This window comes from Lygodium microphyllum, chromosome 27 (assembly GCF_053477565.2).
Source record: "Lygodium microphyllum isolate KBCC chromosome 27, Lygodium_microphyllum_v1.1.10, whole genome shotgun sequence".
NCBI lineage: Eukaryota > Viridiplantae > Streptophyta > Polypodiopsida > Schizaeales > Lygodiaceae > Lygodium > Lygodium microphyllum.
This window is the reverse complement of record NC_141161.1, coordinates 97271926-97344014: the sequence shown is the minus strand read 5'-3', so window position 1 is coordinate 97344014 and position 72089 is coordinate 97271926. Positions and strand designations below refer to the sequence as shown.

Here is a 72089-nt window from a genome sequence, read left to right as displayed (position 1 = left end):
GTCACGATTTTGAATGTCATGCAAGCTCTAAGAAATGATGATAATGAGAATTTGGTCCCTTCTTGAGAACTTGACATATCAAGGACTCCAAGAAACTTAGAAAGGTTTGGTGTGGAAAGAGATTGTAAAAGCTAGTTTATGGTAAGGTAGTTGGGGGATTCCTCAAGAACTCAGAAAGATATTGACACATTTAATGAGCAACAATGAAGTATCAAAAATATTTGTCATGGGAACACATTTTTTGAAGCGTAAAAAGGACTTAATCCTTGTATAATGAGAATGGGGATTATGATAGGGTTGAAATAAGAGTTGCAATAAAGCCTTATAAAGGCTATTTGTGGAAAATGAAGTTGATTGCTCACATAAATATTATGCCTAATTCTTATGCATGATGGCAGCTTCAAATGGAAACTTTGAAAATCAATCTAAGATAGGATTGATTTAGCAATCATGGAGGGATCCTACGAGGGTATCATAATGGTGTATGACATGGATACTTGAGATGTTGAACATGTGGACTATAATCATGGATAGGCTAAGTATACAAGTGTGGATTTGTAGACTGAAATGACTAAGAAGAAGACCTCTAGGAGCATTATAAGGAGACTATAAATGATCATTGAGCTTTGTAGTGGGGAGAGGATCATTATGGTATATCATGACAGTCGGTTTCTTTCTCCTTTGATCATGATGATATTGTGGCCATGGGCTACTGCTCTCCTTCTTGCAGGCCATTTTTCTTCCCTTCTACACTCTCAAAACCATATGAGCCCTTAGGACTATTGAGAGTTGGAGTACTATCCATTCAAAAGCACTCAATATATTTTGTAAAGATCAATAGAAGGAGGCCTTTGACAAATCAAACTAAAAATATCATCCTTTATAAGCTTTGGGAAGTTATTGCCATAACCTCTCCTTGACTTAAAAAGAACCTTCAAGCGTTGAAAGCATGGTTTTTCCTACTTATATCCTTATGGTCAATCGTGAAGATCTTTTTCTTACTCTCTTTTCGAAGCTAGGAAGAAGATAGGCAAGGAGAGTAATCTTTCCATTGATTAGCACTTTTAAAGAAGGAGGATTTGCTTTAGTTGGGAAGAGTATTGGTAGGAGGCTACTTATCTCAAAGTAAATTTTTATTTAAAAGGTTAAGTTTTAAATGTTGAAGGGTGTTTTCCTTTAGCAGATCTTGCAAGTAAGGAAATTGAAGCTAAATTCTTGGAGCCTTGATATGTCAACCAAAGTGTCTTGCTTTTACATTAATCCTCTTAAGAAATATTGTAGATATATGCTATCAGCCCATGCATTTGATGATCTATCTTGAACCTTGGGTTTAGTTTGCCCATGCATATATTGTAGATATATGCTATCAGCCCATGCATTTGATGATCTATCTTGAACCTTGGGTTTAGTTTGTCCATGTTGAGGTGTCACATTTTGAAGTTGTATACGTACCACACTCGTATGAGCACTTTGTGTTGATATTCACTTTATGACCACATATCCATATTGTGATACCTAATACCTTGCCAACATGAATCATTGATGTAATACCTTGTCGTGGGGGGATGCATGTGTGATGCATTTTAGTATATTATATAAACATAGAATTTTCTTCTAGGCTTTTTAACAAGTAATTGTGAAATTATCTAGTCAAGGCTTCACCTCCTACTTTCTTTGTTATAAGGGTGCCCATGTATTTAAGTTGTTTCATGGCAATCATTTGATTGCGTGGACTCTCATTGTAGAGTTGCCATCTTATATATGAGATGTCATAAAACCTAAAGATCTACTTGAAGATGTTTATGGCATTCCACATATGCTAAAGAAAATTTTTCCTTGTACAAGATCCATACCATGCATATGTTGCCTACTTGTAAACAACCCTTGTAAATGCAATGTTATGAGTCACTTGTAATGTAAATATATGGAAATACAAAAGGAAGTCCTTAGTTGCTAGTTGCAAAATTGTTGCTTTGTATTATTGTTTGGGTCTCAATTCTTGGTCGAAAATATGGATGCATAGAAAGAAAAGTAGTTGTAGAGGATATAATTGAAGTACTCTATTGATGCCACCAATGTATGCATGCCTGTCCATATCTATGTCTTGTGGAATTCCATGAAAGAAAAGAAAAGAAGTTGTAGAGGATATAATTGAAGTGCTTTGTTAATCCCACCAATGTATCTATGCATGTCCATATCTATGTCTTGTGGAATTCCATGAAAAACCACATGTCTTTGCATGGATATGTTGTAGGCACACAATCTAGTATAAAGCTTAAGTATAACTATATATATAGATCTAATGAGGGATACCATTTTTTTAAAATGTCGTGAATTATCATACGATGTTGAAAAGCTTGGGCAAAATATACACTCTAAAAATTTCCTTTAATTTTGCATTATTTAATTGTGGAGGATTTGGAACCTTGGAGTGTGGGGCATATAGAGTTAAGCATGTGATGCCCTTGGAGCCATTCTTTGATCAAACGCATGAATTTATATCTTATTGTTAGTTGGGATTATTGTATGTAACTCCCTTCAAAATCTAGTTTGCCCATACTAAGTTAGATATTCATGCACATTTAATAAGCTCCAATACTTGTTTATCGAGACTTTTGCTATCAAACTCATCTAACATAGGAATATCAATGTCAAAGCTTGTATCCCCCATCTTCATTTGACTCTAAAGGGATCCAATTATCTTCTTTCTTCATCCATTGTTGCTAATAGAATTTCATGCACAATGAAGAACATACAATCAAGTAACAAAAGGAAATGCTAGAGTTGGTGGGGTAGGCCGAAAACCCAATTCCTTTGGAAAATCATGGCTGGAGGATGTTACTTATAAAGGTTATAGTGGAGTAGATTGTACGTAACCTACATAAGTACACATAATCTCTATGCACATCGTCCACCTTATACCAACTTTCTTAAAAAATAGCTGTAATGAAACTCTTCGCCTATATGTTTGTAAATAAACATAGAAGGAAAATAATGCAAACTAGTAGCTTTGAAAATATGCATAAAAACATGAAATGGCACAAACCACAAAAGGCCCATAGATCTTGAAGCTTTGGAGAACTTCATGGAGCTATGAATATCATTCAACATCTCTGTTTCCAACAGTTGCATTGACCACGATTAGGGATCAGGCCCTCAATTGAGTCAAATGGTGGGCAAGGAAGAAGTTCAAGAGCACCATATACTCTTAGAGATATATGCACTAGATATTTATACTTGTTAAAAAATAATTTAGAGTTAAAAAGGTTTTGTGAAGACTTTTTATCCTTTAAGGTTTTGCCTCTATCAACATGCAAAGCTTTATATGTTCCAACTAGGCTCTTCAAGGGTTGTTCCTATATTAAATTTGATGGAAAAATATTTATAAGGAGAGAATATATATCTAAGCAGATGAAATTCATGAGTGCAAAGCAATATAACCAAGAAAAGGAGTATTGGAAATACACAATGTGTACTGTGGGGAGCAAGATTCAAATCTTTTGTAGTGTAAATAAAATGTACTACGACAACTAGACCACCATCTAATATAATGCCACCATTACATAATTCAACTCTATAAATAATGTGGTCTCAAGTCAAGTTAATATTTGTGTGGAAAATGTCAAAGAAGTGATTTTATCAACAAAATGTGAATTCTTGCCACATTTATACATTTATAGATCGTTAAACATAAGCATAATTAAGAATTTTTAGGTTATAATGCTAAAAGACAAAAAATACACATTTAGAAATGGGTTTCTCTACATGGAAATTTAGAAAGTTAATGGTATACATGTGTTCATCTTGAAAAATTGGTCATTTTACAATTTTACGACACATTAATTTGACATTGGGAGTACATTAGACCTTATCTGCCAACAAGGAATATTAAAAAAAGTGCTTTTAGGAAATACAATAATGGGAGAAATGTTAAAAAAAATTAAGAGTGGAAAAAATAAAATTGAATTTAGCTTTTTGAGTGAAAATGGGAAGGCTAAAAGAAAGCATGCTTTTAGGGAGAAGGTATGCTCAAGTAGGCTAACTCAAAAATAGAATGCTAAAAAAGGCAGGGAAGAAAGAAAAGCATGTCATGCACTTCTTCCCTGAATATCTATTTAAACCTTTCCTATTTGGAAAATAAAAAAATGGATTTGAAATCTTGCAAGAGAGCTAAGCCCCTAGAGGACTTGAATCCTTTGAATGAGGGGATTTTAGCCATGCAATTCATTCTCTACAAAGTGCCTTGTACTGTGAGAGATCTCCTCTAGCATCTGCTAAAATTGATACCTATTACCTAATACTTTCTCTTTATCTCACCCAAACATCAATTGTTACATGTTTGTTTTTCTAACTATTTGACATGTGCTAAATGTTGTGTTTATGAACCTTGTGTAATAGGATAATAAAAGGAACCAATTTCTATATGTTTCAACAGTGTGATAGCGTGCTTCGCCTAATCAAATAACTAAAACAAACCCCATCAAGAAAAGTGGAAGGCCTCAATTCCAATGATTGATTGCCTATAGATGAGTGGACCCAATAAGTTAAGTAGCTTTTTTGCAAACACTAGATAAAGCTCATAGTACCTAACCATCCAAATTTGGCAAGATAGTTACACCACTTTGGGAATTGGTGTGAGACTATGCCTCATGGGTAGAGGGTTTGACATTCTACTCTCTCTTATTTCGTACTCTCATTGAACTAAGTCTAGTATTAGCCATGCTTTTGCCTTTGATTGATTGGAAATGACCTTCTTAACGCAAGCATAAATGATAAAATTTAATTTGTAGCGATAGAAAAACTCACATATTTTAAAATGTACATTTAACATCAAAATCGAAAGAAATTAATGGCAAGCATACATTCATCTCAACAAATTAGTCACTTTATAATTTTATGGCATATAAATTTGATATTGGGAGTGCACTAGACGTTACTTGTAAGGAACATAAAGAAGAGTACTTTGCAAATAATAAGATAATGGAAAGGAGGAAAAAATAAATTGAGAATGAAAAAAACCTTTTTGAGTGAAAATAGGAAGGCTAAAAGAAAGCATGCTTTTTAGGGAGAAGGTATACCCAACTCGGCTGACTAAAAAATACAATGCTAAAAAAAGAAAGGTAAAAAGAAAAAGCATGTCATGCCTTTCTTCACTAAATGCCTTTTAAACCTTTCCTATTTGGCCCAAAACCTTGAATTTGAAATCTTAGGAGACTCCTTGCTTGGAGTTTGAGACAAGACAGACTACAAAAATAATGTTTTAGGTAGTGTGAGATTCTCTAGCGAGTCTTCTAGTGACTCATGGCTGCAGGGCCATGGGGGGTTTGGTTGTAGGGTTCAAGAGTGTGCTTGAGTGTGAGAGAGCCGTTGTTGCATTTGTTCTAGGTCCTAACACCTATGGCTGATTAGGTGGACATGATAAGTCGGGTAGCTTTTTCAAGAGCACTAGATAGAGATGATAGTACATGATCTTGCAAATTTGGTAGTATAGTTATTGGGCTTAATATAATTTTAGGGGGATCCTATAAGACTATATCTTATGGGCAAAGGGGTTGATATTCTACTCCCTCTTGTTTCTCACTCTCATTGAACCAAGTGTGGTGTTAGCTCTACTCTCACCTCTGATTGGTTGCAAAGTGACATTGCTAGGTAGGCCTTAGGTTGTTTGCTAGGAGTGACTTGTCCATGCTTCCCATGTGAAGTAGAACTAGAACTTCCATGTTGAACTAAGTCCACTGTTTCTCAAGGGGAAATTGAATGGTGATGCACATGAATACGAGTTTCTTTGACTATGGAGGACTTCTCTAGGTTTATTTGATGATCATGCACCTCACATCTAACCTCCTTAAATTCAAGTTATCTACCTTTCCAATGTTTCTTCAATAAATTACGATGTCTTATTCTACGAGGGATTTTTGCTCTTGGTTGCATCTAGACCCATGAGCATTTCTTAAATATTACTCCTATCCATTGGCTATGCTTGTTCTTTATACTACTATGAACATAGATAGTATTGAAAAAATCTCGAGAACATAATTGATAACTTGTAGAAGAACACATGGAGTTGACTATAAAAAAGGGATGAATGATAGATATGGAGCACCAAATAACAATCGTGACTTTTTGGCTATGGTTATGGAAGCAAGGATATATTGAAAAGATTTGATAGATGGATTTGTAGACTAGAGAGGGGGACTACCAAAATAAGAAACAGTCAAAGATGCATACAAAAAAAGCTTTTTGTTTGATAATACCCAACATGAAATGAATTTTTGGAGAAAAATGGAACCTTGTGGGAGAGAATGAAAAAAAGTCAAAATTTATTACCCACTTGGATGCCTTGTGGATCCCGTCTAAGATGAGGACGAGGTTATCAAAGATAAAAGTTCGGGGGGGGGGGGGGGGGGGGGGGAGGGGAGGTAGGGAGAAAAGCCTACTTGTGGTGCACCCAAGGGGAAAAAGGGAGGGGATAAAATGTGTATACAACTTTTTCTCCCATTGGTTCATCTCAAATCTCTTATCATTAAGAAAGTTGTTAAGTCCTAAGCTAAAGAACTTTTGTTTAGTCTATATTTCTCCTACTGAACTAAAACTATCTAGGCAAAATAATTCACTTAAGAAAATAGAAAACCATAAATAAATAAATAAATATATACACAGAGAGAGAGAGAGAGAGAGAGAACTCAAGGGAGGGGGAAGTGGGGACTCACCTAGATGCTTCTTCACTCTCCTTCATGCTCCTTTTGCTCTTCTTTCCTCTTCTTCACTTTTCTTTGATCCCTTGAAACTTCCCCATGGCAAAATGCCGCGATGAAGCTCACAAATTTTTTTTCCATAGATTTTGTATCACTATGAGTATCACTAAAATAATGACATTGAGATCAACACCTATAACAATGTTGATACATACCAATGATTTTATTGGTGGTATCAACACCTATAACAATGTTGATACATACCAATGATTTTATTGGTGCCATTAGTGATGGTAGCATCAATGATAATAGCGATGCTTATACCAACAATGTGAAAATTGTTAGGCATGTAGCATTGTTATTTACCTATCTCCTTGATATTTACCTATCCCCTAGAAGCATCCTTGCATATAGGTGCTACCTATTCAACATGGAATAGTTGCATATAAGAGTTACAACTTATTCACCATGCCACCCAATGCTTGTATATATCCAAGATGGCATTTTATTGAGTACCACATATCACTCTTACCAAACTTTCATTGACCACCACTTATCATATTCCAAATTATACACTCAAATCATAAATGCATGCATGTGTATTCAGCATACTTACAAGATCCATGACCCCTGTCAATGTGCATGTTTTGGAGCATACCAACCTTGATTGAGCACACAACCTTGACAATCGAGCCTTCATACGATGGAATCCAAGCCTATGATGATACATCTCTTCCCATGATCAAGATATAATGTCTGAAACCTTTATGTTGGACTTGTCTTCATTCCAAGAAAAAAACCTCAATATAATTCTATAGATATGCACAATTGCAAGTTAAAAAATTCCAGCTAATTCATGGGAAAAACCTTGAAACACTGTCTTGGAAAAATACCATTGTCTCTTGGCTAAAACAATCTAAATCTTACTTAACAATTCACATAAAACCTATATTTTACTCCCATCAAGCCCTCTCTTATGGCATCCTGCCTTCTATAAACTCATATCTAGTTTCAACAAACTACTCCACACCATGTCAATATGAGCATTCGTATATGCATCACTAAATAAGACTAACTAACTCAAGCTAACTTAGCAACATACATATTGATGCTTGTAGCCTTACTTATATTGAGAAGCATGAAAACCATGCTCCATCACCTTGATTTGATTTGAAAAGCACATTCCATTACTTCAATTCGATTTGAAATGGGAAAACTTAAAAAAGACATTGCCTATCAACATCACAAATTCTAGTTTAATTTTTTATGCTAGTAGTAACACTCTATTACAAAACTTGTATCAAAATGGGAGAACTTAAGAAAGACATCGCCTATTAGCATCACAAATTATAGTTTAATTTGTGATGCTAGTAGTAATGCTCTATTACAAAACGGAATTGTGAAATGCTTTTCAGAGTGAGGAGAGGGAGCAAATTACCGTCAGTAACTCTTCTATCTCTACTACTGTTCTACACATGGATTTATGAATGCAAGGATGAGTGTGGTCTTTATGTGTCTATGTATGAGTCTCTTCACATGCATGTGAATGCATGGATGGTCTTTCCACATATGCATATAGATGTACAAACATACATATATGTAAATTGAATAAATTTGTATTATAAAATTTTGATTACACATGTGTATATGTGCATATCTATGTCATGTGGAATTCTATGGGAAGAGTGAGGCGTAAGCAATCACTTCATAGAGAGATCTAAAGAGTGATACACCAAAAACTTAAAGGTCATGAGTTACCATATGTTGAAAAGCTTGGGCTAAATATATATAGTGAAAATGTAACACCAAAGTTTAATTTAATTTTATATTGTTTTCACTACAAGGATATGAGGGTATAGCGACGGCCATTTGCGATGAGAAACAGAGGCATCGCTATTAGCATCACAAGTGCGACGCTAATAGCGGCACAAATAGCGATGCTACCCAGACGAAAAAAACACGGGCCAAAACCCGAGCGCGTCATTTTGCGCGCATTCACGAAAGAGAGAGCGAAAGGGAGAGCGAGAGGGAGAGCGAACATCTTGCATTTGAGAGGGAGAGAAAGAGAGAATGAGGGAGAAAGAAGGCTTCTCACTGCCGCCGCCGCCGCTACCGTCATTTGTGAAGAAGAGGAGGAGGTATATGGAGGGCGAAGAGACGCCGTCGGGTATATGAGCCGCCAAACCCTTCTTTGAGCCTTTACGGTGAGTGCATTGTCCATTCTTGCTTTGCTTTTGTGTTTTCTCTCTCTCTCTTTTACTTGTTTTTGGTATAATTCGTGTGTATTGAGAGAGGGAGAGGAAATGAGAGAGAAAGAGAGGGAGAGGGAGAGGGAGGGAGAGGAAATGAGAGAGGGAGAGGGAGAGGGAAAGGGGGAGGGAGATAAAATGAAAGAGGGAGAGGGAGAGGGGGAAACATTAAACATAATAGGGAAAGAAATAAAGAGAGGGAGAGGGAGAGGGAGGGAGAGAGAAAGAGAGGGGGAGCGAGAGGGAGAGGGAGAGGAAGAGGGAGAGGGAGAGGGAGAGGGAGAGGGAGACATTAAACATAATAGGAAAATGAGAGAGGGAGAGGGAGAGGGAAAGGAAGAGGGAGGGAGACATTAAACATAATAGGGAAATGAGAGAGGGAGAGGAAATGGGAGAGAGAGAGAGAGAGAGAGAGAGAGAGAGAGGGAGAGAGAAAGAGAGGGGGAGGGAGAGGATTTGAGAGAGGGAGAGGAAGAGAGAAAAAACATTAAACATAATAGGGAAAGGGAGAAAAAGAGGGAGAGGGGGAGAGAGGGAGAGGAAATGAGAGAGGAAGAGGAAGAGCGAGAGAGAGGGAGGGGAAAGAGAGGGAAACATTCAACATAATAGGGAAAGAGAGAGGGAGAGGAAGAGAGAAAAAACATTAAACATAATAGGGAAATAGAGAAAGTGAGGGAGAGGAAATGAGAGAGGGAGAGGAAGGAAAAAACATTAAACATACTAGGGAAAGAGAGAAACAGAGGGAGAGGAAGAGAGAAAATGAAATGAGAGAGGGAGAGGAGAGAGAAAAAACATTAAACATAATAGGGAAAGAGAGAAAGAGAGGGAGAGGGTGAGGGAGGGAGAAGAAACGAGGGAGGGAGAGTAGAGAGAAAAAGAAATGAGAGAGGAGGAGGAGAGAAAAAAAGAGAGAAAAAACATTAAACATAATAGGGAAAGAGAGAAAGAGAGGGAGAGGAAATGAGAGAGGAAGAGGAAGAGAGAAAATGAAATGAGAGAGGGAGAGGAGAGATAAAAAACATTAAACATAATAGGGAAAGAGAGAAAGAGAGGGAGAGGGTGAGGGAGGGAGAGGAAATGAGAGAGGGAGAGGAAGGGAGGGAGAGGAAATGAGAGAGGGAGAGGAGAGAGAAAAAATGAGAGAATGAGAGGAGAGAGAAAAAATATTAAACATAATAGGAAAAGAGAGAAAGAGAGGGAGAGGGCGAGGGAGGGAGAGGGAGAGGAGAGAGAAAAAACATTAAACCTGATAGGGAAAGAGAGGGTGAGGGTGAGGGAAGGAGAGGAAACGAGAGAGGGAGAGGAGAGAGAAAAAGAGAGAAAAAACATTAAACCTAATAGGGAAAGAGAGAGAGGGTGAGGGTGAGGGTGAGGGAGGGAGAGGAGGAGAGATAAGGAAATTAATTGTTGTTGTTTGTTGTAGTAGTAGTTTTTTTTTTCTTTTCTTGTTTATTGTTGTTTAGTTTTCTTGTTTTTTTTGTAGTAGTAGTAGTAGTTTTTTCTTCTTTTCTTGTTTATTGTTGTTATACTAGTAGTAGTAGTAGTTATTGTTTTTTTTTTCCTTCTTTTCTTGTTTATTATAGTGGTTGTAGTCATGGTAGTGGTAGTGGTAGATGTGGTGATCATAGTCGTGGTCGTGGTCGTGGTCGTGGTAGTGGCAGTGGCAGTGGCAGTGGCAGTGACAGTGGCAGTGGCAGTGGTCTTCGTCGTAGTCGTAGTCATAGTCGTAATCATTAAAGAAAATGAGAGAGGGGGAGGAAGAGAAAAAAGAAGAAGGAAAAAGAGAGAGAGAATAAATATACAGCATAATAAAGAAAGAGAAAAAGAGAGAGAGATGGAAGGAGAGGAGATAATGAATGGATAAAAAACAAAGAGAGTGGTGGCAAGGTCCAGTGCAACACAACGAGATGGGAAACACTCCGATATATATATGTTAATCTGTGGGTGGGTGGGTGGAGACTTTACATACGTTAATTTTAGTTGAGTTACAAGAGAAGAAATCCCTTTTCAAACAGTTTAAGAAAGAAAAAAAGAATGATAACAAAAATAAATTGTTTGTCGTAACGTAGATAAAATGGAAAACGATGAAGGTCTTATTGTTTAAGATTGCGAGGCATATCTTAATCAATGTGTCCCATGTCCTTGCTCTCAATGCAAGCTGGCAATTAGACGAAAACGTCAATTGTCTATAGAACACGTACGACGCTTCGGCGAGTTTCAATCTGAGATAATTGATTAGGCGATCTTGGATTTTCAGCAAACGGTAAGAAAAGTTAATATCAATCATGCATTATACTCGCAAGCTAATTGAATACCATATACAAGAAGATTACGTGTGGCTGGCAAAATTTCTATGCAGGGAGGTGACGTCTCGTCCCAAGGAGGAGTGCACCCCGCACCCTTTGCGGCCAATTAGAAGAGTTTGTGGGCGTGCCATGGATGGAGTGCTTGAGCCAATCCACCACTTGGAAGGTACTACCCAATCTATACCGTCAATACCAAAGGAGATAGGCAGCCTTCCCGACCTACCTACAATCTTGGAGCCTAAGATGGAGGCAATGATCGATGCATTGATTCCCATGGATGTCGAGACTTTTGATCTGCTTAGAGAGGAAGCATCCATACCATTATATGATGGGTGCCGAGTATCTCGCCTGAAGACACTGCTTGCACTCCTAAGTATGCAATTAAAATATGGGTGGAGCGATGCGAGTGTGGCCGAGTTGTTCAAGTACCTTGTACATATGCTTTGTTGATTTCTTTTCGGCACTATCATTAAAAATATTTGTGCTTTTCAAGGTGTTTTATGATTTTTTTCAGGTTACTAAAATATCATATATTACCACCTACAAATACCATGCCTAAGTCTTGTGATAATGCACGACATGTTTTACAAAAGTTTGGCATGGACTACAACAGCATCCATGCATGTATCAATGATTGCATACTATTTCGAGGAGAATACGAGACTATGGAGACATGTCAAAAGTGTGGTGCTCACAGGTATCGACAGGACTTGCAAGGGCAAACCATCCCTCAAAAAGTTCTTAGACACTTTCCGCTTATCCTCCGCATAAACCACATGTTTCGTACGTCCGGCATGGCGAGCTTGACAACGTGGCATGCACAGAATAGGTCCACATATGGAGTTCAACGAATTTCAGCGGATTCACGTGCATGGAGCCACATTGACTCTACCTTCCTAGGCTTTACCCGAGAGCCAAGGAATCTTCGGCTTGGTCTTGCAATGGATGGCATGAACCCATTCGGTCTGCGCTCAACTTCTTACAGTGTGTGGCCTATAGTCCTTGTCAACTACAATATCCCTCCATGGCTTTCTACGAAGAAAGGACATCTCATCCTTAGCTTACTCATCCCCAGCCGCTACAAAGTCAAAAATATAGACGTGTATCTTTGTCTATTAGTCAATGAGCTTAAGATTTTGTCGGAGGAGGGGGTCATCGTGAAAGATATGAGCAAGCGCGATGGTCGACAATCTGCCAATATTCGAGCTCGAATATTGGCGGAGATCGAGCCATTCTCATGTGGACGATGCACGACTTTTCGGGATTCGGAGAGTGCTCAGGTAAATAGGCTTTTGTTCTCGTTGATAATATCTATATTTTATATTCTTCAAGTTTGTATTCACTAGATAGAGGTGTTGGAATAGGTCTGGTTACCTTAGGTGTTCATGCATGTCCATTGTGCAGGCCATAGTTAGACTCTCAAAGGTCACGAACCATGAAGAAGATGGTATATCAAGGACACACCGCTTTCTTGCCAGAGGGTCATAAACTCAAGGAAGGTTTTCTTGGATGACCTCCAACACGTATGAATGTCGCAAGCTGGTATGAGCTGAAAATGGTCCACCGGAGTCACATCCAAACGGAATGCGACGGTTCTAATTTTTCTACGAGTTGCCATATTGGATCCACTTACAGATCAACCACTTGTTAGATCTCATGCATATTTTCAAAAATGTGGGCAGCTTACTATGGGACCACATCATAGGAAGACTTTTCTACACTTCTTGTGTTTCCATATTTCCTTGGCGCGCCTTCATCTTCCATTTCACTTTTGCCTTGGCCTTATCTTCTACTTTAGATTTTTCGAATTTTTCACCTTGTTCGTCTGAGGGTTAACATTACCCCCCTCCTAGACGAGTGCCAGTCCCATGCCACTTACTGGTGGTGAGGGGGATGGTGGTGCTGGGTGGCTAGGGGCTTCTAGAGGTTGTGTACATAGCATGTTGGGGGTGTGTTGGAGGGCTTTATGGAGCTGGAAGGCCCTTAAGTTGGGTAGAAGCCTGGTATTGGAGGGATTTTTGGACCTGCTAAAGGGATTTATGGAACTAAAAGGCCCTGGCATTGGATATGATCCCTAATGTTGGAGGGAGGTTAAGGGGCGGGTCCATCTTGAAAATGAAAATGATGCTAGATGGATCCATCATTTGACTCACCACGGCTAAGTTCACCTGCGATGTTCCCAATGAGTTTCTTCATTCACTTTCTAATGGGGCTATTGCATATGCCCCCTTGGTTGGTTGTACTTAGCCTAATGGCACTTGGTGTAGGATGGGGAGGGTATTGCATGGATGATGGGGTCTTTGAAGCTGGTGGTGGGGCATTCAGTTATACCTGGAAAGAAAAGAAAGGTGCATTACCTGTGGGTGCGTGCCATTGTCGTGTGGTGCATGGTGCGCGTACTAGTGGGATGGAGCTTAGGGTGACAAGTCTAACCACAAGCGAGTGTTACCTCCCTGGGCGTGTCCTTCCATTGATGTGCCATAGGCGTGAAGTGGGGGGTCAAAATGAGGCTAGGGGGTTAGGGACGGAGCCTACCAACTGAAGCCACTAGACGTACCTAACTTGAGAACCCCTAGGTGCAGTGGCTATGATCTATATGCAACTTGCAATGGCTAGTGTGATTTCTTTTTCTTTTTCTTTTTCTTTTTTCTTCTTTTTTCTTTTTCTTTTTTTTCCCTTTTTTTTTCTTTCCCTCCCTTTTTTTAAAATAAATATACTAATATAAAGTTACATAGTCATGAGAGGAGTTAAATCTTCGTCATCGGAGTGAGGTAGAGAATGAGGCTTGATAGATTTACGAAGGAATTGGCAGCTTTGGAGATACCCCTTGAGGTTTAGGTGGACTTGAAGGGTGGTGGTGGAGAGGAATGGATGATTACAGCGAGTGAAGCAGCTATCATTCATGTCCTCTAGTGGAGCTAAGCAAAATGAAGGCAATAGGATAGCTCGCATAATTAGTCGAGCCATAACACAACTATCTATAACATTAGGATCAAAATGGAGTACGAGAAGTCTGCTCACTCCTATGGGGTGGGATCTTTCCTAAGGAGTATCCTAAGCAATCTAAGGTAATTACAAGTAGTAATGAAGGCGGGGTCAAGGCATGAGGAGAATGCGTTAATGAATTGGACTAGAGTATCGTACAGGTTTTCTGATTTGAAGACGAGGGCATCCTTATATGTAGTACAATGAGGGTTATAGATTACAGGGAAATCGTAGCGGCCGTGGACACTAGGGTCAAAATTCACTCCAACCCTTTGAGGGTAGGGCATAAAGGTTGGTTCGTTCCTCTCGAAAGGTTGAGTGTTGCAAAGAGCCATCCAAGTGTCCAGGTTGGTGTCGCAGACCCTTCTTCTTCATGTAGGTTGGCATTCGTAGCCGAGCACAGACCTTGGTATCTCGAAAACTTTATTTTGCCAAAATTCAGCATCTTCGGTGGCCCATAATATGGGGTTCTACTCTCTTTCCTCCAACCATCTCTGTCTGACCTGTTGCCGATGTTAATCACCTCCTCCACTACCTTGATGGGTAGCACTCTTCGCAGGGTGGTGGGGAATCAGAAGTTGAGGTCAATAGGGCTCCTGACCATTTCTTGCCTCTCCCAAATTATAAGATTGGTGTGGAAAGTTGACGAGTCATCATCCTCGCGTGCTGGGATAGTTTCCTGGGGTGCTCTCACTCCCTTGGCATTCGATTTTCTCCTTGTCTCCTCCCCCATTTGTTTTCATCTTGCCCAATAATGTGGTTTGGACATGAATAAAGATGTTGCAACTCAGAAGAAGGTTCAAAACAATAGCTCATTGTGGTTTGACAACAGAGAAATAGGCGCTCTACTATTGCTTATCAATGTAATTTCCATCTTGCACATTGACACGAGACCATATGCAGTGGTAAAGCTTTCTCATATGTTACTATAGTTATAATCCCATTACCAAGAACACAAATGGCATGACTAAAAACTCATTTAGTCCAAACGTTGTACGAAAAGCTGTCTTATGAACATCTTCAGGTGCTTTCCATATCTGATGATAGCTGCTCTTGAGATCAATGCGACTAAAGATACTAGCCCCTTGCAACTTATCCAAGATATCATCTATCCTTGGAATAGGAAAATGATTATTGATCGTGATCTTGTTCAAAGATCTGTTGTCTATGCACATATGGAAAGAACCATCTTTCTTTTGAACAAGTAAGATTGGAGAGCAATATGGAGAAGAGCTAGGTTGAACTAACCCTTTTTCCAACAGTTTGTTTACTTGTTTTAGGATCTCTTTCGAGCGCTTAGGAGGTAACTCTCCTGGGAGTGAATCGCCAAAACAATCTTCATATTGTTTAACAAAATCATGTCTGGCTTGATCAATTAAAGAGAGGGGTTCTTTTTTAGTCTGAGACTTAGAAGCATTAGTTGGTATTGTGTGTTCAAGTGCCCTTGAATCATTAGCTTATTTTGACTCTCTCACAAAAATCATGTACGCAAAAATAACTTTCTTCATTTCTTTAGAGATGCTAACATGACTCACCATTGGCACAGGACAATCTCTAGCATCAGCAATGCATACTATGTTACGACCCTTGAATTGAAATGCAAGGGTCTTCTTAACAAAATTGGAAAGACGTCTAATCTTGTAATGCCAAGGCATACCTAAGATAACATCACAGTTACCAATGCATGCAAGTAGAAAAGATTCTTGGTCGCGGTAATCCCCAATTCTAAGATTCAACTTCCCTTGGATAGGAGTAGATTTGGTTGTAAGTCCTTCCGAACCTGATCTAATTGGTGTTTCCATTCGATTCGGTGGAATTTGTAGCCTTTCAATAGTATCTGCTAACACAAAATTATATGTGGACCCTGGATCAAACAGTATCAAAACTCGTTGATTATTGAGTGTCCCCCAACCCTTTAAGAGTTGTCTTTTCTTCTCATTTGAATGAGTGTTAGCTTGCACATTCAGAATAGAATTTGTGGATGGCGGAGGAGGATCTTTAACCACATTTGCTTCTTTCCTTTTGTGACGACAATCAGACTTCATATGCCCTACCTCACCACAAAGAAAGCACCTTCCTTCCTCTTTGTACTTTTGTATCTCAGAGGGTGAGAGATACTTGCGCTTCTTCTTGTTACCCTCTAGCTTTGAATATTGGTCATGGGTAAAGGTAGGTCTTCTTCGATTAGTCCTGTCTCTTAGTTGATCATAAAGATGCTCTTGTCTAGCTCTATAAGAACTCATCTCCAATTTTCGAGATGTACCAAGTGTTTGCAAACTTTCAGCTATGATGGCAGACTCCATCATGCGAGATAAGGTTTCATGTGGATACACCTTCATGGTTCTGTGTATATGAGGGAGTAGGCCAGCTTCAAACTTCCTTTTTTTCTCTTCATCGCAAATCTCCATGAAAGGAGTAACCTTGAGAAGAGTATACCAAAACTTGTCCACATAACTAGTGACCTTTTCATGCTCTTTCTGGCCTAGCCAATCCCACTCCTTCTTGACATCATTCTCAAAATCAGGAGGCAAGAATTGAGCATAAAACTTATTCTTGAACTTTTCCCAAGTCGTAGGTGTCCTTCCCTCCAAAATGAGAGTCAACCACCAATTGCTAGTGGTGTCTTTCAAGTGCATGCCTACATGCTTGAGCGTGGACTTTTTTGAGAAATTACCATTAAAAAAAGCAACTTCAAATTGCATTACAAAGGCTAATGCCTTAGCAGGATCTCTCTTATCGGAGTAAGAGTCAAACTTTATGTCCTTATCCCCAGACTTGAAAGACTTAGTCTTCTTAAGCTTGCTCTTCTTATGGTCTCTGTTTGTTCATTTGTGGATTGTATGAGACTTAGAACCAAGAGAGTAGGAACTAGAAGAGGAGGAGGAACTTGAGTAATCAGGGGACTAGCTGGTTTGCTGAGGGAGATGACTCCCTCCTTATCCACCTCACTCGAGGTGAGGTCTTTTTACTCTTCTTGACCCGAGAGTCCTTCTTCCTTATAGGAAGCCTCTCAGAAATTGGATGCTTTGCACCTTCACCATTAATTGGTGCAATGGTGTTTCCTCCAGTATCACCATCTTTTAGAGGATTCGGTCCTTCATAAGTAGCTTCTTCCCTTGCCCTTAAGTTGTCAATCAATTAACATACTTCGAGAATCTCCAACAAGCTATGATACTTTATCAGTTGAGCTTGTAATTGCTCACTTGTAGGTACTTCATCAATTTCCATCTTTACATTCTTCTTACAAGGATCATCTTTGCTTTGAGAAAAGCAAAGAGACCTGCTCTGATACCACTGTTATAAGATCCGAGATACGTGCTTGATTTTCTTATATACTTAAAAGATATATGGTAAATATTATGCTAGCACAGAGAGAGAACATATGAGAGAAAAGAAAGATGTAAAGAGAGTGAGAGATAGAGAGATTGACAACACACTAGGGACTGGAAGATGGGCCAGTCCCCCCCTTGTGGAGTTATATTATTGACAAGGAGCAAGCTTGGTGCGCAAATCAGATGTTGGATGCGTATGTAGTGAGCACCGGAAGGTCCCCAAGAACAAAGAACTCTGCTTTAAGCTTTTTTAAAAAGAAGATAGACTTGCACGACATGAGGCAAAAAGACTAATTGGGTACAATCTCCCCCCAAGCCTTCTATGAGTGCTTCACAAGGCATGTATTTATAAATTTTATTCATCTCAAAGCTCAAAAATAGCCCAATTTTACAATAAGCATGCTTTAGCTTTTGTGTTTGCTTTTTTCCAAATAAAGAATAAAGCAGTTGGGGGACCCAAGAGTCAGGCTGTGCCCAAATACAATGTCTAATAATAAAATATTTAAACCATACACCCATGTGCATACAAAATAATAAATATTAAGCGCTTCAATAAATAAGCGTGCCTAAATATTTATTAAGCGCTTCAATAAATATTTGTTAAGCGCTTCAATAAATAAGCGTGCCTAAATAAATATTAGTGCCATGCCTTTGATAAGGCGCGCGCCCATCAAAAATGATAATTCCGTCTAGGAATACACATTATCGCCCAGTGCTTCCCAACGCCACCACCGCCTTCTCTACACATCAATTGAAGCATTCACAATTGTTAGAAAATAATAAAATTAAATCGACAAAAGTGAATACGTAGTAGCCTTCAGCTACAAAATAAATAAATAGGTTGGAACTCTATTCTAACCTTAATTTAATACGAGTGCACTCTAAACTCATAAACGTCTATTAATTTAAATATGTATTTTGCGGAATCACCCAATGTGGAACCATCCACGTGCACGTTAAATTAACATGACGCCTGAAAAGGACAAGCATCCCCGTCAACTTCTCGCACAAGCAATCCACCTTGTGTACAAGTCTCGGTAAATAAATATAGTTTTATGGAATCCACTGCAAAACCTCACGGAATCCACCGTGGTCTTACAGAATCCACCGTGGAATATGCCTCTTGGCATCATACCCGCAGGGTGGGATAGCAGTTGTTCTCAATTGCTATGACCTCAATGTGGAGCGAGCAATGAGGGGTAAGCACTTAGATCACTGGCGTGCATCCATTGAGCCTCTTCAACAGGATGATTTTTAAACTTAACCAAATAATCTACGGCCAGTTCTAGTGGTCATAAAGTCAGTGTCTAGAATAGTTTCGGGTTCAAGGATTTCAATGTCTTCTTCTAACAAAGGAGGGTTTTCATAGACAGGGTGTACATGTAATTGGCCTCTAAAAGGTCGTAACAAACTGATATGAAAAGTATTGTGAATTTTCTAGTATTGAGGTAATTCTAATTTAAATGCATTGTCTTTAATTTTGTAAATGATTTTGAAAGGTCCATAAAATCGAGGGGCTAACTTAACAACAGGGTGTTTCTCAACACTTTGTAATCTTCTCTTTTCAATGCGTAACCAAACATAATCATCAACTGTGAAACACATAGCTTTTATTTTCTTGTTAGCTTGTTTAGTGTATGATTGCTAGGCTTTCACAATCATGTCTTCAACTTCAACAAAAATAGTACCATGCATATTGGCAATATCCTCAGCATCTTTAACTTTGTTTGACAATGATGTAACATGTGTAGGCAATCTATTTCTAGAAATGATTTTGAAAGGTGCTTTCTATGTAGTTGTATGTGGTGTATTATTGTATGCAAACTGAAGTAAATGTAAGTGTATATCCCATGTTTATGGTTTTGAAATTGTGCATGCACAGAAAAGATCTAAAATTACAATTAATAGCTTTTGTTTATCCATTTGTTTCAGGATGAAATGCAGATGAGAAATCAATCATACCTAAATTAGCAAATAAAGTAGTCCAAAAATTATTATAAAATCTAAAATCACAGTCAGAAATAATAACTTTTGGCAAACCATGATTGGTAAAAACAATTTTCAAAAACAATTGAGCAGCTTGAGATGCAATTAATGTTTTCTTGCATGGAATGAAATATGCTTGTTTGCTAAATCGATCTACAATAGTCAAAATCATGTCATGATTAGCTTGGGTGTTAAGCAAACTAGTAATAAAATCCATTGAATTATGTTCCCATGGCTGTTCAGGAATTGGTAAAGGCATTAATAAACTATATTGCTTACCATGGTGTCGCTTAACTCTTTGACAAATTAAACACTCAGATACAAAGCTAGAAACATCAGATTCCATCTGTGGCCAATAAAAATCTTCAACCAATATACGTAAAGTAAAAAATAATACCTCTATGGCCTTGATATGGAGGACAATGAATTTCATGCAACACAAATCATCGAAATGGAACAGTTACACACAACCTTTTCTCATAAAACATAAATCCATCAATATAAGACAATGAATCTATTGGAATCTAGTTATTTGCAACTAATTTATTCCAATCAACTTGAAAACTGGGGTCTTGGTCATAGGTATCTTTCATAGGGATAAGGGAATCAAAATATATAACAGATATATTATGGATACTTGGTCTTCTACTTAAGGCATCAGCAACAACATTCTCTTTTTTGGATTGATATTGGATAAGTTGATAAAATTTTTGAATAAAAGCAGCCCATTTAATATGACGGTCAGAGATTTGTGGCTAACTAAGGAGATATTTGATACTTTGTTGGTCAATTTTGATCATGAATTCAGATCCCATTAAATAATGTTTCCATTGACGTAAAGCTTGTACTACAGCTAGCAATTTCTTATTATAGGTAGAATACTTGAGTTCAGATGGTTTAAGTTTGCAGCTAGAGTAGGCCATGGGATGTGAATCTTGCATAAGGACAGCTCTATTCTAGATCCATTAGCATTAGTGACTACTAGGAAAAATGTTTTATGAAAGTTAGGTAATTGCAATACAGGAGCATGTGTTAAGGCATGTTTCAGTAAATCAAAAGACTTTTGCTAATTTTCAGACCAATAATACACAATACGTTCAATAATTTGAAAACCAAAGATAGATGTTTATAATGCTCATTCTCATTCTTACTGAAAACCAATATGTCATCAAAGAAAACAATGGCATGATGTTGATGCTTCAAAAATATGCAATTCATCATACGAATGAATGTGGCTGGTGCATTAGATAGACCAAAAGGCATAACAAGAAATTCATAATGTCCAAATTGTATTCTAAATGTAGTTTTGAAAATATCAGATGTGTCCAATCGTACTTGATGGTATCCAGATTTAAGATCTATCTTGCTAAATATTGTGGCCCCTTGTAGCTTATCCATGAGGTCATCTACCATAGGAATCAAATATCTATTCTTGATAATGATTTTGTTTAGGGCTTGATAATCAATGCACATCCTATAGGTGTTATTTTTCTTTTTAACTAATAGGACATGTGCACCAAAAGGAGAACTACTGGAGCTAATGAGTCCTCAGGTTAACAATTCTTCAACTTGGGTTTGAATTTCTTTGTGTTCAATTTGATTATGTCAATAAGGTGCTTTACATGGTGGTTGAGAACCTGGAATTAAGTCTATTTTATGATCTTCAGGACGTGTAGGTGGTAAGCAAGATGGTAAGTCAATAGCAAAACAATCTTTAAATTATGAAATAAATTGTGTGTGTCTGGGATGCATCTGATTTTTCTTAGCTTCAATTTCATTCACCCATATTAAATAGGATTTACTACCTTTTCTGAATGCACATTTAGCCTATGTGTGACTAAGTAGTTGAAAAGTATCTAAGGTATATATACCATGTAATGTGATTTGTTTCCCATTAGAATGAATTGTCATTGAATGCATGGAATGATCTATATTGGGATTACCCAAGGCATTCCTAAAATAATGTCACTAGATTGCAAAGGCACAACTAAGAAATTTCTACACTCAACATAATCATCAATTTTAATTTCTAAGTCATGAACTTCTTGTGTACCATTGTATCTAGTACCTAAGAATGCAGCCTTGATGTGATAGTGAGTTGAAACAGTATGTAAATTCAATTCTTTGACCAATTTTACAGAAATAAAATCATATGTGCTCCTGTCATCATGTAAAACAATCTTTTCTTTACCATGCACAAGACATTTCATTATTAATAAAGAATGAGGATTTAGCATACTTGGTAAAGTATCTGAAGTAGTACCGATATCGTCATTGTCTTCCGTGAAATTTCTTCATGGTCTTCATCTTTAGTTGCTTCCAAGTAGTTGATGTGAATAGTTGGATTTTTGGATTGACAATTTGCCGCTAGATGTCCAAGTAGTTGATGTGAACAGTTGGATTTTTGGATTGACAATTTGCCGCTAGATGTCCAAGTTGATGGCACTTGTAGCAAACTATGGGTTTGGCTTTGGAAACATTATTGGTAATGGTTGGAAGTTTAGGGATGTTGGGATTTGGATGGAAAGATGGCTTAGGATTTGGATTTGTGTTTGATGGTAAAGCAGGGGGTCGTGTCCAAGATTTACGGAAAGAAGATGAAACAAAGAGATTTTGATTGAATCTTCGAAAGGTAGAATTGAATTGCTTTGTACCGAAGTTACCGTTAGTTGGGAATTGTTGTGGTCACTTCTCTCGTCCTCGAATTTTGTCTTTAGCATTATAGGCCAAAGAAATCGCATCTTCGAGGGTTGTTGGCTTGAACATGTTCACCTCCGCACAAAAAAGACCAGGCAGACCAGACATAAACTTGCACTTGTGGATCACCTTAGGTACATCTTTGAGCATTCGAAGTTGCAATAAGGCATTCTAGAAACGCTTGGTATATTGTAAAATAGGCTAACAAACTCTTTGTTGCAAAAGATTCCATTGTTTGATTGCTTTTTTGTGGAATTGAGGTGGAAGAAAATTCTACAAAAATTTCTTTTGAAAAACCTCCCAAGTAGTAGGGTAATCAATACTTTTGCGGACAACAGTCCACCATAGCAATGCTCTATCCACTAAATGGTTAGTAACACACTTGAGTTTGTCTTTTTCGACATACTGTTCTTCATGAAAATAATTCTCAAACTAACTGATAATAGTGAGAATAATCTTTCCGTCACGTAGTCCATTAAAAGTACAGAATTTGAAATTTCTTTTACTTATATTGGCTTCTTTCCTGATAGATTGTTGCTTCGATTGTCGCATCGAGTGTACGTCATATAACATCTTTGGATTGTGATCCATCTTGTTTGATAGTAGATCATTGAAGAGTGGCCAGTTGAGCTTGCAAAGTTTGACGTGCTCTTTGTTTCTCTTGAAGTTGCATCATAATTAGGTCCAGTTTTTGCTCTACCGTTGGTTCCGGTAAATCACCTTCGACCATAAAATCTTTTATATTTTGATCGGACATCCTGCAAAATTTCAAACAACCTTACACTCTCGAAAACTTGTTAGGGGGATGAGCGTAGCTTAAAGTTGGGTTTACAAGGCTTTTTTTTTATAATGACTTTTTTGTGATCTTTCTTCTTTTTGCGGGTACGAAAATCAATGAAGGTCTTCTTTCAAGCAAGAAATAGATTGTGCGTGTCAGTTTGCTTGCTGAAAATTGTCTCTGTCAGAGTGCAGGTATGAACATGGGCTTGTAGGGAGTTGTAAAACCGGTTCGGGTTTGATTTGGAGAAGAACTCAGTATGAACACCCGCTTGAGAAAAATTTAAAGATTTTGATTTTGAAATTTAGAAAGCTTAGTAGTCTTAAGCTTTATTGAAAAGCTTTAGAATTTTAATGAAACTTATCGGGACAAAAGGACGTCTATGATGGATTTAACACCATCGAAAACATACTTCCATCGCAGACTTTGGATTTTGAGGGATTAAGCTTTTTATAAAGCTTATTCAGCTTTGCAATCTTCAATTACTAATGAAAGTTTCTGCTTTCTGATTTAAAAAAATGTTTTGATAAAGGAACTTCCTAGGTGGTTCTTCATCAACAGAGAGTGGTCCTTCACATTCTGATAGCATAGCAAGGGGTTCTTCATTGCCAGGAACACGCTAGTATTGACAGTTCGAGACTGACTGTAGAGCTCGTTCGTTCTAGGAGCTTCATCTTCGCACGAGATGGTAAGCGATTGAAAGTCCTTGATCTCAACTTCACTCTAATACTACTAGTGTGCAAATCAGATGCTGAATGCATATATAGCGAGCACCAGAAGGTCCCCAAGAACAAAGAACTCTATTTTAAGCTCAAAAAATAAAAAGAATATATACTTGCATGGCATGAGGCAAAAAGACTAATTGGATACAATCTCCCCCCATGCCTTTTGTGAACGCTTCACAAGGCATGTATTTATCAATTTTATTTATCTCAAAGCTAAAAAATAGCCCAAATTTATAATAAGCATGCTTTAGCTTTTGTGTTCGCTTTTGTCCAAATAAAAAATAAAGTGATTGGGCGGCCCAAGAGTTGGGTTGTGCCCAAATACAATGTCCAATAATAAAATATTTAAATTGTGTGCCCATGCGCATACAAAATAATTAATATTTGTCAAGTGCTTCAATAAATAAGTGCACCTAAATAAATATTAGTGACATGCCTTTAATGATAAGACGAGCGCCCATCAAAAATGATAATTCATTCTAGGTAATTTGAATACATGTTTTTACCCAGTGCTTCCCAACACCGCCACCGCCTGCTCTACACATCAATTGAAGCATTCACAATTGTTAGGAAATAATAAAATTAAATCGACAAAAGTGAATACATAGTAGTCTTTATCTACAAAATAACTAAATAGGTTGGAACTCTATCCTAACTTAATTTAATACGAGTGCACTCTAAACTCATAAACGTCCATTAATTTAAATATGTATTTTGCGGAATCACCCGGTGTGGAATCACCCGGTGTGGAATCACCCACGTGCACATTAAATTAACACGACGCCCAAAAAGGACAAGCGTCCCCGTCAACTTCTTGCACAAGGAATCCACCTTGTGTATGAGACCCGGTAAATAAATATAGTTTTACGAAATCCACCACAAAACCTTATGGAATCCACCATGGAATATGCCTCCTGATATCATATCTCCTCCATTACACATTAACCAGTTCTTACTTGTAGATCCTGGGAACAAGATCACGGTTCCTTGCACGGTATACAATCGGCTAACACTTGCACAACTTGGAAGTTGGCACCTTTTGATCCTTCTTGGGTCTCTCCTTTTCTCCTACACAATATGTGTAGGGATCTCCTCTTGGAGCTTGATTCTAGTAGAGTTTCTACAACACTTGCACCTTCTCTCCTACACAATGTGTGTAGGGATCTCCTCTTGGAACTTGATTTCAGCAGAGCTTCCGCAACACTTACACCTTCTCTCCTCCTCTTGGAACTTGATTTCAGCAGGGCTACAGAGCTCTTGGAACTTGATTTCAGTAGGGCTTCCGCAGCACTTGCTCCTTCTCTCCTCCTCTTGGAACTTGATTTCAACAGGGCTTCCATAGCACTTGCTCCTTCTCTTCTCCTCTCAGATGCATGCAAAGTGATGCTTCCTTTCCCTCTCCCACACCGAAGGAGAGCCTCCTATTTTATAGGCTTTCGATAGCTTCTCTTCTTGGAGAGAGACTTGATTGCCAAGATTGGAAAGGTTGATCTTCATGCAAGATGTGGCTGTTCCAGGACATACTCTACAACACCAATTTCGAGATACCTCTGTGCGTTGCTTAGATGAAAAAACGTCCAACACAAAAGTTGTAGATCTTATTATTTTCGATAACCTTGGCAGTCCATTTTTTGAGATCGTATTTCTATCACGAGATATTTAAAAAATGGATTCACCATATCTATTTTGAAAAAAATAGCTTTTTAAACTGTACTCTTAACTTATGGTCCATGCAACCACCTTGAGCCATAGATAAGTAGAGTTCATTAGATTGCCTTGGGCATCAACCTTAAGATTGAATTCCACACAAAAGCTTGTGTCATTTTAGACCTTAGAAATAGAAAATCACTTCTCTCCTCACTTCTAGAGGATCACGTCTCTTGTCTTTCTTAGTGAGAGAATTACCTCTCTCGTCTTTCTTAATGAAAGAAAAGACCTTAAACCTTGACTTGCAAGGTGGAGGATGACCCTAAATGAATGCAATGCTCATTACACACAAGTAAACGTTCCTAGGCATCCCTAGATGCACACATAAATACATATACACAATGCTAATGCACTTCCTCTTCTTAGAACTCAATCCATCTTCATTTATATGTAACTCCTTGGTTCTGGTGTATACTCTTACACTTGGTAGACACTTCTTTCCCCCTTCATAACCTGTACTGCGTATATCATATATCCCCGTCACAGTACTCTGATCACCCCATTAAGCAATGCACTAGGAATACTGGTCTCTAAATGGTCTCATGGCCATTCTAGATGATCATCAACACTTAAAGAAAAGTGAGTTATTAATTTATTGACATAAATTTATTAAATAGAGAATGAGTAATAAGCAATCAATTTAGTGACAGATCCTAGGTATCACTAGCAAAGAGTCTTGAACATACAACATTGACCATAGCTTATAGGTGTCACCGATGAAGAGTCTTGAATATGTAGCATTGATTGACTGTAGGTACCTCCACTACCAGCAAAAAATCCAAATAGCAGGGATAGTTTGTGTAGTTCTTGTTTTCTTACAAAAGTTCCAAAACACATTGATGTAGGGTAAGGGAGGATGTTGGAAAATATGGGACCTTTGCCAACCTAGTTTGGTTGGGTCGATCCTACAACTTTGGATGAATGAGGTTGACTTGACATTCAGGTGAAAGGAAGACCTTTATTAGCATTGCCCTTTAGGGCATATGCTTATACAATGGTGTGGTGACAAGGTGGTGCATGTCCTAAAAAAATTATCCACTCTTTAACTTCACTTTAGCGGCCTTCTTGAAGGCTTATGTGTGTGTATATCTTGCTTTTTGAGAAATAAGGGTTAAAAAAAATAAAATTAAAGAAAAGGGCGCGCGCGCGCACACACACACACACACACACACACACACAGAAAAAAGGACAACGCTCTTGCACTTGATAGTGCACCCTTGTTTATAGATAAGAGGTTGCACCTAGAGCTTGCACATGTAGTGAATGCAAACTATGTCAAATCGATGGGACTCTATGACATGGCTTATTGAGACATGAAGCATAGACTAGCTTAAGGTTGGGATTCCAATTACAAGGGTAAAGGGCCAGTAGAGTGTCATCCAACAATCCCTCATTATATCCTTTTTTCCCCTAAGTGAGTTACATAAATTTTTTTAAATTGTCAATATATATTATATGGAAGTCAAATAAAAGACTTTGGGACATCTTGGTATTTATATAAAGTAGATCTAGTTATAAATCAAAGTTTCGTAAAATAACAACAATAAGGGGCCAACAAAGTGACTTTGAAGGATTCATTGTTTTAAAGTTTAACAAAGTTTGAATTATTAAAAAAATTACATTGCTCAAGTGTCCGTTTCACATAAGGCTTATATGTAATACATAAGAATCTATACCATAACTTCAAAGGCCTAAAAATTAAAGTTGTATCTTTTGTGTAAAATTTTCATTGAATGGGGTATCATGTGTTTTGGTTAAATTGGGGGAAAAAGGAATTTACCCAACTCTAGTAGGCCATGATGCTTGAAAGGCCAAGCATATCTTGAGCCTTTTCTTTTCAATGTCATAGATTTTTTGCCAAGACTTTATATACGGGTGAGGCAAATGACAATTGGTCCATCCTTGGGATGTTTGAACTCAGTCGGAATGTAGACATACATTGCTAGCATAAACTAGCAAGCCCTTCATGTTGTTGGCACGTGTTTTACTTTTGGGGAGCCTCCTTGTAGCGTAGAGTAGTGTTCACGAAAAACATTTTTGATAGCAAATACAACAATTTTCCGGGGATTTTAAAACTGAATTATATGTATTTACCATTTTTATAATAATTTTTTTTACATTAAACCCATTTTTATAATAAAAAAATTTACATTAAACCCCGCTTTAACAAGTTGCAACAAATCGATCGTTTTAACGCTTCTCTTTAAATTCCATCACGCAGCAATATCCCCGTATAGTTTTGAAGGCTGGTGCCTTCGACATTCTGCAGGCACACAAGCATCCAGTGTTCGCGTTCGGAGCACGAAGAGAGAGAGAGAGAGAGAGAGAGAGAGAGAGGGGTTCGCAGACACACAGTGGAATGTCGTATCTTCTCCCTCACCTCCATTCCGGATGGGCAGTCGATCAAGCCATCCTCGCAGAGGAAGAGCGCGCAGTTGTCATCAGATTCGGGCATGACTGGGACGAGACTTGTATGCAGGTATTCTTGTCTGTGCTTTATTTCCACTCATGTCATTGAGACTAGATGACAGCTTCACACGTTCGTGCAAAGTGGTGCCTTCTACCCTAGCTTTCTAGAGTGGAAGTCTTCACACCTAAGGCACCTAAACAGCTTAACTAAGTTGTCTTCAGGTTTAACTGATTGTTGTACTAGTCCCCTTCATTAAATCACGCACTTAGGGTTTATCGCTTACTGTATAGTAAAAACCGCTAGACTTTTGAATGTGCATGGTGATAGCATGCAAACTTGGCAAGGATAGCATGGAAAATCCTCTTATGCTAATCAGGAACAACCCCATGCTCTCACCCCTGTCGGCCCAATCATTGAGTTCTTTGCATTCGAAACCAAACCTTACTGATTACTAAATTGGTCCAGTCAGTAAAAATAGATACGAGAAAACCCATTGGATAGTGTTATGGTCTTCTAATGCCAGGCTCAAATACGGCTAATCACTCACTTGGTCTGGTTGTGTGAGGTCGAATCACTACCACGGTCTTCTCATTTCGATTGCTTAAAAATTTAATTACGTCCTTCTTCCTAGAGATTAAAAATGACATATACACCTCATTACTCTATACATGAGTCGTCATAATTTTTATTTCTTAAGTTATGAGTGTCCGTAATTGGTACTGATGAGTGAAAAGCTTTGTTGTAAATATGCAAAACAAAGAGGGTAATACTTGAAGAATCCTCATCAATCCACTTAGCATCATAAGTGGAGGAATTATAAACTTTATAGAATGTTTCTAGGTATGTGTCCTTTTGTCTTCACAATACAAAATGTGCTTCTACTCTTGAATCTCTCTTGGTGTAAGCGGTCCATGCAATGTAGTATGCTTCAAAATCAATTGTTTTGCTTCTTTCAAAGACTAAATAATTCATAGAAACCTGAAAGAACAAGCATGGTCCATGCAATGTAGTATGCTTAAAAATCAATTGTTTTGCTTCTTTCAAAGACTAAATAATTCATAGAAACCTGAAAGAACAAATGCTTGCAACTTTAGATACAAACAACGAGTCTCGATTACTACCATAAATAGATGAAAGATTTGGAGACAAATTGAGGTTTCTATTTTTCATTTTCTCCATTTTTGAAACTCCCTTGTACTATGCATTTGACAATGGAGCATTGAAATGTGTCTTTTTGGAGATGGAGAGAACCATTTAGACATAGGCTCTATGGGGGTTATAGCAATGACCATTCATATCCTTGGTTGTTTCAGGTATGATACTTTTTGAGGCATATTTGTATTAAACTTCATGTTTCTTATTTCAAGATCTTTGAGTGTGATGCATATGTCCATATTTTAATGGAGTGAGGGAAGATAGACTTGAAGGCTTCAAGGGCCACTATACTTGTTCATAGGATGTAACAGCTAGTTAGTGGATGGTTTGTCATATGATCTAAAAACTTGAGACGTCATTTGCAAGGATGTGCACATTGTAGAGTTTTTGGCTTCAAAGGAGATTGAGGAGCACTCTATTTTTGAAGTTCCGAGCAACAAGTGGTTGCAACCACCACGAGCTGTCAGCTACTAGTGAGGCCCAAAGAAGGATGATCCACTGCTACTTGCTTGCCATAGTGGAATGGTTCGTGGAATTTAGTGTCTCAACTAGCCAAAGGCAAAGTAATTGGAGTCAAGTGGGTATTTAAAATCAAATATACATCGATGGTTGGTTGGACATCCACATAGCTAGATTGGTGGCTAAGGGGTTTGCTCAAAATCCCATTATAGATTTTGATGATACCTATGTAAGTTTGTCCCTATGGCACGAATGGTGACTATTAGGGCTGTCCTTGCTCTAGTCATAGATGGCTGGTTTATTAGTTGGATGTATAATTTATGTTTTTAAATGGAGACTTGAAGATGGAGATCTATGTTGAGTAGCCTCTTGGGTTCACATGGTGAGATGCCAATATAGGCCATCTCGTGGGCTATGTGTTGATGCCCTTTGATCCTCAGGCTTCCTAGGCATTTTAACTGTCATCAAATGCAATTATTGGTGCCTAGGACACTAGGGTTAGGGTTTCACTTAGGGTTTGCTATTATTAGAGAGAATACTTTGCACCTCATTAGCAAATAATTGTGGCATTTTTCATCATGATTGACTTCAACGTTGTATTCTCTCTTACTCATTAGTACATCGCCTCTCATTTTGTGATTTAGTTATTGTGCATTCATTGATTATCTTTCATTCTCTTTCAATTACTTTATGCGTGGGCCAACAATGGTATCATAACAGCCTATCACTATTGCCATCGCTCGTTATATTGCCACTAGCAATTGCCATTTAGTTCTTTCCACTCAACTAGTTGCCCCATGAGCCATTGCCCTTGCGTTGGCTCTATTGTCTTATTGGCGATTGCACTCTTTGCCATGATCCTCGCTCGCTCGCTAGTCCATGGCCACTCTTTTTTCTTCCTTGCCACCTCTTCTATTGTAGAATGAGCTGCCTTGCCTAGTTGACCTATCTTTGCCCTATGCCAAGTTCGGGGCAATGTCAGACTAACATCGCTCGCAACTTGCCATTTCTTTTGGCTGCACTCTATAGTGCTTGTCCTTCTCTGCTCATGTAGTTGCACTTGTTGCATTTATTGGGCACCAACTCGCCATTGTTCTGTCAATCAAGAGTCCATAGTTGTCGCCCTTTGTGTGCCATCCCAATGATCGTGTCGACATGCCTAGGACTTGGCCCCCATTGCGAGTTGTTGCTGGTCTTGTTGCCATTCCGATGTGCATGAGTTGGATGCCATCAATCCATTGACATGGACTCAGTGACTACTTGCCGACAACCACGCCAACACAGCCTTTTTATTGCCTTGGCACCGACACACTACACTCAACATTGAAAATTAATTTTAAAACATTATGACTATTGAATCATTTCTCATTTTTTCCAAGGAGAAGATCCTTGTTCACACCCATTGCTCTTTCCAAGCACAACTTAAATCAAATTTGGGGCCTTTCTTAAAATCCAGTCAATTTGGGTCGGATTTGGCCATGAATTTTAAGATTTGTTATCAGTTTCCTTGAATTCAAGATTGGATTGAAGAAGTTAGTTTAGTTGTTGGTTATCAACAAATTTGGGGCTTTAATCGAATCAGCCAAAATTTGGCCCAAATTTCATTGAACGATTTGGGGCTTTTCAAGAAATTGGCATTCTTCATCCATAATGAGACTCAATTCATCATCGGGCATGACATTTGGCATCATTTGGGTAAAAATTTCACAAAAATCTTTAAATTCCTCTTTAAATTTCATAAGAAATTTGGGGCTTTTTATCATTTGAGCTCAATTTCACCCCAATTTCTTCCAAATATTTGGTGCTTTTCTGAAATTAATCAAATTTCATCAAAATTGAGGCTCAATTCAGCTTGAAGTGTGGCATTTTACACCAATTGGTAATAATTTTATCCAATTTATGTAATTTCTCTTCAATTTTTGGGGCTTTTGCCCAATTTTCCTTCGGCATACAAACTGTCTTCCTGCTTCTTCATCATTGGGCTACCAAAATTTGGAGCTTTTTCTTCAAATCATCTTCTTTGGCTGTTGTGCATTGAACACGTCCTTTATGGGACTGCTCATGCCTATCTCCATCAAGATTGAAGACAAATTATCTTATTTGGTGCATTTATTGGGTCAGTGTACTCAAATTCTGCTACTATCCATATTATCAGAGCATCTCAACCACTAATCTCTGATTTCAACATATTGTTGATTGCCGTCTTGTTTGGGTTATATTTGATTTCTGAAAATTATTATTTTCAGCATATTTTTCTTGTTTGAGCAAGAAAACAAGAAGAGAAAATTATCATTCTTTGACTTTATTGAGATGGCCAATATCTCTTCTATCAACGGTTTATTATTATTTTGGCATTTATTTTTTCGCTTTTCACTTAGAAAATATTAATTTATTGTTGATATCCACTCATGGCCGATAATAATAATGATTTGTTGGATAGCTTGGTGTCGACAACAAGCTCGATGGCACCAAGTATCCAATGTGGGCTTGCATGATATGACATGTTCTTGTTGTAAAGAATTTATGGCATATTGTGAACGACACCGAGCAAAGACCGGCTTTTCCAACATTGGCACCACCTCTTGCCTCCACATCATGAGGTGGCTCTCATGATGCCGAATCGTCTTCCTGTTCCACAAGGCCTCTCGCTCAAGACTAGATTTGATGGGATGGCTGTGACGCCTAAGCGCATGCCTTAATCACTTTATTCGTGAAGAGAGGTATCATCTCGCACATCCGATCATGTAAGATAGCCAAATCATGGAAAAACCAAACCAAAGGTAACAAACAAGGTTGTTGGTAAAAAATCAGCAAACTTTCATGTTGGTCATCCTTATTCTTTCACTCATTTTCCATCGAAGGCATCCTTCCATGCTAGTCCACCCTTAGAAGGGTATAGTCAATAAACCTAAGAGATGTAATTATTCTCGAAAGACGGGGCATGACATCACTGAATGTCGTAAGCACATTGCATTGGAGAAGAAGAAGAAAGAGTCCGGTCTTGCTCTCTCACACGAGACTACGAATTATTCTCAGTTTAAGGATTATACTTTTTTCATTCAATGTTAGTATAATCCCTCTATTCATGATGCTTGTTAATCTGTCGATGTGGCTTCTACCTGGTATTTCGATAGTGGTGCATCTGAGCATATCACCTCTTGCCGATCATTATTTTTCTCTCTTTGATGCACCTACTTAATACTAAAAAATCTTGCAAGTTGCAGCTTGTAAAACTAATAACTATTTGAAATTGCACAATGTGAATCATGGATCTTGGATTGTTGTGTTAAAAGTTAAGATTGTTTAGTGACTCTAGTTTCTAGTATGCTTAGTATTATATATATTTGTGTGTGTATATATTTATGTGCATGAAACACATATTATATTTATATTATAGTTTATTGATATATTTCAAAATGCATGGAAACTATGCCGATTTCAAAGAAATGCACATAAACTTACTGCTATAAAGCAATCAGATCTCTAATGTCATTGTTAGACTTTGACAAGGCTCACAATTAGGAGATTACAAATTGACAAAGTGTAGCGGGCTAAAGCCCCCTGTCAAATCTTGGGAGAGTTTGAAGACCCAACAATATAATAATAGGGAATGGCCCTCTCAAGCCCCCTGAAACTTGAAAATGCCGTTCCAGACGGATTTGTTGAAGGGGATGCCAAAATGAGACGGGGATGTCCCTTGTCCCATATCCCAATAGCCGATCCCCTTCTCTTGGTTGTCCCCTACCTCGTTTTTTTTCGAGGGTCTATTGGGGGTGGTTTTTTGGATGGGATTTTTTTTTTTTTTTGTGGGTGGGTTTTTTAGGCTTCTTCCACGGAGTTTAATATGTAAGTTTTTTTTTTCTTCCTCTTTTGTCACACATACACACATACAAAATCAGCACTCTTATATGAAGTCATATTAAATAAGCTCACATTACACATGTAGTTTTTACAATGGGAAATACATGTGTGCATGCATGTGTTCTTTGGTAGTATGCATTCACACACATCCACCCAACACGTTAGATGCATACATTTTAAAATGCTATTTAAGTATGTTGTCCCCTCCCTTGTCCTACCCTCTAGTCACCTGATCTCAATATTGTCCTTGTTCTCGTCCCTCGTCCCATGTTACTATACTCAACAATGAATACCCTCATATGATGAAGCATAGAAGTCTGTGGAAGAGACTATTGCTAACTTAGAATCCATGATTTGCTTTGTAACAAAGTGATATTGAACCTTGGTGCATGCGAGCATGAAACACATGGTTCTTTGCAAGAGCTAAGGCACTTTGGTTATCCACGCATAGCTATGCGGTCTTGTTTATGGAAAGCCAATTTTTGCCTACAAGTATTGGAACCAAACGTCTCCTGAACTATAAAACAAACCGCATGATACGTAGCCTCCATAGAAGATAAGGCCATGGTAGGCTGCTTCTTGCTACTCCATGTGATAGTTTCAAGCCGAGGAAGAAAGAAAAGCATGTAGTGGAGTGTCTTGGCTTCACCTGTCCAATCCAAGTCACTCCATTGAGCAAGAGTGGCCTCCTCTTCATACATAATCCCATAGGATTGAGTTCCTTGTTGGCAACACAACACGTGCGCAGCTCGTTAGTGAGCTTGAGTAGAAGTCTTCATGAAAGAAGAAAACGATGCCACCACAAAAGAGATGTTTAGCCTAGTATGGATAATCTAACAAGACACTTGTATCTTGCACAAGAAACCTAGAAGGTTGTGAAACATAAATCTCCTCCTCAAGTATGCCATTCAAGAAGATAGACTTCGTGTCCATTTGAAAAACAGACCAATAGAAATGGGTTGCAAGGGCCAAAGTAGCCCAAATAGTAGACATATGGGCTGTAGATATGGAAGGAAGATGGCTGCTTTGATCTATGTGATCAGTCAAGAGAGGGTTCCCGTAGAATGGGGCTTAGACTTCCGACCTTCGTGATGATCACAATGCCTTTGAGAGGGAGTAGGAATGGGCTCCTCATCTGAGTCATCAAAGCCGTAGAAACCGGTGATATTCCATGTCTCTAGGCTTGCAAACACACTAAAATCTAGAGTGTTTGGCTGTAGAAGAGCCCAAATGTAGAGAATAACCAGCTACACTTGCAAGAAAACAGTTGTTGATGTCCTGTCTTTGTCGAAAGCACTTGTAAAACACAAAAAATCTGCTTTTTTTGCAGCAAAAAGCAGGCTGAAACTTTGCATTTTCAGCAGTAAGGTGGTCTTCTCTAAAGGAAATCTCCATGTCCTCACTAAGGCAACGATACCATGTGAGAGTGCACAATAGAAAAGGAACATGAACTCAGAGAGAAGGAGTAGAGAGTAGCCAGTAGGTATGAAAGAGAAATCTACATTGAATCTGAAAAGAATGCTGAATACAATGATGGACCGATCAATCCCTCCACACAACCCAAAGTATCTGTGAGGGAATTGGATCAGGCTGAAAAATGATGTCAGCACCGGAGATGGAGGTGATGATGATGATAGTGACGGAGACGGAGTGTGCAGCCAGTGGTCCTCACAAATGATGGAGAGGAACACTGCAATCTTGACGAAAACTGGCAGAAACAAAAAAGAGATGATCTGCCCAACTGAGAGTGTAGTCAAGAAACTCAAAATCTGGCCGACCTACAATAATGGCACAAAAATGTGCAGTCAGCCAGTCAAAATCTGGTTGACCAGCCTGTTTGTAGGGTGAAAATGCTGACATCTGCATGATACAAGGCCGATGTGCTCCAAAAACACACATACTGACTCCAGAAACTGCAAAGGCTGAAAACTGGCTGCATGCACAGTATGAACACAGCTAAACTAACTAAAAACACACAAACTAAGTGCCCTAGAATAGTCAGAACTCCAATGTCCTTGTCAGAGTATGACATGGCTCACAACGAGGAGATGATAGATTGACAAGATGTGGCTGGCTAACATAGTCATCAAAAGCTAGAGGGATTGTTGATTTGGCTTCTTAATATGAGGCTTGAACGATACTTTTCGGTTGGTCTTCTTGCAAGTTCATGAGCGGGTTAGCTTATATTTTGTTAGTTTGTCACCTTGTAGTTGTGAGCTTTGTTAGAGTCTGATGGAGGCATAGGAGTTCTGAGTGTTTGGTCAGCCCATTCTTTTGTGTGCATTTTTTTTTCAGTCAGGTTTTGGGTGTGCTCACACTACTAGAGGCTAGTTTCCAGCCCTTTGCATTTCTTTTTCAGTGGTTGGAAACCCTGTTCACTCCTAGCAAGTGGCGATCATCATGTATTGGCTGCCAACATTATTTTATTAGTGGATTTCAGGTTAACCAACATTTTTGCTTCTAGTTCCAGGCTGGATAGTTTTCAGCCCTTCTTGCTATTTATAGCAAGGCGATTGGCTGCTGCCATCATTCATTGATATTCCTTCAGCATATTACTTCAGCACACCCTGACTTTCAGTCTCTCTTCGTCTCCAGTGCTGCCATGTGTCATCAGCCTGATCCAATGTCCCCATTGATGTCTTCGGCTTTGCATGCAGGGACTGATCAATCCGTTCTGTGTATTCAGCCTCATTCGGGTTCAATGCAGTTTTTTCACTTTATTCTCTTCTTTCATTCTCTTTTCCCTTCTCTCTCTCTCTCTCTCTCTCGTTCGTGTTCTTTCATTGGGCACTTCGACATGGTATTAGTGTCATGAGGACATGTATTTTTGAAACCTCACTTAACATGTGGATTAATTTTTAATCACTTGATTAAGTAAATGTTGCACATGTGAGGTGCAACTGGGATTAAAGTGAATTTACGAACTCGGGACTTGAAGAAATTACGGGATGTCAAAGGCAAAAGTTGCTATAAGTTATGCCGCACATGTACTTGGTGGTATCTAGTGCCAGTTGTTATCCTAGGCCATCCATTTGGCCATAAGTGTTAGTTGGTGACACTAGAGAAGTGGCGTTTAATGATACCTAACGCCAAATTGATGGTCAAAGATGGTGCAAAGATACTCGGGAATGGAAGTTGCCTAGCCAATTTAATTATTGGCCAGTTAGATTATTTTTTAGGGCACCGAAATAATTATTAGATTAAAGACTGAAAATTAATATTTAATGATGAAAATTTTTGAAAAAACCATTTGGAAAGGTTGCCACTTGTCAAAAATACCCATGCAAGACTGAAAAACGTCTTTAGAGGTTGGAGAGGCATTTTTATAAATTCAGCCTACAAGAGAGAGGAAAGAGAGGCTGCTGGTCTGATTTGTAGGCATTGAAGGACTTTCTGAGGCTGCCAAGGGCAGGAGAATACCAATCAACAGCAAGAGACAAATCTACAGGTTGTTGAGACAGGGCAATAGGAATAAATGATTGATTTTCTTCAATTCTTTGCATCTACAAGCTGTTGTGGTAGGGCAACAGTTGCTTTTGTCAGATTTTCAGTCAGTCTTTGCGACAAAATTCTGAATTTTCTCTCTCTACATCTTTCTCTCTCATCTCCCAGCCATTTCGCAGCCTTGCTTTGAACATCTCAGCATTTGGATCCTTAGAGGTTGAGAAATTGCAAATTTCTCTGATGTAAACCCTAATTTACAGTAGAAATTAGGGTTTAGCAATAGCCTCGGAAAGTGTATCAGAAATTGGAAGCTCCAAGACTTGGATTCAACAGGGTTGAAGTAATTTTTAGCCTATTCAAGTGGAGGGACCAGCAAATAATTGAATTTGGGGTCTTTTCCATCCCCATCAAAGCGGGTGAAGGCCAATTGATTGGCCGAATTAAGGGGCAAATCAGATTAAAGACTTATTGGTGATTCATCACAGCAAGGGGAGTTGAAATACCGAAAGGGATTGGGAGAATCCCATTGTAAATCAACTTCTTCAATAAAGTTAAATAAATACCGAAAGGGGCGTCGATTTTGGGGCCAATTAGGTGTGCATTGTCCAAGATCAGTAGGTAAATTTGTATTTTCAGATTTGCATTAATTGTTTGCTGCTGTAATTAAGTAGGAATCAGGGATTTACCACCCATCCACGGAAGGAAGGCTGGTTATAATTAGAGCCAAACGAAAGAACTCGGAGACTTTTAAAAGAGAAGGCCACACTTAGGTGCTATTAGTAGATTAGTTAGTTCATGTGTGAGTTTGTGCATGTTTTAGAGGTTGGATACATCTATTTTATCAGTGCATTACTAGTGCCTATGTTTTGTACTGGCGCACTTATTATTTGTGCCCCATTTGGGGCTGACCAACTTTATTTTTTGGCCGAGATTGTGGGCTTACTTTCCCTTGATTGTTGGCTATTTATTTCTAGGCTCCCTTCTTCGACACATTGTTACTTGCAGCTTGTAGCTCTTGTTGGAGAGAGGGAGCCGGTGCCAGTGCCCACTCAACCGTTGACTCACTATTGTATTCGATTGTCTTATGACTTGGTATATGGATTCCATTTCCTAAGCATCCTTCTAAGTTCTCTTTGCAGTGTTCTCTTCTTCCTTGGCAGTCTCTATCTCTTCTCTCTTGTGTTGTGTAGTCTATTACAGCAGATGTTGATGCTTCCATTACTACACCCACTTTTGACATCGTATCAAACATTTGTGTTCAGGATATTGGTGCTGATTTCTGCTGCTACCAGTTTGGCCTCACATTTTTTTTGCATTGCTGATCTAACTCCTCTTACTTGCTGCAGCCCAGATGACCCTTGTTTGCTGTGGATTGGCAAGTTTTGAGCCATCTAAATTCTTCTTGAATCACTAGTAGCTCCTCCTGGAAAAGAAAGTGACATTCTTTTGTTATCTCTAAAAGGAGAGCCTTGAGAAAATTTGGACCTTGCAAAAAGGAAACCATTTGGATATAGAAACACGACACTAAGGTCGGGAGGGCTACTTCTCTTGTCGATTGGACAACTATCTCCCTTCCAAGAACAAGGCAATTTTTTGAAGGTGATTGTTTGTGTTTAGCTTTGCCTTCAACATAATCTAGTCCCACTTAGACTATGTTGTACAATCTAGGATCCTAGAATAGATCAATTTGATACAGCTCTAGATGGCTAGGGATACAGAGTTCATTTGATGTTTGGAACAACTTGTAGAAGGTTTCAGCCATGAGAGCTTGAGCATAGTGAAGAGTGAGAGGAAGCAATCATGATATGTGTGCCAATCGAGGTGTATGCAACTGTTAAATGAGCAGTAAGAGTGAAGAGTCGAGGGATAGGTGTTACCAGTGTGGTACACATAAAGAATAAAAGAATATATTTATACTTAGGGTATGGTACACTTATACTCGCAAGGGTATGTTCACATGTGTAAAGTAATATACACACGGGAGTAGCGTAAGGGCCTTTACACCCAACAATCTCCCACTTAAATGTCCCAAGCAAACCTTTAACCAATTCCCAGTAGTCGAATGCAAAGCTCATGTTGAGCCTTTGCAAGACTTTTAGTGAGAACATTTGCAGGGTTATCTTGTGTTTTGATCTTAGTCAGTGTGACTAGACCATCATCCAAAATTGTCTGATAAAGTGATACCGCACATCAATATGCTTGGTACGTGCATGAAACATGGCATTCTTAGCTAGGAACACCATCATAAAGGAACACCAAGTGGCTTAGCATTCGCCATAGAAAAATGATCAAGTACTTTGTTGATGTACTTTTCTTATGAGAGAAACGAGAGTTACTGCTCTCTATTTCTCGTCACAAGCATGCCCAAAATGTGTTCAGTTGCACCCAAGTCCTTCATTGAAAATGCTGAATTCAGCTGTCTTTTCAATGAATTAACTTGGCTTTTATGTTTATCAGCAATAAATATATCATCCACATAAAGCATAAGTATTATAAGGCTTCTATCATCAGCCTTCTTTATATAGAAACAATGATTTGCATTGCTTCTTTTAAACCCATGTGAGAGCATGAAGGCATCAAACTTTTTATACCACTGCCTAGGAGCATGTTTCAAACCATATAAGCTTGTCTTAAGCCTACACACCAAGTGCTCCTTTCGTAGCATAACAAAGCCTTTTGGCTGCTTCATGTATAGCTCTTCTTCCAAGTCACCATGTAGGAATGCAGTTCTAACATCCATCTGATCAAGTTCAAGATCCATAGATGCTACAATAGCAAACAATACTTCAAGAGTGGTCATTTTGACAACAGGTGAAAAGACTTCTTGAAAATCAATCCTCTCTTTCTGTGTATAGCCCTTAGCCACAAGCCTAGCTTTGTATTTGGGTTTGCCATCCACACACTTGATTTTATAGATCCATTTGTTAGGAATAGCTTTTCTATCTTTGGGTAATGGAACTAAATTCCAAGTATCATTTTGATACAATGATTTCATTTCTTCATGCATAGCTAGCTCCCACTTTTTCTTTAACTCGCATGATAATGTCTCTTTATATGTAAGAGGCTCATCTTCATCTATGAGCAAAATGCAATTCAAAGAGGGATCAAACCTTTGTATAGGTCTCCTAACACATGTAGATCTTCTTACCCAATGATTTGTGTTATTAAGCAATGGATCCGCATCCAAAGGAATGCCAATGATCTCATTATTTGATTGCTGTACTGCATATTCAGGTTGCTATAATACATTTTCAGGCTGTTGTAATTCATTTTCAGCATGTTGATTTTGTTGCCCAAACTGGTTTTTAACATCTCTTTTTCATCTGGCTCAATGATGATACGTTGATTTTCATAACCAACATCAAATGGAGCCAAATTTTCAGTGGCTGATGGCTGTTCAAGTGATTGATCATATTGAAATTTCATTTTCTTTTTGTCAAAGTCATTAGATGTGACATTTTTTAGTAGCTTTGACTCATTAAATACCACATCCCGTCTGCGTAACAAAATTTTCATGCTTGGAATCCAAATTTTATAGCCCATTTCACCTTCATCTCTAAACCATGAAGTTGTCTCTATGGGATTTCATGTCAAGTTTGGTTTTGCTATCAACAGGTACATGTACTTAGCATTCGCAGCCAAAGACTCTTAAGTGGTCATATGAAGTAGATTTGCTAGACCAAACCTCTTTATAGATGCCACTTTCAAGTGTACGATGTGGAGATCGGTTGCAAATATGCACCGCGGTTTTGAGTGCCTCTCCCCAAAATGATTGCGGGAGATTAGCTGTGGATACCATACATCGAATCTTCTCACATAACGTGCGATTCATTCGCTTAGGCACACCATTAGATGACAGATTATAAGAAATTGTAAGTTCCCGTTTAATTGTTAGCCTGCTCTTCTTCAGTCTCAGTCTGTCATCTCCTGGTTGTGAGCTCCTGTCAGAGTCTGACAGGAGACAGAGGAGCTCTGTCAGTGTGTTTTTATGGCTGCTTTAGTCAGCATGCAGCCTTGGGCATTTTACAGCCCAAACTGGGCTGTTTCTGGGCTGACTGCCCATTATTTTGGGCAGTCGGCCAGATCTGGCCATAGTCGGACCAGATCTGGCTGGTCGGCCAAATCTGGCCAGGTCGGCCAGTTTGGCTGGTCGGCCAGTTTGCTGGTTGGGGGCTATTTATAGCAGCCCCCCTAGTCAGTCCAGCATTCACTCTCTGCAGGTACAGCACTGCTCCCTCCGTCTCCGTCTCCGGCATTGGTGCTGCCTCTGCTTCCAGTCTGTCCTGGTTCCCTCACTGACGCTCCGGGCTGCGTGCAGGGACTGTTCTGTCCATTCCAGTGTATTCAGCATTCATCTCAGTCAGTGCAGACTTTCTTCCTTCATTCTCTGCTTCTTCTCTCCTCTCCTCTGTGTTCGTGTTCTTCTTTCGCTGCGCACTCTCACATGGTATCATCGCCTGATTGAGAGCACGGAGGAAAAGAGAAATACCTTACTGCTGCTGCCAACAGATCCACAACAGCCAGGCGATTGCTTCAGGCGGCTGCCAACAGGTCCATCCCAGCCAGGCGACTGCATCAGGAGGCTGTACTGCCTGCGTTTGCTGTCCACAGGGGCTGCCACGTCATCCAGCGACGCAGCAACCCTGCGTTTGCTGCCAAGCGACCTCTCCTGCTGCTGGGCGACCTCCCTACAGGCTGCGCTTTGCTGCTCTGCAGGTCGCTTCCACCCTAGGCTGCTCCTTTCTTGCTGGCGACCTCTGTCCGGGCTGTTTTCTGGTGCTGGTGGTCTCTTTTCTGGTGTTCGACATCAGATTTCTTTGGTATTTTCAGATTGGAAGATGTCTTACCAGTTTTCAGGCTTTGAAGACTCAGAGGATGAGCTTCTCTCTCATCATTCCTCTGAGCGGAGGCGGGACTATCGTGAAGTTCGACATCGGGAAGAACCTCCTCGCACTCGTCCTTCTTCAGTCCATGCATCTCAGAGGGTTCCATCTACTGCGAAGGTTTCTTCAGTGAAGATTGCATCAGATGTGCGGATGCCTTCCTTGATTCCCTCTATCCAGGTACCGATTCTCCCTTCCTTTCCGAAGGAAGACAAGTTGGATGGTTCCAACTACTCCCTATGGTCATGCAAGGTGGCTTGCATCCTTGATACCTTTGATCTTTGGGAGCTTGTTTCTTCGCCCATCGACCGACCCCTCGTGGATTCGTCCGATGGCACCTCTATGGACCGTGCAGCCTTATGGGATAGGCTCAACTCTCGAGCCCGTTCCTTTCTTTTTATGAGTCTCCATGATTCTGTTCTTGTACATGTTCACAGGTTAAAGACCGCGGCGGAAGTATGGACAAAGCTTGCGTCTTTGTATCAGCACAAGACATTTGCTCACAAGATTTCCCTGGAGAAGAAGTTGCGGATGCTCAGTCTTGATGGTTCTTCTTCCATGAAGGAGCACATCACGAAGGTGGAGGATATGCGAGGCGAGCTAGCCTCTCTTGGTCGTCTGATATCGTCTGAGGATATGGCGATGATTCTGTTGACTCAGCTGCCATCACCCCGTTATGATGTCTTCTACACCAGCCTCATCACTTCGAGGATCCGTGAGACTCTCCTATGGGAGGAGCTTTCCCCGCTTGTCTTGGAGCATGACGAGCGACTCAAAGAGGTGGGAGCCAGTGGCTCCACCAAGGCATTTACGGCTGGCACAGGTGGTGGCAAGAAGAAGAAACAAAAGAAGGAGAAGGCCAAGGACAAGAAGGAGGAGGACAAGAAGGATGCGAAGGAGAAGAAGCCCAAGTGTCCCCATTGTGGGAAGGGCACTCATCCCGAGGAGAAGTGTTGGCAGAAGTATCCCCATTTGAAGCCTAAGGAGAAGGACTTGAAGGCGGCCCCAGCCACAACAGAATCTGCGTTTGTGCATCTCTTTGTTGAGGAAGACACTGCCCTAGCTTCTACCACACAGGAGAAGCCTTGGCTTGTCGACAGTGGAGCATCTTCACACATGACCTTCCGTCAGGATTGGCTTCAGGATCTTTGTTCCAGAGGGGGTACAGTCACCATTGGTGACAATTCTACAGTTCCTGTTCGAGGAGTGGGGACTTTACCTATGTTTTCTGACAGGCGGTCTTCCTCCGCCAAAGTTCTCTATGTGCCTGATTTGGGTTTTAACCTCTTATCTGTGCATGGTCTTACTCAGTTAGGTACCCGAGTCATTTTTACACAGGATGCAGTCACAGTGGAGGATGCATCTACAGGTGATGCTCTTTGGACAGGTACACAGGAGGGTGGGCTTTATACGCTCACAGCCTTGGCTGCGCGGACTTCCAATGAGCTTGGGCTGCTCTGGCATGCTCAGTATGGTCATTTGAACCTCGATTCTCTTCGCCGGGCTTCTAGGAGGAAGATGGTGGAGGGACTTCCTGATTTCCCTCCTCTTCACACTTTGTGCCCTAGCTGCTTGAGGGGCAAGCAACACCGGTAGCCTCACCCGCAGGTTGCTTCTAGGCGGGCTACTTCTCCGCTTGAGTTGGTTCATACCGACCTTTGCGGACCTATGGGCACGGCCTCCCTTGGGAAGGCCAAGTATTTGATGCTGATTGTGGACGACTTTAGTCGTTATGTGTGGCCTTATTTCTTGGAGTACAAGAGCGAGGCGTACTCCCGTTTCTGTGAGTGGCAGGTGTTTGTGGAGACCCAAACAACTTCCAAGGTCCGTGGTGTTCGAGTTGATCACGGTGGAGAGTTCACTTCTCACCTTTTCTCTTAGTTTTACAGGGATCATGGTATTCGGGTGGAGTATTCCCATCCGAACACACCATCAGAGAATGGTGTGGTGGAGCGTGCGAATCGGACCATGATTGAGATGGCCCGATCTATGCTGGAGCATAGGAGTCTTCCTCATTTCCTTTGGGGTGAGGCGGTGGCTACAGCGGTGCATATACGCAACCGCTCTCCGACTTCGGCATTACAGGACATGACTCCATATGAGGCTTTCTTTGGGAAGAAGCCTTCCGTGTCCCATTTTCGCATCTTTGGGTGCGATGCTTTTGTCCATGTGGACAAGAAGAAGAGGAAGACGAAGTTCGACTCTAAGTCGAGAAAGCTTATCTTCGTTGGTTATAGTACGACCACGAAGGGATATCGGCTCTTCGACCCGACGACGCGGCAGGTTGAGGTGAGCAGGGATGTGATCTTTGATGAGGCTTCGGCCTCTGAGGATCCGATTGATGGTTCTATTTCAGATGTTTCTTCATCATCGACGGACCCCCCCCCCCCCCCCCCACCTTCTCTCCCTTCACTTCCTTCCAGGATGCCTCTTAGCAACCTCCTATTCCTCCTCCTTCGGCTTCCCTTTCCCCTTTGGTGGATGTGCCTTCGTCTTCTACGAGCTCTTCTACTGCCACTTCGGGATCTTCACGGGATATACAGCCTTCTTCAGATGCGGAGGATCTACCTTCACTCGGTGAGGGGGAGTCCCTCTCCGATTTGGGTGCTTTACATGTTCCGGAGACCCCCCTGTCTCCCTCACAGCAGCAGGAGTCTCTCAGGATTCCTTTATGGTATCGCCGGCTCATACAGGATTCAGGTGTTACTCACTTTCCTGCTTCTTCTACAGGTCCACGTCGATCAGCCCGTTTACAGGCCCAGCGGGACAGTTCACTATGTGTGAACTATGCTCTTATGTCACAGATTCTTCAGGATTCCGAGCCTTCCACTGTGGAGGAGGCTCTTGCACAGGATATTTGGAGACAGGCTATGCAGGCCGAGCTCGATTCCATCGAGCGAAACCATACGTGGGAGCTTGTTCCGCGTCCCGTGAAACGGAAGGTGATTGGTGTGAAATGGGTCTTTAAGACCAAATATCTTGCAGATGGCTCCTTGGACAAGCATAAAGCTAGGCTTGTTGCCAAGGGTTTTGCCCAGCGTGCAGGGTTGGATTACTTTGAGACTTTTGCTCCTACAGCTAGGATGTCCACCATCCGAGTGCTTTTGGCTCTTGCTGCTCACCACTGTTGGCCTGTCTACCAGATGGACGTCAAGTCTGCTTTTCTGAATGGCGTTCTTGAGGAGGAGATTTATGTTTCACAGCCTCCTGGTTTTCTTGTGCAGGGGAAGGAGGATCATGTCTACAGGCTGCGGAAGGCTCTTTATGGCCTAAAGCAGGCTCCTCGTGCTTGGTACCAGCGGATTGACCGCTTCTTTCGAGACTCCTACCCAGGATCACTGGCAGGCGGCCTTGCGGGTTCTTCGCTATTTGCAGGGGACTCGATCCTTTGGGATCATGTATGGAGATGGAATTACCCTTTCTGGATGGAGTGATTCTGATTGGGCAGGTGATGTGGATTCGCGACGATCCACTACAGGTTATGCTTTCACCCTTGGATCTGGTGCTGTCTCTTGGAGCAGCAAGAAGCAGCCTACTGTGGCACTTTCTTCTACAGAGGCTGAGTATCGGGCCCTATGTTCGACCGCTATGGAGGCAGTTTGGCTCCGTCGCTTACTCGCGGAGATTGGCTTTTCCCAGACCGGACCTACGGAGCTGCGCGTGGATAACCAGAGTGCTCTTGCTCTGGCCAAGAACCCGGTGTTTCATGCTCGTACGAAGCACATTGAGGTTCAGTATCACTATGTTCGAGAGCGGATCGTGGATTCGGAGCTGGTGGTGGTCTATTGTCCTACGGCGGCCAATGCAGCTGATCTCTTTACGAAGCCGTTGCCTCAGGCTTCTTTGCTTCATCACATGCGGTTCTTGGGTCTTCAGACTCTCCCAGGAGTTGAGAGGGGGTGTTAGCCTGCTCTTCTTTAGTCTCAGTCTGTCATCTCCTGGTTGTGAGCTCCTGTTAGAGTCTGACAGGAGACAGAGGAGCTCTGTCAGTGTGTTTTTATGGCTGCTTTAGTCAGCATGCAGCCTTGGGCATTTTACAGCCCAAACTGGGCTGTTTCTGGGCTGACTGCCCATTATTTTGGGCAGTCGGCCAGATCTGGCCATAGTCAGACCAGATCTGGCTGGTCGGCCAAATCTGGCCAGGTCGGCCAGTTTGGTTGGTTGGCCAGTTTGCTGGTTGGGGGCTATTTATAGCAGCCCCCCCAGTCAGTCCAGCATTCACTCTCTGCAGGTACAGCACTGCTCCCTCCGTCTCCGTCTCCGGCATTGGTGCTGCCTCTGCTTCCAGTCTGTCCTGGTTCCCTCACTGACGCTCCGGGCTGCGTGCAGGGACTGTTCTGTCCATTCCAGTGTATTCAGCATTCATCTCAGTCAGTGCAGACTTTCTTCCTTCATTCTCTGCTTCTTCTCTCCTCTCCTCTGTGTTCGTGTTCTTCTTTCGCTGCGCACTCTCACATTAATTCCATTGACATCACAAAATTTACTGAATTCTTTAGATAGATACTCTCTCTCGTTGTCTGTTTTTATGCATTTTAATTTTAAATGCTTTTGAGAACTAACAAATGTATAAAATCTATTAAAGGCGTCCAATGCCTCGCTTTTCCATTTAAGCAAGTAAACCCATAGCTTTCTAGAATGATTATCAATAAAAAAACACAGAATAATGAACACAATTGAGTTTTTATTGGCATGGTGTATACATAAGAATGGACTAAATCCAAGATACATGTCTTTCTAGAGGCTCCATGAGAGTATGAACTCTTTACATGTTTTCCCAAAACACAGTCATCACAAAAGTCAAGCTTTGAGTTTTTCACATCAACTCTTCCAAGCGAAGAAAGTGTTTGCAAACCCTTTTGGCTCATGTGTCCAAGATGCTTGTGTCATAACTTTATGTGTGATTGCACTTCAACAACTGGAATAAACTTTCTAGGAAGTGCCTTGCAGTAGAGATAATATAGAGTTTCTTTTTTACCACCTCTAGTGACTACCATAGACTCTTTTTTGTATCTTTCACATTCTACCACCAAAGATAGTGCAGTAAATCCCTACTATTTAGCTGCCCAATAGAAAGCAAAACTCTTATTAATGCCAGGTACATATCTAACATCATGAATGATCAATTCTTGACCATTTCAAGAGTTAGGTGTATGGCAGTGTATCCTGAAACGGCGTTTCGGCAGGTCCGAAATGGACCGGCCGTTTTGGACCGGTACAAAAATGGGAGACCGTTGCTTCAGCGGTCTTGCGGTCCGTTTGGGGTGGTTATGCAGCGCCGACGAAACCGGTTCTCCTTTCCGACTTCGGACTCGCGCGCGGGCACACCAACAGCTCTCGTCGCCTCCTCCTGGACTTGCAGCTCCCGTCTCCTCTTCCTCTTTCTCTAAGCTCTTATTCTTCTTCTTGTCCGTTAGATTTCTCTTTTTTCTTCTTCTTTCTTATTCTTATTCTTATTTTTCTTTCTTCTTCTCTTTCTTGTTCTTCTTATTTTATCTTCCTCTTTTTTTTTTTTTTTTTTTCTTCTTCTCCTCATTCTTCTTCTTCTTCTCGAATCTCCTCCTCCTTTAATCCATTACCTAGGTCTTGACTCCTAAAGGCTAATCATATCATGGCGCTGGACCCATATTAGAGGCACGTCACTCCAATCAAGGGATACGAGGGCTCCGGTGGATCAAAGAGGTGGCGGTGCAACTATTGTGGATTGGAGAAATTGGGGAGTGTAACGCGCATGAAAGGCCACTTGGCTTGCATTCTTAACAAAGACATCGAGCCTTGCGCATACGTACCAGCAGAAGTAGTAGTAAGTCTTCATCTTTGGCGCCGAAAGCGTATGGGTATTGAGCTAGAAGATAATGAATCAATACCACATTGGGCTAATGAAGCACAAGTGGGGCAAAGAGAGGCTAGTGGGAATAGTGGCGCTAGCCAAATTGGAGGTGTTAGTGGCCCATAAAAAAGAAGTGCATCCATACCGTATCGGAGCCAAGTGCAAAAAGGACCTCGTTGCCATCTTCTAATGGTGGTGGGCAAAAGGGCTCATTGCATGATGCAAGTGTCTATGTAGGACTTCAGAGGCAGACAATTGTGGAGGTAACTAGGGAACTCACACGCTTATTTATTCGGTGTGCTATCCCTTTCAATGTGGCTACTATACATGAATGGAAGAAGACAATTAGGACAGTAAGCCGCATAGGGTGTGAGTAAGAAGGTCCATCCGCAGATGCATTACGCACATGGGAGCTTCGAAAGGATAAAGCATCCATAGAGGCTTAATTGGAGCCCTTGAAGGAGATATGGGTGAAATATGAATGCACAATATTATGCGATGGATGGTCAGATATGTACCGAAGGAATGTCTATAATGTTTTAGTGTCTTCATGTAAAGGTACCATGTTCATTAAGGCCATCGATGCCTCTGCCTCAAGTCTTACCATTACAAGAGCTTTCATTTGGGAGCACATGTGACAGGTCATCATGGACATAGGAGTCCAAAATGTGGTGGAGGTAGTGACAGATAATGGAAGCAATTATGTGTCTATGGGACGTATCCTTGAGGAGGAGTTTCCTAGCATAATATGGACTCCATGTGCATCCCATTGCCTTGACTTGCTTATTGAAGATGTTGGGCTAATATCTTGGGTGATGGCATTTTCAAAATGACAATAAGCATGGTAAGATTTGTAAAAAAGAGGCCATCCATCACAAGAATGTTTCGAGGCAATAGCACACTTGAGCTACTGAAGCCCTCCACCACTAGATTTGCTTATATGTTTATTGTATTGGAGAGGTTGATATAGGTCTGTCCAAATTTAATATGAATCATTGCATGCCAAGAATGACTCACATGGAGTGAGAGAGAGTCTCCGAAGGCTCTTGCTTTTAGACACAATATTTTTAATGAGAGTTGGTGGGTTGAGACAGAGACATTGGTGAAAAGTCTCACTCCTATTTACAATATATTGCGCATCACTGATATGGAGGGGAGTACTTTGGGGCTTCTATATGAGTATATGGATAAAATTGGCGAGACCTTGCTTCGCAATAGCTTTTTGTCCCAAGACAAGCAAGTTTTTGTTTAACTTTTACACATGTAATTATTTGGTATTAACGACTTCTTGATGATTGATCATTATTTTAACTTCTAAGTTTTTAACTTATTTTATCTATAGGATTGATGAGATTTGTGCAGTGTGGAATGCACGATGGAATTGGTTTCATAAACCAATCCATGCTGTTGCACATATCTTGTATTTCCTTTGGCGTAGCGAGGAGCAGTACACTAGTGAGGAGTTAGAGTGCTTCATGGAGTATTTGAGGTATCTCATAGGGAATGATATAGATATGATGAGAAGAGTAGAGGATGATTCGCTGGCATTCTGTAATCATTCTTTTCATTTTGGTCGACCCACAACTAGGCTTCGAGACACACAACTTCAGCTTGCCTCTTGGTGGAAAAAATACAGCAATTGTGCTCCTACTTTTGTATGTGATTGGTGACTTTTATATTTTAAATCTTGATTATCCAATGCATTATGCAACCTAGGTAACAAGTTCTATAAACTATTATCCACTCAAATGTTGATTTTGCGGTATGCATATTAGGAATTGCCAATTACTTAACTTCAATCTCTTAAAATTGAATAGAAATGCATTGCTATTCGGGTCCTTTCGCAAGATTGTAGTTCAGGGCATGTTGAGAGGAACTGGAGCACATGGGTCCTCTTTCACACCAAAAAGAGAAACAAGCTCACAACTGCCCAGCTAGAGCATTTAGTGTTTTGCCATTGCAATCCTCAGCTTCTTGAGAGGATCGCTCTGTCCCCTGAGCCTCCACAGGTAAATTGGTAATGATTAGTATTATGTATAATTAACTTTTTAACCTTGAGTCCTTGACACTTAACATTGCTAATTTGCTTGAAAGTTGGATTGTAAATTGTGATATGTATGAATATTGAATATATTGAATCTTATCTCATATGATATATCTTTGTCTCGTTCACCTTTATAGGTAAATGTTGACAAGATTGATATAGAGAAGGTGTGTGACATTCCGCAGATACCACAGGAAGAGCGGGATATCTACTCTTGTGCTAAGAATTGCTCTTAGCCACTTGAACAGTCCCAAAACATGCTTATTTTAGGCTTATTTTAGCTAAAACCCTAAAACGGGTAGCGGATCAAGAGAGTTAAGTGGGAGAGCATCTAGAACCCTAATTTTCTATAAATTGGCAGCCAGCCCTCCACTCTTTCCCTAATCTCGTTTTTGCAAGTTTCAGGTGTTATCAGCTTGCTGCCTACACCCCGTTCGCGGAGGACATCTCAGCCCTTGCTGTCTTTCACTGTTCCTTACAGTCTAGCACTTGTTTCTAGCTCTCTATACGCTGATTGTTGCTGTTTTTGGCTAGCGACTAATTGCTGATCATCTGCATTGCTGTTGTACAGCTTGCCACGTCAGCAAACTGTTGCGTTTGCAGACCTTAGTTGTCGCTTTGACAGTTTTCTCTCCTGCTGCAATCGCCGAAATTTTTCTCTCCTGCAAGCTGTCCTACCTGCGTTTTTAGTCGTTTTCTCTCTTGTAGAGGTTGTTCTGCCTACGTTTTTAGTATTTCTCTCACTTGCTGCCTGCGTTTTTAGTCTTTCTCTCTCTTGCAGGTTATCCTGCCTGCATTTTTAGTCTTTCTCTCACCTGGTGCTTGCGTTTTTAGTCTTTCTCTCTCCTGCAGGCTGTCTTGCCTGCGTTTTTAGTCTTTCTCTCACTTGCTACTTGCGTTTTTAGTCTTTCTCTCTCCTCATTGCTGTTTGCATCAGACCTAGCTTCTCACTGCTGCGTTTGCTGGTGTTCGACATCCAAAGGCTACCTTGCTGTGATTCGGGATCCGTTCGGAGTACGATACACTTTCTTGCTCATTATCCTTGCCTTGATCCTTGATATATAGGAGATCGAGGTTCAGTATTCATTCACTACATAGTGTGTTTGCTGCATGAGCATCGTATTATTAGTAGTCATCTCATTTCATTTATTAACTGTGTTCATTGTCTCTGATTTACCCTAACCCTAACCCTAGTTGTATACTTTTATCAGCCCGTGCTTTGTTGTACGGTTTCTGTTTATGCTTTTGTGTTTGGGTATTTTCTTTACATAGTATCAGAGCCTGGTACTCTCTGAGAAACCTAAGCCTTTGATTTGAGAGCTCTTCGCAAGAAGCAAGAACAACAGTAGGTTCAAATGACTTCGAACACATCAATATCGATTCTGTCTCCAGAAAAGCCTATGTCGAGAACTGAGCGAGAGTGGACCAATCAGCTTGCTCCACAAAGTTCTGACATGGTGGAAGACACATCTGAGTACATGGAAAAAAAGATAGGCAAACTGGCCTCTGAAGAATATAAATTGATCATAGCCTATCAATGAAAGAAGATTGAGGAGCTTGACGGAAGGATTGCTCTTTAAGAAAAGCTTTTGAATGAAGGTATGCATGATTTTCACTCTTTAGATATTGCACGTAAGTCTAATGATGTTGCATGGCCGTCGAGACCTCCATCAGGGATGGGTCCCTCTTTTGGAGAGCAAGATCCAGAGTATTTTCCATTTTTTCAGACTCTTTCGTCCTCTTCGGTGCAAGGTACTTTTGATTCATCTTTTGTGCCTTCTTCTTTTACCTCTTCTGTTTTGAAGAAAGAGTCCAGTCTGTTGACTACGGAAAATGTGCTCTTGAGGACCGATTCTTGTATGTCAACACACATTGCGGGGATTATAAGAAAAAGTCATGTATCTCTTCTTTTGCCTTTCCTTCTTTTTCGTCTACTTCACATAATCAGAATGAATTTGGTGTTTCTTTCACTTCATTACATGGTGGATAATCATTTTCACAGTTTCATTTTCAGTCTTTAAATGATAAAATGAATAAAAAAAATCTGCACCTCATACACCTTATTTTCAAAACCCACCTATCCCACCACATTTTTCCGTTGCTTTACTACTTCCATTTATACCATTTACATTTCTATTTCAGACACCTCATGTCGCGCCGCACATCACACCGGGGGGTTATGGAAACATTGGTACATTCTTTAGGACCTCATCCTTCCCTAAGCCGGGTGGTGTTTCATCTACCTCATACACACTTTCGGGATCATTGCAGCCTGGGCATCCCTCTCAGTCTCTCTCGAGTGTGGATCAATTACCTTCACAGTTTGCCTCCATGGCATTGCCTAGTGGACCTTCTGGTCATACTGCTGTGTCCTAGTCTCACTTTGGACGAGGCTACCGTGTCCCAATGCCTCCACCTATACCGGCACCTTTTGGAAACATTTATGTTCCAGTGCCTCCGCATCAATCAGCACTCATTAGATACTCACAGCCTCCTTCTGGCTACCCATCTCTTCCCGCTCCCTCTTTCTCTTATCAGACACACACCCACCTCCATCATCTTACACCACCTACCCAACACCTCATGGTTCTAGCTCATCTTCTGCCAAGAATGCATTTAATGACAAGACTCGTTTTAATGGGTCAAACTTTACTACTTGGTCGAATTTGATGAGACATGTCCTTGACTCACAGAACCTATGGGATCTTGTGCAGGGGTTGGAACCCCAACCCGATTCCGCATTTGTTTCATATGAGCTCGTCCGCTCATGGAAGGCTAGGAATGTCTCTGCTATTGTCGAGCTAATGCAGGGCTTATTCCCTGAGTTTCATTCTCAGCTTCAGCATTTTGACTTAGCGTTAGAGCGATGGGCACGCTTGACTGACCGCTATGCGGCTCGGGATAGGACCCGTCGTATTAATCTTGACCATGAGCTTCAGCTTTTCAAAATCACTGATCGGGATGACTTTAAAGTCAAGTTGGTTGAGTATCGGCGTCTCCTCGCTGAATTCTCCACTACGGAGACTCCCACGTCCTCTGACGATCAGGTCACATTGTTCCTAAGTAAACTCCCCAAGAAATACTTTAATTTTGTGGAAGGAATAGTTTCAAAGCCTGCCATGCCTACATTCTATGAATTTGAGTGTCAACTGTTGCGTCACGTACGGCTGTTCGATTAGTTTCATATGAATTCCTCTTCAGAGGGGGACTCTTCTTGCTCATTCTCAGAAAGGGCAACAAGGGAAGGGCAAACCAAACCAAACCAAACCTTCACTCAAAATCAAAATCAAACTCAAAAGCTAAATCAATCTGGGGATTCTCAAGGAAACTCTTAGTCACAACTCAAACCTGGGTGGTAGAATGTACTTAAAAGGAATAGGTATTGTCAACATTGTCAAAAGGCTAGCCATTTTGACGATGAGTGTCGATCAAAGGCACGAGGCATAGCACCAAAATCTAAGTCTCAGACGCCCGCCCGACAGTCGGGCAACCCCTAGTAGGGAAGGCAGAGTGATGGGAAGGGGCAGTTTAAAGGTCAGACTCACACTGCCACCGCATAGCCATCTTAGTCGACAACGCTCTCAACTGCAGAGGGCTTGTTTGATTGGTTTGCAGAGGCCCATATCGTCTCCATAGAGATATCCAATGCGAGTCTCGTTCACATCTGTGAGTTGCCTCCTGACGAGGTTACTGCAGAGGCCCACTCGTCATAGCTGAGTATTTCAGCTTCAGTTTGGATTGTGGACAGTGGAGCTACACATCACATGACTCCTATAGAGAACATTTTCCATACCCAAGCCCCTATAGCTGGGCTGGTTCGTATAGGAAACAACTCCTCGCTCAAGATTCAGGCTCAACGTTGCATCAGTTTTGCCACTGACAAGGGTCCGAATTTGGTTTCACTAGACAATGTATATCATGTCCCTCAGCTTGGGTTGAACTTGTTATCTGTTCAGTGGCTTTGCCGGTTGGGGTGAGCAATTTTCTTTACAGCGGCCACAGTCGAGGTCCTTGACTCTTAGACTGGTTTAGTGATTGCTCGTGGTGAGGCACAGTCTAATGGCCTATACCACATGACTCACTTTTTCACCGAGCCAACTGTCGAGGGCTCCGTTTCATAGCTTCCAGGCCTTAGCCACATCTTGGGAGCCTATGCATAATGAGCGTTTCTGGCATTTTCGCTTAGGGCATCTTGGTTATGACTCGCTTTATGAGTTGTGATGTCGTGAGCTGGTTGAGGGCCTTCCACGTCTGAAGCTAGCTTGAGATGTCTGTAAAGCCTGCCAGCTCGGGAAGTAGCACCGTATCCCATTTCCTCAACCGTCTACACATAGAGTTGAGGAGCCTCTTAGATTGATTCACGTTGATCTTTGTGGGCTGACATCCACTGCTGCTTTGAACGGCGCACTGTACTTCTTTTTTATAGTGGATGATCATTCTCGATACATGTGGGTGTATCTCCTCAAGTATAAGTCGGATGCTTTCACATATTTTTCTGCTTGGGTGTTGCTGGTTCATAATCAGACTGGTTGTCGTATTGGGTACATGAGAAGTGATAGCGGTGGTGAGTTTATCTCCCACGAGTTTTCTGAGTTTCTACAGAAGCATGGCATTTCTCGCCAGCTCATCTCTACAAACTCCCCCTCTCAGAATGGAGTCGTAGAGCGTAGGAACATCACAATTATGGAAATGGCACGCTTTATGCTGTTCGCAGTAGAGCTTCTTGAGCGTCTTTGGGTCGAGGCTGTGAACACTTCGGTGTACATTCTCAACTGGTGCCCGACTGCGGCTCTTTCTCAGGAGACCCTGTATGAGGCATTTTTTGGCTCTCGGCTTGTTATTTTCTACTTCAGAGTCTTCGGGTGTCATGCGTACACGCACACGCCTGATGACAAGATAGGTAAGCTTACCACTTCGGATCAGACATGGTCAGTGGTGGCCACGTCTCTTGATCCTACTGTCCACTTGTGGAAAGATACTCTAGGACAGTCCTTTGATGCACACACCTATCGTTCTGTTGTAGGAAAACTTATTTGGTTAATTCACACTAGGCGAGATTTAGCTTACTCAGTTAGCATACTCAGTCAGTATTTCACAGCACCTAGGATGTTACATTGGATTGCATGTCTTCGTGTGTTGCGTTATTTGCGGTGTACTTTTTCTTATGGCTTGACATATGGTTCTGGTTTATGTTTGTAGGGGTACATTGATTCTGATTGGGCAGGAGATCCTGACACCCGGCGTTCCCATGGCTACCTCTTTACCTTGGGCGCGGCTCCCATTTCTTGGTTCAATCGTAAGCAAGAGACGGTGGCGGCTTTCACGGTCAAGGTTGAGTATCGGGCTCTCTTCGATGGCACCACCGAGGCCATCTATTTGAGGAGTTTACTGGCGGCGCTTCATTTTTCACGTGACTCTTCCATAGTTGTCTACTGCGACAACCAAAGTGCTAATGCCCTTGCGGGCAATCCGATCATCACACCACGGATACGGCATGTGGGAGTCCACTTTTTCTTTTCTAGAGAGCAGGTTGAGCTAGGTACTATTTGCCTAGAGTTTATGTCTTCATCAGATAATTTTGTAGATATCTTGATCAAAGTGGTCAACCAGCTGGTTTTTTAGTACCTGCTCCCCAGGATCGGCTTGGATACACCCTCCCCTACTTCTTTAGCTTGACGAGGAGAGAGTGCTTACCTCTTGCTTTTTCTTCCAGCTTGAGAGGGGACGGCTTTTACTTTTGATCGTGACAGTGATGATGCTTACAGTTTTTAGACATTACATTCACTTATTCTTTTGTATTGTATTATGGGCATTTGTAACTTCATCCGCACTGTCAGGATGATCTAATTGTAAAAGGGCACTTGGACAAGTGAACAATTTCCCTTCGAGGACACTATCCTAGTGGCTCCGTTGTATAGCATATTGCATGAGCATGATATTTTGCATCTTCCTTTGCATTACCCCATGCATTGACATTCGGTTCATATAAACATGTATCTGTGCGCATTTATTCATTTTCGGTCTTTTGGAGTGGTTGACTCCAGGATCCACCGTATTCGTAGCATACCACATGGCAGTTCTCCTAACTACAGTTTCCCTATCCTTACTTGCTTGTTTTGCTTGTCTTACCAAGCCCACCATCCTCTTTTTTTGCCTTTCCACATATTCACCACATGATTAGTACATACATACACTTGTTCTCATCCTTAGGCACTTATCCTAGTCAATGCGAGGGATTGGTCTGCTAGTTTTGTGCTTGACTTGGATTTAAAACTCTCTTTATCTTTTTCTATCTGTCACTTAATCGGTCGTTGCTCCTATATTATTTATGTATTTTAAAAACATTTCAAAAAAAATAGTCCATTGATTCCATTCGTCTTTGTAGGATTTGGTAGGCCCTTGGGCAGCTGCCGAGCACCCTTGGTCTGATGCCTTGGCCTCTCTAGGGTGATCACTTGGGCTCCCTTGGTAAGATAACCATCGCCTCTGTAGTCTTGGTAGGCCACTGGGCAGTCGACGTGCACCCTTTGTCCGATGCCCTGCTGCTTTGGGATGGGATGCTTTGGGGTAAATCAAAATTTAGATTGGTCTACTTTTCTCGCTCTATTTTGGACTAAGAGGGGGTGTTGTACTAAGAATTGCTCTTAGCCACTTAAATAGTCCCAAAACATGCTTATTTTAGGCTTATTTAAGCCAAAACCCTAAAACGGGGAGCGGATCAAGCAGTCTTTCACTCTTTTCCTAATCTCGTTTTTGCAGGTTTTGAGTGTTATCAGCTTGTTACCCACACCCCGTTCGGGGAGGATATCTCAATCCTTGATGTCCATCATTGTTCCCTACAGTCTGGTGCCTGTTTCCAGCCCTCCACACGTTGATTGTTATTGTTTTTGCTTGGCGACTGACTGCTGATCATAACTGTTGCATTTGCAAGCCCTAGCTGTTGCTTTGACAGTTTTCTCTCCTGCTGCAGTCACTGTAGTTTTTCTCTCTCCTGCAAGTTGTCCTGCCTGCGTTTTTAGTCTTTCTCTCTCTTGCAGAGACTGTCCTGCCTACGTTTTTAGTATTTCTCTCACTTGCTATTTGCGTTTTTAGTCTTTCTCTCACCTGTTGCCTGCGTTTTTAGTCTTTCTCTCTGTTTGTATCAGATCCAGCTTTTCACTACTGCGTTTGTTGGTGTTTGATATCCAGAGGCTGCCTTGTTGCGATTCGGGATTCGTTCGGAGTACGACACACTCTCCTGCTCATTACCCCTGTCCTGATCCTTGAGATACAGGAGTTCGAGGTTCAGTATTCATTCACTGCATAGTGTGTTTGTTGCATGAGCATTGTATTATTAGTAGTCATATCATTTCATTTATTAACTAGTGTTCATTGTCTCTGAGTTGCCCTAACCCTAACCCTAATTGTGTTCTTTTATCAATCTGTGCTTTGTCGTACGATTTTTGTTTATGCTTCTGTGTTAGGGTATTTTCTTTACATCTACTCCATGCTCTATGAGGAGCTATTGGCACCAGTGCATTAGACTCGTGCACAAAGGATGTTTAGAGTGAGGGCCACAGGTGGTCGTGCATCACAGGCAAAGTTAGAGGCAGAGTCTGAGGATGAGGCTAAGGCTACTTCATCAACTTCCTTTAGGGTCCTCGGAATTGGACGAGGAGATGGTGCACAGATCCTTATAGCCTTACTGGTCTTTGGAGCTTTGACAGATTATTCACATGATATAGTTACTATCATTGTATCTTGATCCCACTTATTATGCATCTTGATTCTTGTTCCATTGTTCTTGATGTCAGACTTCAGTCTTCACTGCTCTTTAGATCATATAGATTATTCACGAGTCATAAATTCTAATTCATTTTGTTGCCTTAAGTTTTGAAAGTTGAGTCTTAATTGTGTTAAGTTGTCTTAAGTTTCAAGTTTCGACCATTGAGTCCTCAGTCTTGACTCCTCAATCTTCACTCGTGAGTCTTGACTCGTGAAATGTGTAATGAATCATGATTTTAATTATATGACATAAAGACTCAAAGTTTTGTATGAAATTTGGATACATGTTGTTGTAGGCATTGCTATATTTACATATCCATATATTATTGTATTTTTTTTAAAAGTGTACAATCCGAAACGCCGTTTCCCCGTTTCCAAAATTTGGTCGAAACTCCAAAACTCCGGTTTTTCCCGTTTTCGTTTTCCCTGTTTTAGAAACTCCCCTGTACTATGGTGTATGGTGTCCATTCCTTCAATATCACATGCATGGTTGTTGCCTGGATAGACTTTTCCAAGGTTACCTTTTGCATAAGAAGAAAAACACTCCAAAGGTGGAGTTTACATGAAATGAAGCACCACTGTCAAGAATCCACGATTGTGACAAACCATTATAAGCTGACAACAAGGCATCTGTCACATCTCTTTTAATGATATACATGTCCTTCACTATCATAGCATGTGGATTTGAAGTTGCAACCAGCAAATCAACATCTTTATCTTTTTCTATCTCCTCAATAACAACATTAGATATCACATTTACTTTTTTTGTTTCTTTAGGGATAGAGATGCCATTCTTTTCATTCTTTTTGCCTTTTGCATTAGCTTGCTTTTTGCATTCTTGCTCCTTTTTATAGTACCTACAATCAGGCTTTTAATGCCCTTTGCATCCATACTGATGACAAGTGACATCTTGCTGTTTTTTCTTGTTTTTGCTGCGATTTTTGTTCTTATTTGCAGTATTTGACATTTTTTCAGTTCTTTCTCGTACATTGTAGATTGATTCATTGTTTTTCCCACTTGCCTTGCGTCTACTCTCTTCATTGAGAATAGAACCACGCACACCATCAGATGTCAAGTTGGGGTTGTTGCTCAATGACACAACCAATGCTTTCCATGAATTGAGCAAAGTCCTGAGCAAGAAGATAGCCCTCAATTTAGGATCAACAGTTGGGAAACTTGCATCTTGTAATTGACTCAAAGTACTAGTGAAAGCATTTAAATGCTTTGAGGCAGGCTTAGACTCATCAAGCTTCAAGGTGACCAACTTTTGCATGAGATATACTTGATTGACAGGAGTTGTATTCTCATATGTAGCCTTGAGTTTCTCCCAAACTGCATAAGCAGTACTAACTCTCTTTATATCAACCAAGCTATCATTTGTGACAGCCGTTTTAATGTAAATAATGGCCTTTTTATTCATTTTAGCCCAATCCTCATTTGACAAAGCAACATGCTTATGTTTTGACAAAGCATCATCACAATTCTTCAGAAAAAGTATACCTTGCATACGATCTTTCGAAAGATCAAAGCCATTGCCATCATATTTACGAATCTCAAAGAGATTCTTTGTGTGAGATGTAGATGCATTGCCAACCATCTTCATCAATAAAAAACTGCAATAAAATGCTGAATACTTTCAACCAATAGCAAGGTTGTTAAATATAATAGCAAGTACACACACTCATACTTCCAGAGGTGTCCAAGAAGTAGATGTTTTGCTGCAATTTCAGTCTCAAGTACTGATTACAGCATGTACACGAATCAAATCTGATACATTTGCATAATTGACAACTCTCACTTTAACATTACCATAATGCCCAAATGCAATAACCCAAGTGTTGTATATACTACTGTTTCATTGCATAATGAGCATTCAGCAATACATATACCAAGAGAAGCTGAAGCATCCCAAGTTTAAATTTTTCCCACTCAGCAGCGAATCTGCTGTAATATCATTGTCAAAGCTCAAATTGGCTCAAAATGCATCATGATGTGAAAATCCTAAAATTTTTGTAGTGAATTTCCCCAATTGCATCAATACATCCTGAGTATCAAATATGGGCAAATGAGGCAGAAATTTCACAAATTCTGCAAAACCCCCAAATTTCCGGGTCCAAATGTGCACAAATTACAGTGAAATTGGCTTAGTTGAGCAAAATTTCACTTATACATGAAAAGCCCTAAAATTTCCGGGGCATATGCACCCAATGTCTGCAATTTTTGGGATCAAATGTCATTGTTATGCATGCCTAGCATCAAATCTGGGGAAAGCCCCAAATTTTGAGATGTAAATTCTCATAGATCTGAGCCTTGTGCTTGTGTGCGTGAACCCCCGTTAATAAGTAAGGGGCCTGCTTTTGCAGTCGACACCACCTGCCTGTCGCTAATCCAGCTGGTTGCACCCGATGTCGATAGCCTGTCGCGATTGCTGCAGACGTCGCAGTTGCTGCCTGTCCTACTCCTATCGCTTGATGGAAGCGTGACACACATTGCTACCCGACCTGCTTGCAACAGACTCACCAGCCTGTTGCCTGTTGTTCTTGCCATCGGCTGGCAAGCTGGTTGCCTGCTACGTGTCTGCCATCCCCTGCAAACTTGATGTCGATAGTTTGGCAAACCTGTCGACTGCTTGTTAGACCTGCACCTGGTGTTGACAGTTGTTGCCTGTTTGAAGAGTGGTCATGATTGCCAATGACTGTCGGTCACGACTGCCTGCACCGGTCCTTGAGCATACAAACACATTTTCCAATGTTCTGATACCAGTTTGAAGAGTGTGAGAGGAAGCAGTCAGGATATGCATGCCAATTGAGGTGTGTGTAGCTGTTAAGTGAGCAGTGAGTGAGAGTGACGAGTTGAGGGATAGGTGTGTACTAGTGTGGTACACACAAGGAATAAAATAATATATTTATACTTAGGGTACGGTACACTTACACTTGCAAGGGTGTGTTCACATGTATAAAGTAATATACACATGGGAGTAGCGTAAGGGCCTTTGCACCCAGCACACAGAGGCCTGAACAGGAGGTTGGTGTCACCTGTTTAATGTGAGATTGTAATGCCTATAGAATTCTTCATTCTTGCCTCGGAAGGACCTTTCTAACATGGAAACTTGTTAACTTGCCTTGACTACACTGAAAGTAGAGTCTAGGTTGCCTCAAGTAGTCATACTTGTGCAAGTATTGCCCTGGACAATGGCTTCATCTATGGGTAATAATGTGTGACTGGCTGATTGGCCAGACTGCTGATTGGACTGATTTGACAATTGCCCCTTCTACTTAATAATTCCCATTCCTATGTGCTTATGTTCATTTGATGGTTTCAATTCCAGTATTTTGCTTTCCCCACCAATGCACCCAAAGAAAATTTGCCTAGGTTCTTACAGCGTTAAGATTGTTTGAAAGTGTGCTGTAAATTTTCTTCTCAAAATGTGTATTTGTCATATGTTTATTCAAGTTTTACAAAGAGTTTTTCATAGCTTATGTTCTAGAGATGTCAAAATATTTGAACATGTAAAGCAAGTGATTAGCATTTTATTTTCCCCACCAATGCACCTGAAGAAAATTTGGCTAGGGGTCTTACAGCATTAAGATTGTTAAAAAGTGTGCCATAATATTTCTTCTCAAATTGTAGATTTGTAAACTGTTTATTCAAAGTGTTTCCAATATTTTTCATAGCTTATGTTCTAGAGATGTTGAAGTATTTAAACATGTAAAGCAAGGGATTAGCATTTAATGATTGAGGGCTGAACATCTTGAAAGTACTCTTTTTTGTACATGTCTGAATCAGATTGCCACATGCACACTCTTAATACGGCCTAAACATTCAATGTTTTTCAGATGGATGAAGTGCTTGCCTCAGTGGCAGAAACCATAAAGAATTTTGCAGTCATATATTTGGTGGACATCACAGAGGTTCCAGATTTTAACACGATGTACGAGCTTTATGATCCCTGCACAGTAATGTTTTTCTTCCGTAACAAGCACATCATGATTGATCTGGGGACTGGAAACAATAACAAGATAAACTGGGCTCTAAAGGACAAACAAGAGTTTATAGATATTGTTGAGACAGTGTACAGGGGTGCGAGAAAAGGTCGTGGATTGGTGGTTTCTCCTAAGGATTATTCTACAAAGTACAGATACTAACACTCTGAATATGGCTTATTGGCAAGTGGTGACTACAGTTTCAGCTCCATGAAGTTTTGTCATCATGCATCACATGATGTTGAGCTGTTAGTTACTGATGACTGAAAGTATCCAATGTATAATAACTTCACCTTGCAAACTGGCAAGATACAATTGCTGAACAAAATGCTTTCTGTAATGCATCAGTTCTGTGCAAATTATGTACTAATGATTGCAAGCATGGTGAGGTTGCTTTTAGTTTTTTTTTTGTATCCAAAGAAATCTTAAAGAATACTAGAAAGCTAAAGTGCAGCAGTTGTGAAAGCATTAGCTATGCCCGACAGTAAGTTCACATGCCATTATAATTTTGAGAAGTGCAGGGATCAAATGACAGTTCATCTCAATATTCATGAGTACTCTGGAGCGGTCTCTAGATCTAATGACTTTATATAGATTTTTTATAAAGTTTGACTCCAAGATACTTTGTACTTAAAAGTCTGGCAAAGCATCTAGTTGGAACTCATCACATTTTCAAAACCCATTATTGCTATCATGATCACTGTGACTAGAGCATCGTAATAAGTGTGGACTAGACTGTGTAGAAACGGGACTCTCTTTTATGAGCTAGACCAAAACTGCATAACAAAAACTTTTTACCTGTACAGAAAACTTCCACATACTAGTTGAATTGAAAAATTAGACATAGGTTCTACAGTTTTCCCGCCTATCACTTCTGAGGCACACAAAACAGAGCAATCAAGGTTTGTAATGTGCAATCTTAAAAGTAGAAGATTAAAAGGATAAGTCGCTTTTGATGAGTTACTCCCATGCTAGGATTTGTCGGTGGATGAGGGATTGTTATGGTTGATTGCATTGTTCATGAAAACCATTTTTGGTAGCAAATATGAAAATCTTTACTCAAAAATTGTGTTTGCCATTTTTATAACTATATAATTTATAAATTCAAAGGTTCTAAACCTCGTTAATGTTTTGTAGGGTTTACAGAATTTTAGCGATTCATTCTGCATTAAATCTAGGTTTTTGTGAGCACTAATTGATTATTGGGAAGGTTGACAGCTTGCTTGATACAAGGTTGTGGCTTTATCCAAGTCTCATTGCTGAATGGTTTAGGCATTGAGATGTAGCCATTGAAAATGGTGGAATTGGTGATGGTTGTGGTGAAGAAACTTCCAAGAATTTTAGAGGCATTTCTTGTCCTTTAGGGGTTCTCTATAGCATAACCATAGACATCTTTGGTCCTCCAACATTGAGTGAAATGGTTCAAAGTTTCCTCTAAAAAGGTCATAGTAAGATCGTTTGATTAATGCAATGGCATATATAATGGTCCATTGACTTTATCTCCATGGAGCACAATTCCATGTTTTTGTCTTTGCCACCCACAACTTGCACGATGAGGTATGGATGGATCTAACCATGGCACATTTAAGGCTATGTGATTCATGTGTCCTTATGATTAGGACATGAATCTTGAGAGAGAGAGAGAGAGAGAGAGAGAGAGAGAGAGAGAGAGATTAAACGTGTACAAAATGCCAAAGTGGCACATAAAAGTGATTGTATGGTCTCATGCAACAATACAAACGAATGATCTATTTTTTAAAGAGTAGATAGATGATTGAAAAAGGGCTAAGGCTTACATGCTCAAAAATTAAGAGGTTGAGAGACTAGATTTTAAGTTGGTAAGAAATATACATGCTAGTAATGAAGATGATGGTGATGATCATTGTTGATGTCTTTGCTCATGTAGAATGTCTCTTATGAGGCATTGCAAGGTATAGAGAAGTCCCAAACCATGGTAGGCATCTCCTTTGAGAGGTAATCATGGCTCAAATGGATTAGTGGTGATGGCATTAGTATTGATTGTCTTGGGGTCAAGGATATCTTGCTTGTTTACAAGGTTGTGACTTGCTTTAAGGTAGCTCATGGTTTTGGTGGAAAAGTATGTGAGAATCCTTCGTCTAGGTCTCAATGTGCTACTCTTTTGTCTTGTAGAGTCGGTGTCTAGTTGATGTAATCTTCTCAAATCAATATCTCCATTCTGGGGTGTTGTGAGATATAGAAGGTACAAGATCTAAATAGGCACCTCTTGTGGGGTGAGTTTGACTTGTTGATGGTGAGGGTTCTATGAGTAAGGGCCTAGTGAACATGGGTGTGTCACATGACATTGCCATGCTTTTATCAACGGTAACTTCTCCTTAGGGTCACCTAGTAGACTAAACACAAATTTTAGGGCTCTCAGTCATAGCTATCTATCCATTGTGGCACTGTCTATTAATATGGCTCCAATGACATTTGAGTTTCAGCAAGAAGAGTTTCAAAGCTTTAATTTTATGGCCCAACATAGCTACTAGTACTTAGTTCAAAGCTCGCTTGCAACTCTCCCAACCAATTGGCGTATAACTCAAAGAGGGTAGATGAGAGTGAGCATGCTTTACAAAACTGTGCTAGCAACTACATTTTATATGCTATTGGAGAGTGTACCCTACCTATTACACTACCTTGTATAAAGCATATTGCCTTGCTCCAATGTCAAGGAACTTCCTTTGAAGTCTAGCCCAGGAATGGCTTGTTGGATTGCATTAAAAGTTTTGTGGAAATCCAAATACATAATAAATCCTCTTCACTCATGGCCAACCCCCCTCAATAATGGTCATAAAGGTAAATACATGGTTGAGGATCATGAAACCTCAATGCTTTAAGCTTGCATTCTTGAGCTCACAATCTTACCTTATGCTCCAAATTAGATAAGGACATCTTGTCCCAAAAGTGGCCACTTACGATGGTTGTATGATTGGTGGGTACATTTGGATTTCCACTACAATCATGTGCTTCTAAAGATGATCGAAAGTCGCTCATTAATGATAATATTGAACACAATAACTAACAATGGTGCTAAGAATCGTGTGCATATAAGAAATGCTCTTGGCATTATGTAGTTTATCAACTACATCTAACAATGCAAGGTGATCAAAGTGCTATGGATTTAGTTGAGGCAATGGAGAAGAAGGTATGCGGAAGGAGGGGGGACGCTTCCATGGTATATTGTACATAGCTCTTGCACACTCATTCCTTGCCTCAAGTGATGTAACTAAGGTAGATAACTACTTGTGGGACATCTTCCATCTCGTCTTGTAGTTATATCCCAACAATATTCAATATATATTTTGTTACTTCTTTTGCACAAGGCATTTGAAGATTATTCTTGCTTTTCTTAAGCATAGAGGTGGCAAGGGTAACTGCTTGATATAACTGAGCCCAAGTTTCATGACACACATCATCATACCAATCCTTTTATGGGATAGTGTGATGACAAGGGATAAGGGTGAATAATGCATAGAAAAACATGTGTTGCTAAAGCATAGTAATGCATCTATCAAAGCCCTCATGAGCTCATCTAACATACTAATGGATCCATTATATCCATCTTGGAGATCTCTCGTATAAAGTGATACCTAGAGTATAGAGAGTGGGATGGGAATGGTGTGCTTCTAACACAAATAAGCATGCATAGATTGTTGCTATTCTAAGATACTTTCTTGAAATGGTAAATTTTGTGCATCATGTTATCAATATAAGTGGTTCAATAATGCAATCCATTATACTAGAAGCCCTTCTATTGTTCTAGCGCCAAGGAAGCAAACCATTATAAACTTACTAACCCATGAGAACTTCCTAAAGGTAAGAAAACGTGCCCCATAGCCGAGATGGCCAAGATCCTTTATGCATCCACAATGGGCAGTTTAACGTATGCCATGACAACCACTCGCCCTGACATAGCATTTGCAGTGGGAGTTGTGGCACACTATATGGCTACACTTGGTTGATGGCATTGGGATGCCGTCATCAAGGGTATCATGGGTACATGAAGAGCATAGCAGCTTTGTGCATCTATTATGGTGGCCAAGATTTAGGAGTCGTGGGATACACTGACTCTGATTATGAGGATATGAAGACAATAGGAAGTCCATCTATGGCTATGTCTTCACCTTTGGTAGAGGTGGTGTTTCTTGGATGTTTAGGGTGCAGAAATGCACGACTCTATCTATTACAGAGGCAGAGTATGTTGCAGCCATTGAGGCTTACAAGGAGGCTCTCTGGCTAGGCCATCTAGTGGTAGACCTTGGCATTACTAATGTGGTCCCTACATTTCATTCGAATTCTATGAGTACTATTTAGTTGGCCAAGAATCCGATCTTCTATGTGAAGACAAAGCACATTGAGATGTGTTACTACTTTATTCGAGAGGTCATTGAGGACAAGTCCATTGAGCTTGTCAAGATCTCAATTGACCAAAATCCTGCAAATCTCACTAAAAGTCTCTCAATAGAGCGCTTTGCCTTAGGAAGTTGATGGGGATTGGATGAGATGACGTCTTTTCTCATCCTATTGTACTTATGTTTTGTACTTTGTTGATTTTTTCTTGTTGTCTCCTCACTAGGGGCACATTTTTTTTAAAGTGGGAGGTTGTTGGGGGTAAAGGTGCATGTGCCTAGCCACCCATATATTAGTTACACTGATAGTGCCCACACCGTGTATTAGTTACGCACACACATGTACATTACAAGTGATGGGTGCCCATCACTCTCACTTTATTCTTTATTCTTTCACTAATATTTGAATAAAGGGAAGGTTGGTCACACATTATGACTATTGGAGTTTCCACATCTTGTGTGTGTCTCTCTCTTGCTCTTGCTCCTTCCACCATAGCTCTTGCTTCTGCTTTGTGCTTCCCCTTCAGGGCTCACTTCCTTCAGTGTCACATATAAGCAAGTTTATGCATAGCCCAAGCACTAAGCATTGATAGGTATTGAAGTGTATTTCTTGCTATTTGAATAGCATTGAATACCTTGGGTGTGTTTGGATTCTAACAGTTTACATGATTTATATAGCTTGGCCTATTACCTTACAAAACTTTTCATAAAGGCCTTTTCATGTGAGAAGTTCACAGCTTTTTGCAAAGCTTTGAGCTTACTCCCCTTTGTGGATTGATTGTAGTCGATTGGGCTTGGCACTTCCTTATACATGAGTGTCAACTCTTGTTCATTGTATCACTCCCAAGTGGGGATCTATTACCATATTTTGGTGACAATGTATGTGAACATATTTAGGACTATTGGGGCACTTTTTTCCCTCTCTAGGAGTCTTTTCCCCCCAAACTTAAATATATAACTATTTCACTCTAGGACATACTTAGTCTTGTAAATCTTTTTATCTGATACCACTCAATACACTTTGTATTATGTGATTTCAAGTTTCTTCTTCTCAAGTTGTGTGTGTGCATTTCTGCCACTCCAAATTCAACAATTTGGAAAGGAATTAACTTAAAGACTAATATTTTTTCTTTATGTTCAAAAGATTTAGGGAGTTATTGTAACATCTAGTCATCCTTACTAGAAGAAATCTTTGCTATGGCATATTTTTCATCCAAACAAAAAGGAACTATCAATACAAACACCATTTTTTTTTCTTTTCCTTTGAACAATATTAGAAAGTTATTGCAACATCTAGTCACTCACTTAAAGAAATCTTTTTTATAGCATACTCTTCAGCCACATGAGCATGCACATCCAATTTTCTCTTACAATTGGTTGTCTATAAGTGGTTCCACTAGGTAGTGTAAGATGGAGAGGTGGTTGTATTGATAGAGTTTCAAAGGCTAATATTGGTTTGGAGGTACTAAAGAGCAAAACAAAGCATAAAAAATGGTTTCTTGAATATGGTTAGGCATCTTTTGAGATGAAGAAATCCACATTTTGAGAGGGAGGGGAGAAAGTCAATTTATGGGGAATTATCCTACCTTACCAATGTGGCACTTGGGAGAAGCAATCAAGTAATTATGTAACTATCTTTGGTGGACCCTACATACTACATGTGTGTAGTGTGAACAAGATAACATTGGTTTGGAGGCCTTATAATGTAAAGTGGAATGTAAAAAATCATTATTTTGATATGATACTTTATTTGGAACCTTTGACATAAATTTCTTTGGTGAGAATAAAAAAAAGTTATTTTTTTGGGTAAAAGGTAATCTGGTCTATTGATGTGGTTTTTTCTAATACAAAATGTAACTCCTCTGATGGATCCCAACTTGGAGGATGAAAAGGGTACTTTCCAAGGTGATAAGAAGAAAATATCCCCCTACATTCTAGATGGGTTCTGTCAAAAGATAAGGTTGAGCTCAAGAATTAGGAGACACCATAGGACAAAATGACATGTAATGATGACCATGAAAAAGGGACTAATCCAAGGACCAAGATTAAAATTTCCTAATTCACTATTCAAGAGTCCCTTTTGGAGTCTATAAATCCCCTAATGAGGAGGTATTGATTCACCGCCATCCTTTTAGTGTTGAGTAGATCTTGGAGGTGTTTTGAGATTTCTTCTCTTATTCTTCACATCCCTTCTGCTCATTAGCAAACTATAGAAAATCAACCTAACTAACCTTCACATGAGAAGGTAAAGGACATCCAATAGGCATAACATCATGTAGATGAAATCACTCAAGGATCTTCTAAATGTACTCCTTTTGTGACAAATAGGAGCCCCTTAGAGTGATCACGCGTAATGTACATCCCAATAATATGTGAGGCTTGTTCCATATCCTTTATCTCAAAACTCTTCTTGAGCTGACCTTTCAAGGTATTCAACTCATCATGAGCACTCCCAGCAATCAACATATAATCCACATAGAGGATCAGAATCATAAGGCTGCCATCACAAGCCTTCTTTGTGTATAAACACAGATCCATATAATTATGGGAATATCATTGTGAATGCATAAAAGTATCAAACTTGTGGTACCATTCCCTAGATACCTACTTAAGGCCATAAAGGCTCTTCCTCAATTTGTACACTAGGTGTTCCTTGCTGCTAGGTTCCTCAAAGCCCTTAGGCTGCTCCATGTAAATCTAATCATGCAAGTACCCATGAATAAAACCTATATTGACATCCGTCTGATAAAGATACAAGTCAAGATGAGCAACTAAAACCAGTCTTAAATGTAGGGTAGTCATATTCACAATAGGAGAAAAGGCTTCATCAAAGTCCACACCATGCTCTTGCTTAAAACCCTTAGCAACCAATCTAGCATGTATGCCAACTTGGAGCGTCTAGGGGTACTTTTCAACTTGTATACCCACTCGCATGGCAAAGCACGTTTTTCACTAGGCAAGGGAATCAAACCTCGCATATGAGTTTTCTGCAGTGAGTCATACTCTGACCGCATGGCCCTCTCCAAGAGTCACTATCATCTTTGCGCATGGCCTCATGATAAGTAAGAGGCTCACCGGCATTTGTCATCATAACATAATCCAGAGGGCTCAAACTATACAAGCTATCGTCTATCTCCAGTAGACCATCTCAAAATAGGTTGGGAGACATGGACATTCTATGGAGCATCACGGATTTGGGGGCCATTGGAGCATCAACTGCAGCTGCAAGCTGTCTAGCTGGTCATATAGTGGTAGGAGGATCCTTTTGAAATATCACCTTGTGTACCTCAATGACATGCTTAGGCCACTTATACATTTTCTCCTCGTGGAAAAAAACATCTCCATAACCAAGAAATATGCATTTCCTAGACTTAGGATCCATCTTATTGCGTTTGTCCTTGGGAACATGGTAGAAGGCCTCACAACCAAAGACACACAAATGAGCTTATGAGGGAGGTTTTTCCAAACCATACTTCCTATGCAACCTAATAGTCAAGCGAGTAGTACATGGGGACCGATTTATCAAGTGTACATTAATAGTAACTGCCTCAGCCCAAAAATGCTGTGGTAAGTATGCCTGGCTAAGTATACTACAAACTTGCTCTTGAATTCTCATATTCATGCACTCAGTCATACCATTCTAGGGTTGGGATATATGGGGCAATCAACTAATACTTAATATCCCTCTCATCACAAAACCCTCAAAGGCTTTAGAGACATATTCACCCCCAATATCTGACCTTAGGCATTTTAGCCTATACCCAGATCGGTTCTCAACCAAGTCAAGCCAATGTTAAAATGTAGCCAAGACTTTTGATGTTTTCTTAATATATGCCCATACCTTATGTATATAGTCATCAATAAAGGTAACGAAATACTTTGCACCACCTAACAACTTGCAAGGCATGGGACCACATACATTCAAATGAACAAAAGTCAATGGCTCACCTATGCGTGTCATACCAGAATTTTTATGCGTATTACGTGTCTGCTTGTCATATAAACAATGATCACAAGACTCAAAGCACTTATAGTCAAGGGGCAAAAGATACTGCAAACGGGTAAGCATTTTCATTCTCTTCAAGGACATATGCCCAATGCAACGATGTGAAACAGATACATGTGGAATTGCATCCACTATCAAAATATAGTCAAATGACCTAGATACAAGTAAGGGGTAGAGAGTATTGGACTTAGCACCATGTGCAATGAAAAGTTTCCCATGGGTAATCTTCCATGAGGAATCACCAAAAGAAACTACATAACCTATATCATCCAAAGTGCCAACAGAGATAAGGCTCTTTGTGAGAGTTGGTACACGACATACATCATGAAGAGTAAACATGCAACCAGAACCAAAATGCAGACATCACCAATAGTGAAGTGGGGCTCTGTTTGTCTTAGACATTGTGAATATGTTCCCATAAGTCCCATGCAGGCTACCCATCATAGAGATAACATTATAGAACACATGCTTAGAGAGGGAAAATATGACGTTGGACTTACATAGCTCATCTAATTCAAACTGATCCTTTGCATCAATATGTTCATGCTTGACATCCTCATGTTTCAAAGGCTTAACCTACATTTTCTGCACTAAAACTTGCTAGATTTTGGCCTTCCAATAATTGTAGTTGGTGCCATCCAGCTTGTCAATATTGAAGATAGCACTATCATTGGAACCACTAGCCATATGGAGACCAAGTAAATGCATAGAAGGGCAAAACATGTTGCTATAATAACCTACAAAGTAGCCCCAAAACCACTGCCACATCAAGTTGAAAACACGAGGAACTGTTGAACAACTAAGAAGCTGTCCACAAAGCATGAACAAATGACTATCAAACAAAAGGGATTACCATCATGAAAACTACCAAAATTTGCAATTATAGTTTTCTTTAAATAAAGTACATAAGTAAAAAAAACCAAGCCAAAATTGAGCTATCGCTAATGCATGACAAATTGGAACTACTTGGTCATATCCTACATCATGTGGGCTATGTAATAGACTCTAGCAACTAGCATACATAAGACAAACACCCAAAGCTATCAATTGCAATCTGTCAGTGTGGTATACATCAATTGGCATAATGGTCATGCATGTAGCATGTCTCAGGGTAATGGAAGAGACCCACAAAAGGCATGGCTGATTGAGAAAAATCTCAATAAAGAGCCAAGACAAGTGTATGCATAATTGACATGCGGTGCTAGTCTAAGAAAAGTGTTAGCTCAGATTAGCCCTCAAGGCATAAACAATCCATATACCATGTACATAAAATGAATATTCCATTGTGTCAATAATCAAGCTCAACTGCATAACCACGAGCTCTATGTAACATCAAAGTCAATGAAGTGGCTCCCATTGGAAGAACAAAAGTCAGATGCAAAATGAGCAAGATCATGCACATAGCATCAAACATCCAAGATCCAAGTGTATACATTTGAAGCATCCAAGCTAAAGTAGTTTGTAAATCATCCCCACTACAACATCCAAGTAGGTAATTAACAACCAATGTCAATGTCCAAAGCTCTAGAATAACTCAAATGCAAGTCAAAGGCAACGCTCAATGTCCATCCAAGCATAGCCAAGACATGTAGCATCCTCATTAGACATAAACATCCAAAAGGATTGCCCAAGTATCATCCAAGAATAATAGGTACAAACTGTCTCAAAGAATGCTTGCTGTAGGTAAATGATAGATGCTGTCAATCAAAATGAGCTTCAAGTCACTACTCAAAATCATTCCGGTTTCATGATAAAGCATGTAACATGGACCATAAGCATTGGTATATCAACTCAAGTAGTCAATGAACTCGAGAAGCCATAGGCATGTATTCCACTCACCAAATGAGCTTCAGCCCTAGTTATTACAACAACTAGATCATTGAAAAATTGAGCAAGGACAATGCTCAGATCAGCCCCAAAATGATCTCCAATCAATGGGTAAGCTTCCTCGAATGTATGGGCATCAACCAAGTATGAATGGGCATCATTTATGCATCACCATTAAGCAAGAGGTGTCAATGACAGGGGGTTGCCCTATTTTTACAGATTGTATGTTGAATATACAATCAATGAGCTAATACCAATTTCCCAATCTCAATGCCAAGGGTTAAAGGCAATGCTAAGGCCAATACTGAGCATCTAGGAGGAGTTGTAAGTACTCACTGAGTGGGCCAATGTAGAGGAAATGTTGGAGAAGTGTTGCTATCCCAATCAGCTTGTGTAAACACATGCAAACTGGCGTGGAGTTGCTATTGCCTTTGTTGGCCACAACATGGCTTAAAACAATGATGAATGACCTCTACCAAGGTCCTAGATTAGGCCTCAAGAGGTCCTGATGAGTGCTGGAGAAATAGATGAAGCAATGGCTACAACAGTGAATCCTTGCTGTAGGTAGCTCAAATGGAAGTCCCAGTAATGCTACT

General features: G+C 40.3%; 1 protein-coding gene across 1 annotated transcript; it reads left to right on the top strand.

The window, feature by feature from the left end:
* Window positions 1-27666: 27666 nt before the first annotated feature.
* On the top strand, window positions 27667-61656 carry LOC148012638 (thioredoxin-like protein YLS8). Its single transcript, XM_087669535.1, has 2 exons — window positions 27667-27939; window positions 61144-61656. The coding sequence occupies exons 1-2, from the start codon at window positions 27820-27822 to the stop codon at window positions 61450-61452; spliced, it is 429 nt and encodes a 142-aa protein (XP_087525661.1). The 5' UTR covers window positions 27667-27819; the 3' UTR covers window positions 61453-61656.
* The last annotated feature ends 10433 nt before the right edge of the window (window positions 61657-72089 follow it).

What these genes read in the sequence shown, in the direction of transcription:
- LOC148012638 (XM_087669535.1), top strand. Translation starts at nt 27,820, where the DNA reads ATGTCGTATCTTCTCCCTCACCTCCATTCCGGATGGGCAGTCGATCAA. An exon ending in GGGACGAGACTTGTATGCAG is followed by an intron (nt 27,940 to 61,143) that starts GTATTCTTGTCT and finishes AATGTTTTTCAG; the next exon opens with ATGGATGAAGTGCTTGCCTC.